The following is a 60,948-nucleotide window of genomic DNA, read 5'->3' as shown; positions in this document are numbered from 1 at the left end:
GGATGCTTGTTTTTTTCTTTTTATACCTTAACTTTATATACCTTAGGACCTTAGGAGATATTTATGACAAGGAATTTTTATATATATATATATATATATATATATATATATATATATATATATATATATATATATATATAATATGCAAAGTTTTGGCAGAACACACTTGTGTTTCACAGTATATAAAATGGCCTCTTTGGGGGAATTTGCGATAACATACACATTTAATTTCAGATTCTTCATTTCATTATGTTTAGGTGCCAAATATTACATGTACAATAGAGATCAAAAGTCTAAGTCCATTAGCAAAAACTTTTCTTTTTTTTTAAATTAACATTAGGGTTTTCATAACTAAAATTATTTATAGCATTACTCAACACTAACAAACTATGAATGTCAGCATTAGTACATGCACAAGTATTCATACATTATCTCATTGTGTCTATTCCGTCCATGATTAAAATAAGTCCACATAAAATCACAATTAATTAATGGGTGTAACCCAGCATTCAGCCTCGTGTCATAATAATGTTCATTAACAAAAGGTTGTATCTTCCTTCATCATTACTTTGTGTGGCAGCCTGGGAAAAAAATTGGATGTAACTAACAGCCAAAAAGCTGAAAAATCAGGTTTGGACCTATTATTATTATTATTATTATTATTATTATTATTATTATTATTTTAAATCTATAGCATACTTCAACTTTACGATATCATAAATATATCTCTCCAAAATGGCACGATGCTGTTCTTATTTGTAATTTTACCTTGCCTGGGTTATCTAAAACCTTTCAGGCTAAGCATGATTGTGAATGTCACGCTTTGATGAAGTTGATGTTTATTTATGTGCTGTAGTAAAACAGATATGAATCTTTAAATACAGTTTTCTCACTTTATCATTTTTGCAAGTAACCAGATTTTAAAATGCTAGACCTGTACTATGGCTACGATATATGCAAAAGAGAAACATGTTTCAGTTCAGGAAAGTCTTCATATAGTTTTCAGAACTATATATAGTAGAAAATGTCATAATTCTACCATGTATGAAGGGTTTTCCCAGGCCACCACACATTTCGAACAGAAACAAAATCATTTTAAATTGTTTTTTTTTTTTTTTTTTTGCAAAATACAGACATAACCACTTGTTTTTTTCACCACTTCTAATTAAATATAATTTGTAAGTGTTAATTGTTTCCATCTCATAACAGATAGCATCCACTAGTGCGTCAGTTAAAACAGTCCTCCATGTATGTATTACAGCTTTCTATTCATGTTCTAAGTCATGTTCCTGAATGATGTCATTTCAACCAATTCCTGAGCCAGATGCAAATTTCACACAGACAGCGCTATTTGGCTTCCAGACAGAAAATCTATTAGGTAGTTTTTCGTTTCAGGTCATACAATTAAGTACCATTGTTCATTCAAACGATTGAATTACCGTATTAATCTGTGCTAGTATGCATTACAGGGTAATGCTACAAAGTCCTCATTTCAGTAACTGTCTGTAGTTTCAGTGTTTTCAAATGGATTGAGACTTCGGCTCAATTTTCATGACCTTCAATGAAACACCACATAATAACCTCATGATCAGTGTTTTGGAGGGAATTTTGATCTATGGACTGCTCAGCCAGGAACATTTGAGTCAAGTCCTACTTGAAGAAATAACCTTCATCGCACAGGGTCAATAAGGGTAATTTCTGGTAGTGGACTGAGACTTTTGGACCCTACTATACCCAAAGATTTTTTTTGTTTGTTTGTTTCACTACACTCTCAGAAAGAAAAAGGGTTCTACACTGTAAAACCGGATAAGTTCATTTAACTCCAAAACTTTGAGGAAACTAATTAACTTCAAAATTTTTACATTGATAAATCAATTTCTTTAAGCCAAATACACATAAATATAACAAGTTTTGGTAAAATTTTTGTTATATTTAAGTGTATTTGGCTTAAAGCAATTGATTTATCAACGTAAAAATTTTGAGGTAATTGAGTTTCCGCAAATTTTTTTTTGAGTTAAATGAACTTCTCCGGCTTTACAGTGTATTTAGAATCCTAAAACAGGGATGGACAAATCATAAAATCATTAGCCAGCCCAAGAGGTTAGAAAATCTCTAATGTGCTGCCCAGTACCATTTTTTTTATCTTTTTTTGTTGGTTGCCTGGAAAGTCTTTTGACCAAGTTGAAAAGTATTAGCTAACATTAAGTTAATTAAGTTAAGTTCATTAATTATGACCAAGTGAAATTAATAAAGTTGATGATCATGTACTGTAGCACATCAGGTTTGTGGCCTCAACAAAAAATTAGCAAGTCATTGGCCAATGTTTCATATGAGAGATAATGTTCTGTCCTCTCATCGCACATAAAATCTACTATTTGAGTCTGGGTAGCGTCTTTTTTTCTCTAGATATCTACCAGGAGAGTTATATGATGGCTTTGATCAGCAAATAAAAACTTTTGTTTTGTCTAAGTAAATCAAGGGTAAGTTTTTTTTGTTTGTTTTTTGTTTTTTTTCCTGGCTATTAAACTTACTGTATCTGACCACCAGGTGACTATAACTAGCCTGGAAATAAAATCTGTTTGTCCCAGGCACCCAGGATACTGATTTGTCCACCCCTGCTAAATAGTTTTTTGGCTTGTCCCTCTGACGAAACTCTAAAGGTTCTACGTAGAACCCCGTACAATAGAGTATGTCCACAACAGAACCCTTTTAAGAATCAAAGAATCCTCAATTCTCCAAGAAACCTTCAATAACCTGTTTTTTTCTAAACTGTACTGTATACATGTGCGAACGCACACACGTCTAGGTATGTGTCTTTTGTTCTAGGACTTAAATTAGCTGCTTTTTGATACATCATCATGGGGTAGAGCACTTCTCAACGGATGTATGATGAGGTGGAATAATCACTCATGCCACACAAACTCTTCACACACAAAGTGCACTTAAGTGACTATTGAATTAACTACAAAACATTCAAAGGTCAGACAAAGCAGTTGTACATTGCTGAAGTGATGTCTCCTGAGACACCACTCCATCATTAGGTATTTAATCGGCGTAACTTTTAGTTTCACAGCCTACATATTGTACATGAGCGTGATTGCATTAAACGTGACAAACAGATGATGTATTCGATATGAACGCAGATAAGAAGTATAAGTATGAGGCATATAAACTTGAACTTTACACTTTGTGTGATGTACTGTATAGAGAGCATCTCAAGACAGTTGAGATGGCTTAGCCTACACTATATAGTCACATTAAATGTGATGTATTCATGACCTAACTATAGAAAATACAAACTTTTAATGACCTCTTTTCACGGTCCTGTATATGTGAACTGATGTTCAGTATGATCATGTTAGTGTAGCACTGGAAAGACAGGTTGCATTTTCACCTTTATGTTCCATTTGGGTCAAAATTGTAAAGTTTTCTATTCTAATTAACATGAAATAAAAATGATTTTAAAAAATAATATTTATAGTTAGATTATAGAGATAATCCTCAGGTCACGCTGACACGGGATTAGGTTGAATTAAAAGAGTTAAAAACGTTTAAGATGATTTTAGTCATTATTATTTCATTCTCGTGGACATTGGGTATGGATATGGAAAGGGCTCTGGGAAATCTGTGCCCATAAATATTGCTTATATTGCTAATAATTTAGAATAGGCAAAGGGTGAATTTGTAGAGTAATTTGCCGAATGTGTTTGTGCATGGTGCCATGTGATGAACTGGTTTGACATCCAGGATGTATTCCTGCCTTGTGCCCAGTGTTCCTGGGATTGGCTCTGGCTCCGGCTCTACCGTGACCCTGACCAGGATAAAGGGCTTACCGAATTTAGTTGTACTTCAAATTTTCCACTAATTGGACAGTCAGGAAGTTGTTTCTATCTCTATAGAAATGAAAGCAAAAACAGACCTTGAGAAGCAATGAAGAAGCATTACCTCTAACTCACCAATATTCTAAGAAATCTCTTCTCTTGGCTACACAGTGGATCTAAAAAGTCTACATACCCCTATTAAAATGGCAGGTTTTTGTGATGTAAAAAATGAAACCAAGATAAATCATGTCAGAACATTTTCTACCTTTACTGTACATTTTTCACCTATTAATAAAAGTGAAAAACAATAAGAATGAAACGAAAAATAAAAAATGTACTATAACCTGGTTGAATAAGTGTGCACACCCTAAACTAATACTTAGTTGAAGCACCTTTAGATTTTATCACAGCATTCACTCTTTTTGGGTAAGAGTCAGTCAGTTTGGCACGTCTTGATTTAGCAATATTTTGCCATTCTTCCTTGCAAAAGCATTCTAACTCTGTCAGATTGGCTGGGCATCTCCTGTGCAGAGCCCTCTTCAGGTCACCACACAGATTTTTGATTGGATTTAGGTCTGGACTTCCAAAACCATGAACTTGTTTTGGTGAAGCCATTCCTTTGTTGATCTGGAGGTTTGCTTTGGGTCTTTGTCATGCTGAAAGGTGAAATTCCTCTTCATTTGAAATGTTTTAGCAGAAGACTTAAAGGGATCATATCATACTTTTTAATGTTTTCCGTTTCCTTTAGTGTGTAACGTATCTGTTTGTGCATGTATAAGATCTGCAAAGTTACAACAACAAAGTCTCCCACAAAGGGATTTATTCCATCTAACACAGAACACTGCTCCAGACCTGCCTAAAACACCTCGATCGAAGTCCAGATCTCACTTCCGCACAATTTAAATTCACAATTTGAAATATCAGCATAATGCCACCATATTTTTATTTATTTATTCTTTTAAACATATTATATGTTGTCACTTCAGGACATAAAGTTGTTGCAGTGAAGAAGACAAATTAAACCGTTATAACATTGTATCCGAAAGGTAGGAGAGTTACAAAATAAAAACTTACAACTATGAAACCTTCTGCTCAAGCCGTGCTTGCATAGATGGTTACGCTTGATCTGCTCGATCGTCCGCATTTTCAGAATCTGACTCGGGTTCGAACTGACACGTTAAAACCGACTACATTATTAACTGTGTTTATAATTGCTTTAGAAGCCTTGGAAGCTGAAGCTCACGATTATGGTAAGGGGCGTTACAGTTCCGACACACGCTTGAGGTTTTTGGTCAATCACAACACAATGGGTCAGCAGACCAATCAGAGCGCTCTGGGCTTTGGAGAAACTGGAACTCAGAGTGTTTCAGACAGACTGGGAATAGAGGTACTGCAATAATGTAGAGTATGTGAAAAAATAATGTGTTTTTTGAACATTAAAGCAAGTTAATCTATTCTATTACACCCAATAAACAAAAGAATTAACTTTTAAAATTATCGTATGACCCCTTTAAAGTTTCGTGCCAAATTTGACTGTTATTTGGAGGTATTGATTATTCCCTCAAATCTGATTAAAGCCACAGTTGCAGCTGAAGAAAAGTAGCCCCAAGTATGATACATGCTTCACCGTGGGGATGGTGTTCTTTTCGTGATGTGATGTGGTTTTTTTGTGCCGAACATATCCTTTGGTATTATGGCCAAAAACTTAAACTGTGGTCTCATCGGATCATTAGATATTATTCCATATGGTTTCAGGAGATTGGATGATTTATTTATTTATTTTTTTGGTTGAAAAAGGCTTCTGTCTTGCCACCCTACCCCACAGCCCAGACATATGAAGAATTTGGGAAACTGTCGTCACATGCAAGGAGCAACCAATGCCTTGTAAATCTTTTTGTAACCCTGTCCTGATTGATATTTTTCAGCAATGAGATCCTGCACCTGCTTTGTACGCTCTTTGTAGCCCATGGTTTTTCTAGTTGGAGGTTACCAATATGATGTCAGGAGAATCCTATAGGAACAGCTGTACTTTATTTGGGGGTAATCAGTCACTGTAATTGATGGCAGGTGTATACCAATTAGTAATAAAAACATGAGTTTGAATGTGAATGGTTCATTCTGAACACTGCCACATTCCCAGTTAAAAAAGGGTGTGCACATGTATGCAAGCTGGGTATTGTACTTTTTTTTTTCTCTCCTAAAATGATTATTCTTTTTCACTTCAATTAATAGTTTAAATATTTACAATAAAGGTAGAATTCTGACATGATTTATCTTGGTTTTATTTTTTTACATCACAAAAACCTGCCATTTTACCTGGGGTGTGTAGACTTTTTAGACATTTTCCACAATCTGGCATTTCAACTGTCCAGTCAGTGAGCTCCTTGTATGCAAGGACTACTTTAGGTCAATCCTGGTGTAGAAGGTGGTATTTGTCAGAATACAGGTATGACAAACACAATTGCGGATCTTCTTCCAACTCTTCTTTTGCGTTTATCGATAGATTGCTGCTTTACGGTTTAGTGCAAGTGAATCCCATGTATGTGTTTCAATCAGTGAGCAGTAAAAGCTGTATTTGGATATTGCTATGAAATTAAAAGTGATGGCCTGGGTCAACAGGGCATCGATTAAATATGCAACTGTGAATGAGCAACTTGAGTTGAATTTGGCCTGTAGAGTGTTATATCTCGGTTGCAGCAACATCGTCAAAGGTGACCTCATTGCCGCTGCTCTCGTCGTCTTGCTCTCGTTTCTCCAACTCGAGACTAAGCTCGCGTAGGGCTGCCTCAAGCTCACGGTTGCGCCGGTACATCTGAACATAGTTCTGCTGCAGCTGCTTCTGATAACGAATCACTTTGTCCTTCTCCTCTTCCCAGCAGTGGCGCTCATTCTCAAACGTTGCAGCCTGATCCTCAACCAGCTGCTTCTGGCGAGCCAGCTCACCTTTCAGCCTCTCCACCTGCTGCCTGGAACTCTCACGCTGACCTTTGGCCTCCTCGCTATCACTTCCCAGCCTTTGCTCCTCAATACTTGCACCACCCCTTGCACCTCCTCTGTAGCCTGATTCCTGCATGAGGGGTGGAGCCTCAGCATATTCGTTCAAAGCCTGGCGGAGACGCATTGCCTCCTCCTCTAAATGGCTCATTTTCTCTCGTAGCAGCTCGTTCTCGCTCTTGCGCCGTTGCAGCTCGTTCTCGGACACCTCCAGCTCGAGGGCACGAGTGTGTGCGTGTGTGTGTGCCTCCTGCAGTTGGCTCTGGCTATTCTGAAGCTCAGCCCGCACCTCTCGCAACTGCCCTCGTAGTGTCACCACCTCTCCCACTCGCTGAGACAGCTCTGCCTGCAAGTCCTTCAACTGCTGTTTTAGCAAAGAGATCTCACCTGTCTTCTGACATACCTGGGGATGAGTAGGGATGAGTGAACATAACTGTATAATGTAAGACACGTTTAAGATAGAGCTATGTGATTGATAAATATAATGAACAGCAAAGCTAATTAAGAGGGCATAGGTACCCATAATGCAATATTATCAGATTTTTATCAATGTTGGACAGTGTTGGGTGTCATTGGGGGTTTGCTGGTCTGACATCAACCATAGTTGTAACTTTAAGTCATGGGTGTCATAAAGGAGTGATTCAAGGAACCTGAGTAGACAGGAGAGAGCTAAAAATGTCACAGGGCCCAGTGTGACCTGGTGGGTTCTTTTTGGATCCTTCTTTCAAAGGAAACCCCTTTAAAGCTTCAATGTACCTAATGTACAGGTTTGTAGAGCAACGTTTAGCTTCATCAACTACACTCTTAAATTAGCTTGCACCAACATTGCTTTTGACACCAATATGTTTATATAACAGTAGGTAATGGAAGACCTACTCTAAATGGCAAACTCCTGGGCTTTAGCAACAGTAATCAACATTCAGAAATAGCAACCCTTCTATTTGTTTTATGTCTGACCAGTTGAAAGACTTTTAGGAGTAGATCCTTGGGCCTTCTGATTTTCTGGATTTCTGACACCAAGTCCTCACAAGTAATCATCGAACCTCTCGGTCATTCACCAATGTCTCTTTCTGTTTATAAGTCTGCTTCTCCAAGATACACACAGAGGTATTAGCCGGTTACTACATGAAATATGTTATGCCATAAATACCCACCATGGGTCGTCTTTCCTCAGACCACCATGGCAGGCCCTGGTCAAAGCTGCTTGATTCACCATGGCCTCTATGGTGCTGTTTCTGGACCCATACTTACACAATCTAGCATCTTTAAGGTTCTTTGGTTTGCCCCTCTCGGGAAACCCTTAAAACTATTTACAACCCTAAACAAGGAGTATCCATTTCACAAAAGGTTCACAGCAGAACCCTTTCAGACAGTAGCAGTCATCATCCACCCAAAGAACCCTTTACTTACAACTTTTCTCAATCCAAACCTCAAAGACTGCTCACAGTCACAGTTTGTTCCTGATCTCTAGCTTTGCTGCCCCTGCCACACATCCCTGCTGTTCTGCTGTCCCAGTTAAGATGGCATCATGTCCCAGTGAAGCACGATAAAGATCTGGAATAGCCTTTAGTTCCATTTTCTCTCTCTATCTGTGCTGAAAGTCCTGCTCTGTTCTGTTCATGCCTGACCCTGTGGCTCTCGTCTCCAGTTGTGGTCCAGTCTAGTTTCCGTTCAGAAAGAAGCTTAACCTAGGCAATGAAGATTCAACACTATCACTGGCTCGGTTTTCTCAGTCTAGCTCTAGTATCAGTCCAAATCAAATTGCTACCCCTCTTCTCTTGTCTCTAGCTCCAGTTCCTGCTGCTATGTTGGTCAGTCCTTCTTTTTTTTTTTTTACCTCAGATAAATTATCCTTGCATTAGACTCTATTTCTGTCAATCCAATCCTTGTTCCCTCTCTCAGCTAGGCCCAACTGTCAGATGTCCGTTATCACTGACCTGACTTAAGTTTGTTGTCCATGAAACCACCCTGGCTATGCCCTGGTTCATTGTCTGTAGCATGTTTTATCTCTGTCATGTAATTTCAGTCACCTTTGTTAAGACCTAGTCTATCATGCTTGTTTCTTGTTTAATCATGTTCATTAGCTGCATTATTTGCTCTACATTGGCCTATGAAATAAACTCAACAGGTGCAATTGCGTTCTCCTGGCCTGAATTAGTTTCTCTCTCATCTCACCTCCCATTTGGTCTCCTCCAGTCTGGGTCCCAGTTGTGTGTGTTCCCGTTCAAAGGAGGCACACCGTTCCTCAAGCCGATCACGTTCCTGCAGGACTTGTGTAAATTCATCATGCAGTTTCTTTTTCTCCTGCTGAAGCTGGAAGAACTGGAACTGAAGGAGCTGCTGTGCCCGCTGGGCCTTCTGTGAGGCCTTCTGCATTTTAGTTGCACAGCTCTGTCGCAATTCTTCCATCTCTAGCTCACTGCGTTTCTGCTTCTCTTCATACACCTGCCAGCAGAAAAAAAATCTAATTTTCAGAGAGTTTGGTTATGGTTATTTGGTACGTCTTCAAAATGACATGTTTCTTATGGTTAAGGAATGTTTGAATCATGGCATCTAAGTACTGTCTTTGTTTTTCATCAATGTTACTGTATATTTCAAGTATATTTTCAATCAGACATTTTAAGCTGAAAAGCTTCAAAGCCTGTCAATTACCAGTGCAATGGTACACTTTGGTCCATTTTGATTTTGGACATGATGGAAACACTCTTTACTAACCTGACAAATAGCCACCTCATTCTCATCTAGGTTCTCTCTCAGGTGCTGCAGCTCCAGCTCTCTCTCCCTCAATTTGTCCTCCAAGTCTCTCACAATGGCCTCATAAGCCTCTATTGGTGGAGGAGAGGGTCCACCTGATCCCATGTCTGATATACCCGGTTGACTGCGACCTCCAAGAGACCCTGTGCTTTTGCTAGAAGATGAACGTCCACTGTCTGAATTGGAGTGTCCATGGCTAAGCACAGGCTTGCTAGCTTCTGCTTGGTTTAAACTATAAACAGGGCCATTGTATGCATTCAGGTTGGTTAAAGAGTTCCGTCCCGAGTCCGTCATAGTGAAGGACTGGCTGAACAAGCCATTTCGAGCTCCACTGTAGGAGCTACGTCGTTCTGTGGTTACTGGGCTGATGGTGTCCTGTTCTGGAGAGAGTACACTGATGTTGCCCTGGCTCCCCGATAAACCTCCCCCTAGCCGTGGCGAGAGATACTGCATGGCATTTCTGCTCTTTGGCACCACAGGCTTGAAAGCTGTTGGTCGGATGATGGCCTGCTGTACGTTCTGCAAAGTACAAATGGTTAAAATTATTCACCCCAATCGATCAATATTTGGTAGTGCCATTTTTTAATTTTTTATTTGTAAATAATTTTGCAAACTATATTGGTTTTCTTACACACTGGGCTATTTTGTGTGATTCATGACATCCATCCCAATTAAGTCAACTTTAGTTCCAGGTTGTAACAGTCCAGGTACTCTCTCCATAGATGTAAACTATATCTCATTCCTATAAACCTGCATAGGCTTAAGAACATGCCATCTTCTTGCAGTTACTTTGCTGCCACTAATTTTTAGTGTACATATACTTTTAGACCCTCTTGTATGCAGTACTTACCCTCTCTAACTGCCCAGAAACAGGCACCAGTTTAGGAGGCCCATCCACACCAATCTCCCCTCCATTCTGGCCTGAATCCAACCAGTTATCATTCCAGTCAGTGATCAAATCTTCATGTGAATATGATCGCCCGCCAATTCCTTTCCCTCGAGCTGCAATGGCCTTCCTCTTGCTTGATGGTGTTTGACTTAGAAAAAATCCTTCACGAGAGGAATCAGAGAGGAGTCGTCCTGAGCCTGGTGTACCCCGGCGGAGCTGAGCCGTGACCTCTAGGTTGTTCCGGCCGTGGTAGGCGGTGTGGCTGGGGATCATACTGCTTACAGAGCCCATGGCCCCTAGGGAGGGTGATGAAACAGGAGAGGAACGTTGTCTACGACTCTCCAGACCTGGAGGTTGGTGGTCAGTAGTCACTGGAAGGGACTGGACCAGTGCCATACCTGTGGCTTACTGCACCCACACAATCTATGTACAATAAACAGAGAAAAGCATTTGGTCAGATCATTCAGTAGTCTCTGTCTGAGAACTACATATATTGGCCACAGTCTGGTTATTTATTTATTTATTTTTTTTAAAGAAAAAGACTTCATCTTGTCATGAGGGAGAGTCCAGGGAGACGGATGCACATGCAGAACTTCTTTATTACTGACAACACACCGGGGAAACAGACTCAAGGAATAGGAAACACAGCGGACCCAGGACAACCAGAAACTCAGAAAATTAGAAAGGAAAAAAAAACTAGAAAACACTAAAATATAAACAAACATAACCTGACTTGATGCCATGCTCCAGCAACTAAGGAGAAAAACCAGGGAACTTAAACAGAGCACTAATCAAGCAAGGAAAACCATAAACACATAGGTATGGTTAGACAGGAAATGAGGGAGACAACAGAAGAAGAAGTTCTGCAAGGACAGGCAGGGTGCCCTCTAGTGGTCAAAGGTGGAATTGTCCCTAGGGGCCATGCCAATCTACCATCTTAAAGGGTTCTCTGGGAATCTTTAAAGGTTCCATTTAGTACCCTACAACAGAGGGTTGATTTTACAAAAAATCCCCCAAATCAACCATCCAAGGGATCCTCAAGAAACCCTTATTAAGTGCCTGTTTCTATTTTGAAAACTACCTCAAAGGGGCAACATTCCTAACAAGAAAATTTTATCACAATTTCCCTAGGGTATGGTAGTGGATGAGACTATTACTAAATGTGTGCCAAGCAACACATTTTCTTTTATCAAACAAAGACACCACAGTCCTGCCCAGTTGTTTTCATTTGGCTAACCAGATTGAGGCTGGTAGATTCACAGGTCAAAGTTCACCTAGATAAAGACTGCATGAAACAAAAGTACCTGCTATTAGAAGCAAATGTGCATCTTTCACATCATTTCAAGGGGTCAAAAATCATAAATGTCACAGCGAAACTGAAGATGTTTCTATCTCAAGAAATTCATATGAAAATGTTTTTAGACATGCCAGCCACAATTTTAAAATAAATAAATAAATTTTAAAAAGGCATTCCTCAAGAGTTCTTTAGATAGGGATCTTAGCTTCCCTGAAGAAACTTCTTCGAAAAGGAAACACTATTTTTGGTTTTGCATAAAACCAAGAGATACAAACCAAAGGGTTCTAAAGTTAACCTTTATTTCTAAAAGTATTCCTAAGCTCATATGTTCATATGTTCTACATAGACAGAATGAACAGATGCACATGCAGCTATTTATCTACTATCTGTACTCGTCTACTACTTCCCAAGCAGCAGTATGTTTGGCAGAACATGCTTTAGTATGCAGTTCAAAATGTACAGTACACATATTGTATTAGGGCTCAAGGCAACAGCTTCTGAATTGGACAATTAACACACAATAATATTTTACTCAGTACTGTCCAATTCCCACATCAGTACAAAAATAACTTGAGCTTTTGTGTAGACTAATTATGAGGCCACATTAGTGACGCTTCATTTTTACTCAGCCCAGGGAGGGTTAATCATGTGGGACAGTATATATTAATATGGGTTTAATTTGCTTAGACATTTTAAAACTATATTGCTGTAGCTAATTAAAGCTATTTGCCCTAATTACCGGGGCAGGACTTTGACGTGATGAAAATATGCTGAAATGGCTCAATATGCAGGAGCTTCTCACGTCTATACATATACATCAGTCTGACCTACAATCAGATCTCACATGTACAGTGTATAAGGTAAGAGTTTGCAATGAAAATACAAATTGAAACATTTGTAGTTGCAAATCTCTGAATCAAAGCAGTTTCCAGATGCAGGGTATCTTCCAGGGCTGAATTAATCCATCCATCCATCCATCCGTCCATTTTCTGTACCGCTTATCCTACACAGGGTCGCGGAGGAGCCTGGAGCCTATCCCGGTTGACTCAGGGCACAAGGCGGAGGACACCCTGGACAGGGTGCCAACCCATCACAGGGCACAATCGTACACACACTCACACTGAGGAAGGAAACCCCCGAAGCACAAGGTTAACATGCAAACTCTATGCATGAAATTAGATGAAAATGTCTTTAATTAGTCATTAAAGCAAGTGACTGAAAGTACAACAAGGAATATTACATTTTCAATGGTGGATTTTTCTTTTGCCTTCAAGCATATAAATATTCTGAAAAGTTTAATAGTATCTGAACCATGAAATTAGTTCTGACAGCCCTTGTAGTCAGTCCTGTGGTGCTGCGTCAAACCTGTAATGCAGCCGTATTCAGTTTCTGCTTGTCTCAGGTCTTTTTAGTCTTTACTTCAGTAAGTAAGATGCATGCTCAGTGGATTTGGATATATTGGTATAGCCCTGAAATACACTGTTGTAATAAATTGCAGATTTCTGTCCTGTTGCAAGGTGAAGCCATTGAGATGTGAGATATTTGGTCGAGTTTGTCTCACAGTTTCATGTCTATACGACAGTGTTTCACAGATGAGGCAGTAAGCTTTAGAAGATTACCAGCCTTATGTTGAGAGCCAATGGCAACTGGCTGCAGATGCAAATGCCATGTGTAAAACAAGTTCTAGATGCTTTATTAGCTCTCCTAATCTGGATTAATGATGAAACAACAACAGATGTATGATACAACGGCTAAGTAGCAAACTGTCCACTTTTATGGGACCTTAAAACAACAGGAGTATAAAATGGACAATAGTCTCACATGGTTTACCCAGGATATATTTAAATACTTTAAAATGAAAGCTTACATTTGGCATTTTAGCATCATTAATTCATATTGTTAGACATGTGAAACAGGTTTAGTATTGCTAGATCTACTTCTGCTAAATGAGAAGTCCTAAAAAAGCCCTAACCTTTGCTAAATAAGCCCTTTGTCATTTTCTATAGCAGTTACGTTCTTATCTTGCTAGCTAACAATGAATGAAAGGTAGTTGAAGCTAGTTAGTGTGGTCACTGCAAAGCATATACTCTGCTATCTTTCATTCATTAGTAGCCAAATTATCATATTTGGCTGAAGTTTTCTTTTGATTACGTCTCATTAGGGGTCAACAGCACAGACGGGAGATGGTGGGTGTTGGTGTCTGTGTTCCTGGGAAAGTTCAGCAGACACAAGTACTGTCTCTCCCACAACAGTAAGAATGTGCAGACATGGCACCTAGTGAGTGTTTTTCTCTCTTGCCATCTGTAAAGGTGGGTCATCTAATAACTGGCAACTGCCATCAGTAGCCTACAACCGTCATGTCAAACATGTACAGTCCATGATTTAAGTACAGATCTGACTGCTCTTAGCCTTTTCTGACACAAAACCTGAATCAGGATTTACGGCAAATTTTGCAAAAGAAATGCTTACCTTGTTTTAGCAATTAGTCAAATCGAACTTATTGATGAGATGATTCTACATACCGAATTCTGTCTTCATTATGGTTTATGGTCAGCTTGGCCGGCAAATTTGGACTAGCATGTAGAGAAATACACAAACCCACTGGAAGAATGTTGATCTGGAGTTTTATTTCTCCATGATCGTGCTTGCATGCACGTGCATAATCCAGTATTTATCCTATTTTCGCCGTTACAGGATTATTAAATTGCTCACGTATTCTCTAATTCTATGATATGTTTAATCAGATTAAAGCCATTATGTCAAGAAATCCAAACAGATGCCTGGATTTTAAGCCAAAGAACAGGTTAGTTAGCAAATAGAGGAAAATGCTCTCTGTCTCTGTCTTTGGATGAAATTTAAACTTTGACTAAATTGTGCTAATAACCAACCGACCAAAAATTCATATCACCACCAGTCAAACATGTAACCTTATACAAACTACTCGACTTGTAGTTTAACATGTAGTTAAACTAAGAGCTACAAAAAGAAATCTGATTATTGAGTGACTCATATAGTACTAGAGTTTTTCCCATTTGCAGGTTAAGTGTATGTCAAAATAGATGGTTTTACTGTTACCTGATTATCTTCTACATGTAAATACAGCATGCACACGTTTTTACAGTAAATACAGTTTTTACAGTTAATCAGAATTAGAAAATATGACATTACATATACTAAATTAGAACTATAACACTCCAAGAAACTTAATAAAGACTAATGGCTGCTCAATATTGTTTAATATTGATATCGTGATTCTTAGGCAATATAGGAACAAAGTAATAATATTGTATATTATCACCATCAATTTTGAGCGTATATTCCATCCAGTTCATTACGTTTGATTTTAAATAAATAAATACATACCTACAAAGCCCGTATGTGCCATCAGAGTATGTGACCAAGTAGCCAGTTAAAATATATGAGCGAAGAGCTCTTGGTTAAATATACTGATATGCTAGCTAAATAGTTAGAGAAAGGGCTGCACAGTACATCACATTTTAACTGTAGTTATGATCTTTGACGTCCTCATTTAATTAAATGTAATTGAAATGGGTGAGCATAGCTAAAGCAGAGCTAAATCCATGCTCACATTTTCATCGTAGTTATGATCTTTGACGTCCTCCTTTACACTCCTTCACACGTAAGCATAGCTCACCAGTTTCAATTACATTTAATTAACTACAATTAAAATGCGATCTACTGTGCAGCCCTATGAGCTCTGATGCTCAGATCAACAATGTATCACTGCACATGGAGAAAAAAAAAAGTGCAGTGAGTTTTGGTGACTCCCTCACGCCGAGTAGGTGCTGTGACTGGACTGGCAAGACGCTCAGTGTAAACAGGATGGTGTAGGAAGGCAAGACAGCTCACAGTGACGCACTGAGACACACACAGATCTATCACTAAATCTGCCTTTATGAAGTATTACAGTACATGCACAGTGCTACTGCTAGCTATAAATATAAACGTGTACACCCATTCACACCCACTCATGCTCAAACGAAAGTACAGTTACAGGGCCAGTGAACGAGGGCACTGTTTTTCTTGTACAAAACACACACACACACACACACACACACAGTCAAGGATAGTTTGACCAAAGTTACAAAGTTTTCCATTGTGCAGGAGGAGCCCCTTTCGTTTTCTGTCTATCTCTATAATTTGTCTCTAATAGCTTCTCTAAACGTTCTCATAACATGTCATTAAACGATCAACTAATCTATATTGAATAATATCATTTAAGTATGAAATAAACACTCTCAGTATGTGATTACAGGAAATTATACAACAGTTCGTTCCGGTCCACTAATCTGATTGGACGAGCGGCGTTCCGAGAGTGCTCATATTTACAATGTTTCACTGTGTGTATCACTCTGCTCGTCTGTGTTCGTCACGTAAAATTCCACTTCCTAGGTCGAAACATGCAACATTTACGTTTATGGAATTTGCTAGATGCTCTTATCTAGAGTGACTTACGATTATCTAATTTTTTATACAACTGAGCAGTTGAGGGTTAAGGGCCTTGCTCAAGGGCCCAGCAGTGGAAGCTTGGCGGTGCTGGGATTTGAACTAACAAACTTCCGAGCAGAAGTCCAATGTCTTATCCACTGCCCTACCAAGTTATTACTATAGAAACAATAACATATTAGAATGAGCTGCTGTTATAGAAAACACCTCCTAACCAATCACAATCAAGAACCCAACCTCTGTATAAAAATTTGTATTTACTCCTCAAGAAACTAGGAACATCTCCTCTACCCTTATAAACAATTGCATCTATGAATATGCATGAATATGCAAATTTATAAGACTCTGACAGCTAAACCCTGCCCCCACGTACAGCCCTGATTACGCTAAGACAAAAGGCCACACTGAAGAAATACAATCCTACATGTCTGAACGTTCGATAAACTTGAGATATCTATTCATCAGTGTCGGGGAACTGTTGTGATTTTTATTTTTTTGACAGCATCGACAGATTTTGCTCACTGCTACTGTACAAATGTACCATATTTTACTGCAGATAATGTTAGCATAGCTAGCTGATTAATCACCTGCTAGCAAACTAGCTTGTATTTGTCATGGTTCGGATTTATGAATATAAATAAAACTTGACTGAGTGAGTAATACATTTCAAATTAGAATATTTACTAGCGTTTTCATTCTTAACCGCCTGTGATAGATGAATACTCGATACCCAACAGAAAATAAGCTATGCTGGTTATTGCTGTTACGGTATTTATAACGCTAAACGTTGCTAAGCGTTTAGTTAATCTCTTTCAAGCATACGTTGCGGTAACAACTATGAATTATTCAGTAACCACACTGAAACAATACGAAAGGAAAGTAATTATGATCGTGAGAGAAGTCTGGACTAATGTAAACTTCTGGGAGTTTATAGTAAGGATGAAGTATTTGTTTGTTTGTGACTGCGTAAAACACTGTGCATTATTTTTTGTCATTATCCTCTAATAGTTATCACAACTTGGGTTAAACTAACTTATAAGGAAGCAGTTTAAAATAATTTTAAGGAAACAGTATCCACAAGTACATTTCATTGACCATTGACAGATAGTCACATGACTATGTAGGATAGCAAATGCTAATTCTCACACACTGCACACTGCTCTGAGAATGAGTGTGCAGTATACATTATATACCCGTGCTCTAAAGAGTGGGTTTTTTTTCTCTGTGCCACTTTATTCATGTTTTTCACAAGATATAACATCCAGATTAGACTATTTTAATGTGTTTACTACAGATTCGATACTAAAATACATATACAGCTGTAACTCTCTCTCACACACACACACACACACACACACACACAAAACTAAAGTTCCTAATTTGACATACCCCAGGTTGAGTCCTGCATAGCTGCTTCTGTTGATAACCAAAGGTAAAAAGTCTCTTTAGCTCTTTGGTCTAGTCCTCCACCCAGAACACACATCCATCTTTGCCTGCCTGGGCCAGCTTCACACACTTTCCTCTCTCCCTTCCTCCTTCTCGTTGCTCTCGTTCTCTCTCACAGCTCTCTCCATCCTCTCTCCTCCCTCAGGAAATGCTATTTCTCCGACGCACGTGTTCTATATAGCGCAGCCCAGCTGTGATGGAGGCCTCATCTTACCTTTCTCTCTCTCTCTCTCTCTCTCTCTCTATCTCACTCTTTCTTTCTCTCTAGCTCAAGTTTTCACTCTGCACAGGTTTTCCAGTCTCTCTTTAGCAGACAGATGTTCTTGAGATTTGAGCAGCAGTGTGTGTGTGTGTGTGTGTGTGTGTGTGTGTGTGTGTGTGTGTGTTTGTGTGTGTGTGTGTGTGTGTGTGTGTGTGTGAAATATGAACTGTGCTGGCCGAAACTGCCAACAACAAGGAAATGACACACAGGTCTGGAATGTGTCATGCACCTTTATTCACAGACACACTCCTCTCCCATGTAATCACCTTATTACTCTCAATGCAATGTGTTTTAAAATCCTACCCATTATAGGAACGTCATACTGATTCATGTAAGAACACACACACACACACACACACACACATACATTGTGTTTAGCCACAGGCACTGCAGAGGCAGAGCTTAAGTTGAATTTGCTCACTGAATCACAAACTTCATCATATGCCATCACTATTAGCCTTCTTTTCACTTATTTCTCACTGGTGAGTATGGCTAACGCTAATTATACCTCTGCAGCAGTAGATATCCGACGTTAAGCCACTAGGTAGATTCACTAGGATCATAGCTAACATAAAACTTAAAGTATTATTATGTAATTGGAGTGTGACTTCAGACTGAGAAACAAACACCTCAAAAACAATAGAAACCCTCACAGAATGTGTAAAGGTTATAATGGGAATTGTACTGGTTTTAACGGAAACTGTAATGGTCCCTGTGGGTCTCTACTGGTAATTTGTTGCCTTCTATTGGTGGCATGTTATGTCTAGTGGATACCATTAAAGACCAATAATGGTAGTGGTAATGGTTTTAATGGTTCTTTGGTGGTTTGTAATGGTATTTGTAGTGGAAACCATTAGAATTTATGTGATGGTTTATATTTTTTTCATCAGGGACAACATCTTAGCGTCTGTCAAATTGAACGCTATGCTTTTTATTATGCAGTCTATGCTAAGTTATTTGATGAATACTGACATATTAAGTACATTAACTCTAAAAGCCACGGTTGTTTTTTCATGGTTGTGTTTTAAATAACATGACATCATGTACTCACTCAGAAACTTCTGGTAATTACAAGTTACAAGTTCCCTACCGGTAATTACAAGCTTGATGAGCCAGGTTTATGATAAAGCTTGCTAACGTTGGTCGAAATATCATAATGTGTAATCCAAACTATCAGCTGTGTTCATTTGGAAAATCCTTAATTAGTGTAATTTCTACCAAAATTGTATAACATATAAAGACATACACAGTTGTGTAATTAAAACAAGTAGCAAGCTAGCTAACATGGGGTAACCTATTTAATTTATATGACTAAACCTAAAATAGGAGCCAGATTTGCTTGCAAGCCAGAAACCACCACAGAAATTCTAATGGTTTCCATTAAAAAAATACCATTACAAACCATCAGCTAACCAATAAAAACATTACTGTTACCATTATTGGTTCTTAATGGTATCCACTAGACACAACATGTCTCTAACAGAAGAGAACAAATTACCAGTAAAAACCCAAAGGGACCATTACAGTTTCCATTAAAACCTTTACAAATTCTGTGAGGGTTTCTATTGTTTTTGGGGTGTTTGTTTCTCAGTCTGAAGTCTCAAATAATTTCTCAGTCCAAAGATACAAATCTTCTAGCTGTCATCTCTGAATGGCCGTAATTCCAACATAATGTGAACACACTACAATTACATAATAATACCTTAACTTTTATGTTAGCTATGATCCTAGTGAATCTACCTAGTGGCTTAACATCAGATATCTACTGCTGCAGAGGTATAATTAGCGTTAGCCATACTCACCAATGAGAAATAAGTGAAAAGAAGGCTAATAGTGATGGCATATGATGAAGTTTGTGATTTGTTGAGAAATTCAACTTAAACTCTGCCTCTGCAGTGCCTGTGGTTAAAAACAATGTGTGTGTGTGTGTGTGTGTGTGTGTGTGTGCTTTGTTCAGTGGGGTTAACTCTAAAAATAAGGAACCAAAACCTGTAGCCAAGCTGATAACATTAGGTAAACTACTGTATTGATGTCATACAATTACGTTGTTGCTGCAGGGATGCCTGCCACTCACTGAAATAATTACTTGATGTATTTTGTGCTAAACTGTGTAAGGCAAATATTATACTGTGCAATTAAAACCAGGAGCCAAGCTAGGAGCAGTAATATAATATGCAATAAAAATTAGTAGATATATTCTCTAGCAGGATTGATAACTTTAGGTAAACTACTTTAGAGATGGACAAATTAATTAGGTAGTAAAAGCTATAGTGTGCGTCAGAGTTCAATGTTATAGTTGCCAGATTGCCAAACATATGGTCAGATTATTAGCTAGTTACGTGCATTAATACATCACTTATTAATAAAGGTAAACAAATGATTATATATGATTTTATTTTTTTTAATTATAGTACTTTGTTTGTTCCCTTGACAAAAAGTCACAGTCACAGTGATTGTGACTGTGGTGTTTTGTCCTAGCATTACAAATAAAATATTATTTGAGTCAGGCTAGCATATGTATTTCTTTTTTGTTGTTATGTGTCATAACTATGATGCGGCGGTATGATGTATTAGCAGGAGATTTAACCGTAGGATGGTTTTGCACCGGACTTTATCTTGCTCAGACTGATCAGTGTTTCCACATACGTCCTGTTCTCTATGCATGCTAATGAATCCATGTAATAAAAACCATTCTTCCATATGGGATTCAGAACAAGTAGCATGCTATGCATAGACAGTTGAGGTGTGTCACACGTTATGTTTAAATATACACACCAAATGAACATTTTTACAAAGTAATAACTCATGCCGCCTGTCAGTCTACAAAACTACAACGTCAGACTGTAGCTACACTGTAACGTATCAAGATTATTGACGTTGCAGCAACTTAAATTAGTCAAATTAGCCACTGCTTTTTATAAACAAATTATGAAGGACAGAAACACCCTCCAAACTAAACCCACATAATTCATACACTTAGGTATACCGTATATGAGTGTGTGTGCTGGGATATGGATGTGCATGCGGGTCAGTATAAGTGCATGCGTGTGTGTGTGTGTGTGTGTGTGTGTCGGGGTAAGTAGGGTAGAGTAAGTAGGCTACAGCGCTGTTCCACAGGTTCCTTTCAGGTCCTGCTGTAAATGGGTCACTCTAGCCAGTGTTAATTTGGTCCCGCAGGCGAAACGGGGCTAAAGAGCCGACCTCTGTGGAACAGCCCAGAAAAACCCAGAACAGCAGAGACAGGGGAGGGAAGACGCTTTCCCATGATACCATGGGCTATTATTAAAACCAGGTCCGAGCATGACTATGACAAAGCCTCAGACAGCAAGGCCACACACAGAAGCACACAATAGGCACTTCCCATACAAAAGCAATTCAGGGATGATGTCATTTCCATTTGTTGTGTAAACAGTGCCCTATAGATCATCGTTTTTTTCTGTTGGCATAATTTGACCGTCCATGTCAGGGTCAGGATCACAAGACTACATGTAACTTCCGTCTTAGTGCTTTTTACATAAAAGGCGTGAGGGCGCTCATTTATTTCCTTCACGGCCTGCGTCCTTTGACTTTCAGTGAACTAGCATTTTACTTACATTTGGTCTGACTGCGTTAGCTGAGTGGGCAAAAAAGCGTAGTTGTTGCTGCTACTGTTAAACTGTATCCATTGGCACGTCAGCTTCTAACAGAAGGGGAAGCAGGACCATATCGGCTCACCTTGTGAGCACTTGTCCATCAATACAGTTGAATAAAAAAGAGATGCGGATCTGTTTTCTTCGGTGCTTGACTTCGGAGGTTTTGACTTTTCCATTTCAGGTGTATCAGTAACATTCAGATTATTAAATAGCCTGATCCGGAATGGTTCGAAGAAGGGATGAGCTCGCTAGCCAACTGTCAAGCTTGATCTAACTCCACAAATAAACAGATCCGAGATGTATGTAAGGCAAACCGCCTTACATCGTTTTAGTTCCCCAGGCCGTAGGTCTGCACATCCATTTTTGAAAGGCACAGCAGAATGCTACCATCTGTGGACTTCCAGCACACACTGCAACTTGACCCCGAGACCTAGCACATTTTACATATCTAAATGTCTAAAATTCACAGAAATCTCATTATTATTGTCTACAACAGCTGGGTTGTTATAACATGTGTCTGGGGACCACATGCAAATGTGTAAACTTAATAAACACATCCCATAACTGCACACCATATCCCAGTCTCACTTCCAGGCTAGAGGAGCTTATTTATAGTGTGGGAGTCTCAGAGAGAAGAGCAGAGGGAGTACTGACCCACACTAGAGGCCCAAAGGTCTTCAATCCTTTTGGTGCTGGTTTTTAAATGTGACTGTGGTTCAGCTCGGTCTGATGGGAAACGGGAGAGCAGGACGAACCCCCTGCTGCAGATGCAGAGCTGAACTTCCATTTCCAGGCCAGAGCTGGGGATGAGGGGATTGTGAGAAGCATTTACTTCCAAATCAAGCCTTGTGAAACTGGAGGCGAATAAAATAACCACAGGAATGAGAAATGAACTATTCTTTCCTGTACCACAAGGAGCAAAAGGCTGAATCAACCAAAATGGTATCTGCAAAAAAAAACCAAAAAACTCCAAACTTTCTTATGCAAGGAGCAGTGTTTGTATGTAATAAGTTGTGAATGGGGGGGGGTGTGTAAATCAGTCCATACACGATTTCGTGGAGTTTTTGTGTGATTGTTGCCGCCAAAAATGCTTGATTTTGCTGCAGCTCCTTCCCCCCACCCCCAAATTTGTGATGCAACTTGCGGAGTTTTTTGTGCTTTTATTGCGGAAAACTACTTGAATTGGAGAAATCGAAGCATTTCGCAGTGATGTTTGTTGGTAAATGAGACCTTTTAGCTGTGCTCATGTTTGACGCACGTGAAACTAATAGGGCTTTTGCTGAATGAGCCGTGTGATCACGTCACATGATGCGTCTTGGTCCAAATCTGCGGTAATTTTGAAAAATCGCAAGCTCCTACGAATATTGTGGAGATTTTGCATTCATTTCTGCGATCACAAAATCACGAAATCCTTCTGGGATTAGTAAAGGGCATCTGACTAATATTACAAAGCAGAACGATAGTAATTCTTCTTCTTGCTGTCTGTTCAGTCAGAGGACGTTTTGTTAAGAACTCGTCATTTGTGAATAGTTCCATTGTATACTTTCTACACTATTCTACTCTGATGGGACTTACAAATTTGTTGTTGCTATGGTAACATCAGCACTAGTTGCTGCTCCTCACATGCACATAGTGTAAAGTACATTTGGTTCAGATGACATGTAACATACATGTGGAGATTAACAACATTGTTATTTATTTACAGTGTTAAATGTGATACCTAAATATAATTTACCTAAAGCATGTGCTATGATCTAAAATGATTTAATTGTCATGTCAGTGATCCTCAAAGAAAAAAATAGCATTTTATACAGTATTTAGTATCTAGATGCATTTTTCAGAATCCACACTGTGCTAATAATAATTCTATATAATAACCTGGATTCTCAGCAGCTCATGGATTAAATGTGGGCTTTCTTTGTGTGGTACGAGATTAATGCCAGTAATCTGGAAGATACACAGCTAGCGATCCTCTATCACCTCCCTCTAAACATACAGCAGTCCCACTCACACGAAGCTAATAAAATCATACACACCAAGAGTGCAACTTTAAACGCACTCATTCAGGACTCGTATATGTTAAATAATGAATGCACAGCTGCAAAATGAAGTATGAAAGCTCCAGTGCTAAACCAAAGAAGCAAACTTCAAGTCCCCAGGTTTGCGGCTTTTACTATGAACATGTTCGCCTTGAGGTTATCTATTAGCTAGTGTGCTCCAAAACAATGACAAATTTCGCAATTATGCATTCAAATGTACAGTTCTTCTCTACCACCAATACGGATCAACAATTTTGATGGCATCATTCTGCACTCCAGCTTCTCATGGGATTTTCTGTCCAATCATATGCTCTCTACAATCTCTACAGTCCTGCCCCCAACATTATAAAAACCACCTTGCCAAAGTTGCCGTTGTTGAGTGAGAGAAATCATATCAGCAAGCATGGATTGTGAATGTGTCTTTGGCTGTTCGAATGTTTTCCATCTTTAAATAGGTTCAGATGGAAATGGCTTGAATTTATCCACTTTGAAGAAAGAGGTATTTGCGCCAGCTCATGACATTTTTCCGTGGTACTGTCAAATACGGCTTAGCTCGGGCTGTGAGGTAAACTAAACGCTATTGGCTATTTAAAAAGAGGGAGGAGCCACTCGATATGTCCTGCCCTGACTTCCTGTTTGACGGGATATTATGTCGACTCATCAAATAACACTGTGCGGTTCAAGGAACTTCACAGGGACTTTTAGACAACAAACATGTGTTGGTTGATTCACTACAGGGGGAAATTTGGGCTAAACTAACAGCTGAGATGAGCAATTCATTTCTTGATATTACTTTGATACGTACAAAATGTCAGAGGTTATCTGAGCATTTCTAACAACAAAGAATGAATCCCACCTCCTAAAAACATGACGGTGTTATTACTCCATTTAACTGCTTAAATTTGCCCCATCCAGGGTGTATTCCCACCTCACACCTAGTATTCCTAGGACTAGTTCCTGAGACTCCTGAATGATCCACCATGATTGCTTACTGAAGATAGATCAATTAATGAATAACTGGCTAAGCATTTATTATAGTTTATGATCTTATTTCATGACTGTATTAATAACAACTACATTACCGCTACAATTATGGCATTACCTTCTTTAAGAAGGCCACATGATGCTTCCGGAGCTGTACTGCCAATTGTTTGGTCATGAAAGAACCTCCTTTAGCTAACATTATCTTAGCTAAGACTTTTAAAGTTCATAGTTTGATACAGTTCAACTGTTAATAATGCATAACTGTATGAGTGTGCTACATTTCAAGCCTCAAGTCTCTCAACATAGTGTAAAAACAAAAAACAAAAAGGGGCAACTTTCCTGACATTTTCTGTACATAATACAGTCTTGCAAATAGTCTGATTACTTTGTTACCCATTGCTAACACCACCAGCGTCTAAGAATCTCACAGCAGCATTTCTGGAAAAGATTCGGCCTGTAGAAATCGTTGATTATTTTATATTTTATATTTTTGGTCATTGATTAACTCTAGACTGTTGGACGCAGGAACTAAAGACAGGCCCCAAAATTCCCCTTTTTTCACATTAGCATGACTTGCACTTTATCTGATGCAGGTAAGCAGTTCATATTTAATAGAAATCCATTTGTTATTAAAAAAAAAAAAAAAAAAAAACACTTGTTGCCTGTAGGAAATGCTGCTCTAAATGTATCCTGACCTAAATATATAACCGCAGCCGAGCCTCTACTGAGCATAGGAAAACTATAGGCCAAGACTCAGACCAAGACTTTAAAACCATTTTCACGTCACTCCAGCTTATTTTGCATATGGTTACATGAGCAGATAGGGCTGAAACCTCCATCCACATCTCCATTCAGCTTGTTTTCCTTGGTGTATGAAAGTTATGAATATGACATAATCCATTATACATGATGCCATAGTTCTTCGTACTGCAACTATTTTGGTTTCATTCGGTTCAATTTTATTTGTACAGCACTTTTAATAATAATCATGGTGTTTGTTTTCATTTTAGACTAATTAGGGGGTCAAACAGGATTCACTCATTATGGCAGACGCACCCTTGACTTGGTCTAACTGTTCTTTTCTGAAGCTTTCTCACTACTGACTGCTCTACAGCAAGCCACTGTATGTTGTGTGGTCATCTACGTCCGCGTGTCCTGTTTGGCAGACAGTCCCAACGTATACACACACACACATTCTTCAGTGGAAAACCTTGAAGCTGAAACACACCCCTGGGATCTTCAGCATGAATGTCAACAACAAGGCGGGACACAGGAAATTAGCTAATGAAACATCGGGTACTTTAGTTGAAGCATGAAGGTAAACATGCAGAGAGAGAGAGAGAGAGAGAGAGAGAGAGAGACACACATATACACACACACTGAGTAATGCTCACATGTCAATGAGTAAAGAGCTGAATTTGTTTATGGAATAGACCGAAGCAGAAGAGGATGTGGGCGTTAAATGGGAGTTACCCACAATCAGCATAAGGCTGACTTTATTTCAGTCTTTTAATGGCACTACCTATACTTTAGGGCTGGGCAATGTGATTATATGATAAAAATATACTTTTCTGAGAGCATCATCAGTACTTTTATAACAATCCCTCCACTGTTACTGCAGGTAGCAATAGTAAGACTGAATGGCAGTTGAATTATATTTAGGGGCCATGCACAGAAGGTGTATAGACACCCTATTGTTATTCTACCTTTTCTTCTGCTGCTGCTGCTTCTTGTTCGTCTTCTGGCTAGAGTGTCAAAGGGAGCCCATAGATCCAGCTGGTAAAAAGTTGTGAAATTTGGTACACAGATTGGGGAGGGTCTAAGGAACATTCTGACCAAATTTGGGCCAGTGCTCTAGCACCACCGTTGGGTCAAATTTGGGCCTAATTTGAAGTATGTTCGTGGTCATAACTTTTGAATCGTGTGTCTAAAATTTAAAAGCCTCACAATCATCACCAAATTTGGCACACGTCATCACAAGCCTCACAAAAGTTATACTCCAAACAGTTTGTCTGTAATGGACCAAAGAATCTGACAGCGATGTTGTTAGCAAACCTAAATAAGGTGATACATATCATGTATCACAAAAATGTATTGACACATGATATTTTTGCCTTAAACCACAGCACTACTGAATTCTTGATTCTGATTGGTCAGAAAGTGTTGATTTTGTTTTCTATAACAGCAGGTCTGATGGTAGTTCTAGCTGTAATTCAAATCACAGTTTTACTCTATAATAATGCACATAATAATGGACTCATTCTAGGAAATTCCACCTAATCTAAGAGTAAAAATAGATTTTAACGGATTTAAAATGTGATGTTATTTAACAAAGAATGATGTATAATTGTTGATGTGGTTCAGCTTTCTGTAAGGATTCGTTATTTTTAAAAACATTTTTTTGTGTCAGCACTGTGTAACAGTCAGAGGTGAAGCTGTTAAAGGTTGAAGGTTTCCACCAAAATAAAAGTGTTCAGGACAAGCTACATTTATTAATCTTATTAACTTCTACAGAAAGTTTGTAGCTGCTATAACATTAGTGATAACAGTAACTAACTTGTTTCATGGATGACAACATTATTTATAAATGGATTAATAGTATGATGTGTCAATATGGCCAAAAGTTTGTGAACACCTGACTTTTACACCCTTATATGGCTCTTCCACAAACTGTTGGCAAAATGTTTTAAGCAAGAAATTGCATAGACTGTCTTAGTATGCTGTAGCATTACAATTTCCCTTCACTGGAACTAAGAGGCACAAACCTGTTCCAGCATGACAATGCCCCTGTGCACAAAGCGAGCTCCATGAAGACATGCTTTGCCAAGGTTGGAGTGGAAGAACTCAAGTATTCTGCACAAAGCCCTAACCTCAACCCCACAGAACACCTTTGGGAGGAACTGGAACACCGACTGCACCCCAGACATCCTCACCCTACATCAGTGCCCGACCTCACTAATGCTCTTGTAGCTGAATGAACACAAATCCCCACAGCCACGCCCCAAAATCTTGAGGAAAGCCTTCCCAGAAAAGTGTTGGTTATTATATCAGTAAAAGGGGACCAAATCTGGAACAAGATGTTCAACAAGCACATATGGGTGTGATGGTTAGATGTCCCCAAACTTTTGGCCATAAAGTGTATATGGCATGACAAAAATAAAACAATTTTGTGTGAGCAAGACATTGAGATACAGTCAGTTTTAGTCAATTCTCAAACCTCTATCTATTGCTTTTATCGCTGTTTAAAATAATATATTCTTGAGTAATTGGTATCAGTTAGTCTGATGATGTTTCCTAATGATTTAAAACTTTAGTAACAATCCAGATTGTTTAATAAGCAGCGATCATGAGTAATTTAATCTCACACTGCTGCTGTGTACAAACAGGCTAATGGGTTTAATTAAAGTGTAGAATAACGCCAAAGGGCTCTTAAGTGAAATTAGTCTGTCTGAATCCAGCACAAACGCAGTTCATGGGAGAGTGAAAGAAGGGCGATGAGAACAGATTCCCCACATCACGGCGGTTATTTAACACAAAACACACCCTTTCCCGGGAAAAACCCACCTACTCCAAACCTGACGCAACATTTAACCACAGATTACCACAGTTTACACAGGAAAATTAGGAGATCCTAAATAGATCCTCAGTTATGTCTAGACTGCGCCCACAAATCCACCACCCAGATTCACCTACACATGAACTTTAGTGTGATATATATATATATATATATATATAACCCTACTTATGGAGCTAATGCTGTTTCTGACAAACTGATATCTATAAAAATTCCAGAATGACTTTGCAGAAATAAAAGCAGCACCACCTTAAAGTCAGCAACACTTTCTTTCTCAAAATTCCTAGCAGGCAGAAAGAAAAAACAGAATTTTACCACAAAACCCCTAGTGTGTATCGGTGAACAGGATGGCTCCATGCTAACAGCATGAGTGATTAAAGACATACAATGAATATAAAAAGCAGTGCTGGGGAGCTACTTTGAAACTGTAGCTTTTCAAGTTTCAAGCTACTCATAGCTTGAAGTAGTTAAGCTACAGTCCAGCTACCTTTTTTAAATTGAAGCTACTTAAATGGGCGATATTTTTAGTATGTCATGATTGTGAATCAGCTTATGAATGTATAATTGCATAAAGAAATTAAACACAAATATAAGATAATTCAGAAGAGTTATGAATTTAATAGTCTTGTTTTATTTATAGACCATACAAAGATATAAATAATAGTCAAACTGTATATTGATAATAATATGACTACTACTACTACAACTACTACTACTAATAATAATAATAATACAATATCAATAAAATGAATAATATTATTTGTAATAACAATAATAATAATATAATGTAATAAAATCCAGAAATATAGTCTACTCATTTTAAATAATGTGTACATTAGGCTACTTATCAATTTAAAATGACAATCACACTCACCTCTATGTGGTGAAATTTGACCTTTAACCCTTGGACATCGACGGTATTTTAATGGCACATGAACTTCAACAAATGAAGCCACAGGTAATTGGTTTTCTCATTTTCTAAACCATGTCCTGCTCCATCACGGATAATAAGGATGAAAGTGTCGAACTTGAACAATCAACACTTCCGATAGGTTAATAATAACACATGAAACGATACACTGTTATTATTTTTCAACCACTGATTAAGTAATTAGTCATGGAAATTAAAATAATAAAAATAAATAAGTTAAGATAGGAACTTTTTCTCTTGCGGCTCCCTTAAACATGATGTTGAGAAAATCGATCAGACTGCCACTCAGACACATTTTGGCTTCATCCACCCGTATATACAGTCATTACCAGGCGTTATCCTGTGCTTTTGTTATTGGATGACCTGTTTATCAATATATACATGCTCTTTGGTATTCTGCCATGCAATAATTTAAAGACCTGCAGTTGCACAACACTAAACTGGAAGCTAGAAAGGTTCCCTTATCCTTAAAGTGTCGGTGCAAACATCAGACACTAAACTTTTCATAACTGATGAATTATATTCAGGCTAAGGGGGAGCAGGTATCATTTCTTTCAGTTGTACAATTCCTGTTACTTTAAGACAAGCTGATTCTAGCTTCTGGAGTAGATCATTTCTTGCATACTACTAAATATGTGAAATTGTTTACATGCCGATCCCTAGATCATAGCACGTTAATAACTGATCCACTCCTTAGCCAGAGGGGGTGTGTGTGTGTGTGTGTGGATAAATCAGTTTCACCACGCAACACAGATGTGTCAGTGTGAAAGATGAGCAACAAACAAGGAATGGAATACAACAAACAAGGAATGGATGGGACTGTGTGTGTGTGTGTGTGTGTGTGTGTGTGTGAGATCTATGGCCTATTTCCTTTAAAGTCAAAACCACCGGGATTTTAGAGTCCTGTATTAGCGCACACACACACACACACACACACACACACACACACACACACACACACACACACACTGATAGACAGTTCACAAACTGGGCAAAAGACTTACAATGGTTCAGGGTAGTCCTACATTCAACATGTGCTGATAGTAGAGTACAGTTTGAGCGCCTACTACAGCTGTGTAGTGAGGTATTATACAGTGTGTACAGCTGTGTAATGAGGTAAAGTACAGTGTGTACAGCTGTGTAGTGAGGTATTATACAGTGTGTACAGCTGTGTAGTGAAGTATTATACAGTGTTTACAGCTGTGTAGTGAGGTACAGTACAGCATGCACAGCTGTGTAGTGAGGTATAGTACAGTGTGTACAGCTGTGTAGTGAGGTATTATACAGCGTGCACAGCTGTGTAGTGAGGTATAGTACAGCGTGCACAGCTGTGTAGTGAGGTATAGTACAGCGTGCACAGCTGTGTAGTGAGGTATAGTACAATGAGGTATTTGTATTCTTCTACAGGGATTTAGTTTTTGCTATGTCTTTGTTCCACTTTTTAAATGTTTTTCCAGTTTAGTTTTGTTGGCCTTTCCAGACTTTATATGTTCAGTTTTCCTGCCAATTTTATTTTCAGACCATTAACAATATCATGACATGGGGAAAAATAAAATGCGCTAAACAATACAAATTTTCAGTATCAACGCAATATATCAAAAGACAGCAGGTTTTAAAATTTGCTATCTTGAGTCTCTTACTGGAACAACTGTAAGAACATACAAAACTTTCCCAAAATCTCTTCTGAGTTTCCATACTTTCGAAACGCCTGGCAATTGACTGCCTTTATATTTATTACCTTTCCAGACTTTCCAGAACTGTGCAAGAGTCGGGTTCGAGTTATTATATGAGAGTTTCACAAGCATTCATAAATACATAGTAAATACAATTATCTCTCAAATATTCTACAATGATAATATTTTCAAGCAGAACAAAGATCATTAGGCTAATAATTATTGCATTAAGACACAGTCTTAAAACACAGTGTAGAGCTTATGTTAGAGCTTAACGGTGCTAAATTCCCACATTTTTTAGCTTGGGTTAAACAGCATTATGTTTTTATTACACCAGAAGCTTTATGACTGCTGTCTGCAATGTCAACTTTCCACATTCTGCAGGTGAGGTAGTGTTTCACCATAAACACTGATGCACTGATAAACAGGGCTGTCAGTTCATTTATGACAAAGATTGGTAGACTTTAGGAAATGTCAGCTCAGTGGATACACACTTAGATATGGTATACACTGAACTAGCAGTTTATTGTGTAAAAAAAAAAACAATGTTGGTGACTCTCATGCTGCCTTCAAGTGCAAACCAGAATTGTGGTACATATGAGTTTCTGAACATTTGGTACAAGTGTATGAAGCTTCAGGAATTATTTTGATACCCAACTTTCCAAACTATTTACATTTACAGCATTTGGCAGACGCCCTTATCCAGAACGACTTACAATTATCTAATATTTTATATAACTGAGCGGTTAAGGGTTAAGGGCCTTGCTCAAGGGCCCAGCAGTAGCAGCTTGGTGGTGCTGGGATTTGGACTAACAACCTTCCGATCAGACATCAAATGTCCTACCCACTGACCACTTCCTAGCAGGCAAAGATTGAGTAATTGTTTCTTTTTCTAAATACACTTAATACATCTACTAGTCACAACTTGAAGCATTAAAACTAGCGCCCATCTTTAACCACAGGTTTCAGTTTGTATGTTTATATAACTGGGGGATGTTAGAAAGCCATCAAACATTAGCAGCATGAAAAGGGAATTATCTCAAAATAATAATAATAATATGTACAGGCCTCATCAGCATTTAATGTGTTAGCCAGACAGCCAGATAAAAACATGCCAAATCGCACGTCACTAATCTACTCTCTAGTCTAATCAGCTGCCAAAAACCAAACCCTTTTACATGAAATAACCTGGGCCTGTTGATCTGGCAATATACAGCAAGTTAAAGAAATACTTTATTTTTTTAAATCATTTCTGATGAGTATGCTCTATAAAATGGGATCTTTTGTTCTGTGACCTTAAAGGCACTCAGGACAGTCGCAGGTGTGTTTGCTTTTCCTGACTACTGATTATCAGGAATAATCACTCAGTTTGTGGACGTTTGAGGCTAAACGCACCGCGCACACACACACACACACACACACACACAGAGAGAGATTCCTGAAGCTTACTCCCCCGTTTCTTCTAGCTCTAATTCACTAAAACAATAATATCACATGATAATAGGAGCTCAGGATATTAAGAGAAAATCTGAGGCCAGTTACTTGTGTAGAATATTTTAAATATCAGTCAGTAAATGTCAGTTTATGGGAAATGGAAACATAAGGAATACTAAGCATGAAAGGTCAAACACAAAGCTCTTCCAGACAATAGGTGTGTGTGTGTGTGTGTGTGTGTGTGTGTGTGTGCAAGAAAGTGCAGGTTATTCCTATTATAGTGCATTAGGCTTAATTAGTTTATGACCTTGTTTTAATCTGTGACAGTGTACATTAAGATTACACAGTAACACAACAACTGGAACACTTTCTCAAACTCCCAACACACTTCTTCAGAAATAAATGAGTGGTCGATTTGAATAACATTCAACGACTATTCGGTGATTTGGATAACAACTTGATAGCCCGATGCATTTTATATATCTGTATCTGTATGTCTAATTCTAATCCGATCTGCATTATGCATTGTGCAATGAAACAAAAGCTTGACTAATCCCACTGAACTCACCATCAGTATCTTCCCCAGAAACTTCCCCGAGCTCCACTTCCGATTCATTTGCCTACATAAACCCGATCATACACAGCTCCAAACGCAGTGTCGGATCTGATCTGATCTGCTCTGATCTCAGAGACTCTGTGTCATCTGACGGAGGGAAGTTTACAGTACGAGCGAGTAAAGCTGCCTCCTGTCTGGGTTGCCAGATTGGCTCACCTGGATCCAGTTCACCCTGCTGTAGAAGTCACCCTAAACCAAAAAAAAAATGTCCCATGTGTTCATGCAGTAGTAGAATTCATTCTGTATGAACTATATGTGTAAAACATCCCATATCTTGACACTAAGATTTCAACTATATGAACTGTATATGAAAATGAAAATGTATAAGATAAATAAAATAATAAGGGGTGGTAGAGGGTAACGTTGCTGCCTCACAGCTCCAGTTTGTGCTTGGTTCTCTGGTTTCCTCACACCTCTGGAAAACATGACAGGTGGATTAGCTATGCTGAAATACCCCTAGGTGTGTGTGTGTGTGTGTGTGTGTGTGTGTGTGTGTGTGTGTGTGTGTGTGAGTGAGTGAGTGAGTGAGTGAGTTCCTCACACCCAATGTTCCAGAGAAAGGATCCACTTCAACCCTGAACAGGTTACACAAGAATACAAGGTTACACAAGTTTTTTTTATCATTTTAATGTCTTTTTTCATTGTTAATTCATCCATTCATTCATTTTCCTACTGTTTTTACTGGAGAAGATCACAGTGGCAAGAGGTTGAGAAGGTGGTATTAGACTTCTCCGTCCCCAGCCATAGAATCAAGCTCCTCCTGTGAAAGTCCCAGAACTTCCTAAGCCACCTACGAGATATCTTCTCTCTCCTCCAGTGATCTCTGTCCAGTGGGAAATTACACTGACAGGCTAATAGACTTAAATTGGTGAATACTGGTCAGTTTAATGGGCTTAAATGTGTAAATATAGACTTAAACGTTAATTTGTCAGAATATATGTAGTTGTCGGAAATAAGTAGAAGATTCATTTTTTTTAATTTGTGTATTCATGGAAAGATTTTGGATGAGATGGAATTTTATAATCTGATAAGCAGAGTAGAAAACTAAAGAACTGGAAAAGCTGGACACCAGAGACATCTTTGATTGATCGGGTTCATTTAAGGAAAGAGGGTAATTGTGTAAATTGTGTAAATTAGAAAAAGGTTTTCCTAATAGTACTTCTTGAACAAAAACAAGCTCAAATTCCTTACATTCCTTGCAAATATCTAGTACTCATCTTAATCATCCAACTACCTTAAACTATGAAAGTGAACGTTTACATGGACAACAATAATCCGATATTAACCTGATTTAGACGATACTCTGATTAAGAAACTAGCATGTAAACAGCGGTTATTGATGACCTTAATCTGAATAAAGTCATAATCGAAGTAAACACAAATCACACTATTAACATCGTGTGGGAGTTTTCACATCATTTTGCGACAGGACACGTACACGCACGGCAGCGCTCAACTGTTTGACGGCAAACAGGAGAGCACGGCTGTGTCTGAAACGGCATACTTACCTCCTATATAGTAGGCAAAATTGACATATTTCAGCTACTATATAGTAGGTCAGTACGCTGTTTCGGTCGCAGCCCACGGCTTCAAGCAGTCGTCTATTAGCACATATAGCATGGCAAATAATTAACTGCACTTGAAGCTTTTGTGAAATTAAAAATAAAAACACCCAAAACTGTACACGGTACCATAACGAAGACGAACTGTATGTCGATACGTGAAATTCTGGAGGGAACGTCGGACGGCGTGGCGTGGGAACGTAATGACGTGTGCCGTTAACCGATCTATGTTCTATAACATGTAAAACGGGAACATGAAAGGAGTATTCTAAAAGCAACTCATGTAAACACCTTAATCAGGATTTTGTCTTGTTCAGAATAAGTGCCATAATTAGATTATTGCTGTCCCTGCAAACGTGGTCAAGAAGAGTCTGGAAATACAGAGCGGGTGGTTAACATCAATCTGGCAACAGATTCAGTAGGCGGGGCTTGTCCTCGTTATTAATGCCAGACTCACATGACCTTTCCCCTCCATCCCCAGTGTTTTTCTGACTGTTCCCGAACCAGCTGTGGCTTTTAACTAAACACAAAGGATACCGCAGAACTGATCTGAGAACAGTGACACACAGTTTACAAACAGTTTCAGTATACAGCAGCTCTGCAACCTTCTCAATTACAAGTAAAGAAATAATCAGGAACAAACAACATATCATCAAGATATCTAATGTAAAAATAACAAAAAAAAAAAAACAATAAAAAATTGTACATTTAAAATTACTACTACTACTACTACTACTACTAATAATAATAATAATAATAATAACAATGTTGTTGTAATCCATACATATTTTCACAAGTCAACCTAATAATCATATTTTAACAATTAACATTTTTATTGTTTGTTATTTATTTTAATTGTATTTATTATTTTGAATTATATTTGTTTATCTATCCACTGTTATTGTAAAATGAACTGTTAATTGGAATAATCTGAATTACAGTTTCACTTACTTTGGAACTTTATTTCTCTCTTTATTATTTTTCCCCATTTTTAAAAATGTGTGTGTGTGTGTGTGTGTGTGTGTGTGTGTGTGTGTGTGTGTGTGTGTGTGTGAAATCCAAACACCGAAACACACTTAAACACACCTAAGCACACTTCTGTGTAGCCACCCTAGCCACCCTGCCTTAATGGAAGCAACTTTAATAGACATGATTCACACATCTCAAATTCTCAAATACAATGTTGTTGTTTTTTGTTTCATTTTGTTTTTTGTTTTTTTTGTCCAAGCATGTACATCACTGAACACACACACACACACACACACACACACACACACACACTGTGGAACAAAGGCGACACTGCCAAACATCATTGCCAAATATAGCTCAGAGTAGTTGTAAAACATGGATTAAAATAATCTGAGCTCATTGTTTAACAGACACAGTTTCAGATATTAACCAATCCTTGTGATGTGACAGAAAGTGTGACTCATGGCACATGTATGTATTACTGGTATTTTAATTGATCTCCATCCATTTATGTTACAGTTTAATTAAAATGTAATGGATTATAATGATGTTATCAGTATCTGGTAAAACCACACAGTAAAATCATTACAGATGATTTTTTTTTACCTGTACTTTGTACATTTTAACAGCAGTTTGCATGTGTTACTTTAACACTACTGACATTATATGATGAGGGTACGCTGGCTTATTGGTCAGCATGTTTACCTCACAGCTTTGAGTTTGGAGGTTTGAATCCCACTTCCGGCCTGTGTGTGGAGTTTGCATGTACTCCCTGTGCTTCGAGGGTTTTCTCCGGGTACTCCGGTTTCCTCCCCCAGTCCAAAGACATGTAGGTTGACTGTCATTTCCAAATTGTCCATGGTGTGTGAGTATGTGTGCGATTGTGCCTACGATGGGTTGGCACACCGTCCAGAGTGTCCCCCACCTTATGTCTCAAGTTCCCTGAGATAGGCTCCAGGCTCCCCCATGACCCTGTGTAGGATAAGCGGTATGGAAAATGGATGAATATTATATGATGAAAAGTGAATCTCGGGCCTTGTTCCAATTTCCTCATCGCAAGGGAGTTTGGAAAGGTCTGGGTGAATACGATGCTACATTTAGTTCTTTCTCTTCTGTGAAATGATGCTTTGCCTTGGGTTTAAACAGGTCATGACCATTTTCCAGGGATAAAATAAATAGTCTGAATCACAGGTGAAGAGAGCAGGAGCCAGTTTCCCAATGGCATTATAGTAGAGAGAGAGAGAGAGAGAGAGAGAGAGAGAGAGAGAGTCATGTGTGAAACCTAAACATGCCCAATGTGATTTTCTGTGGTTTCATTACATATGTCTCGTTCATTTATAAAAACCCTCAATCGTGTTCATGTCTCAATGTCTTGGAATGTTTTGGAAGAACTGTTGACTACCCACAGCTTGGAAAGAATACTTGAGAGGGGCAATTAGACTAGGCATGTGATAGCTCACAAATAAAGGCAGCAACAATAATGTATCAGTGAGTACATCACTGGTACCCTGAGTACCACTACAGCCATAGGAACCAACTGTATGAATGTCAAATATTCAAGAGAACGCTATTTCAAGAACCAGAGGATTAATGTCAAATGCCCAAAACCCAATGTAGATTAGCTTTAACCCCTCCTTTTCAGTGAGGGATTACCTTATACCTCCTGCAACACTTCAGGAATGTGTTTTTCTTATCTACGCAATGGACATGACTTCTATGTTTCAAGCTTTTGGACCCAACAGGTCTTACAGGATCTCATAGTAAACTTGATGAGTTGACACTGAGATGTCTGTCATGCCTGAAGTTTCATTTGCATAGCAACAAAACTTCCTCATGGCCTGGCTGTGGTTTTTAGTTCAGCACTCAGAGGGAGAAAGTAGGCCAGGGTGACCGTCTCAGGGGCGCACAAAAAAAGTTGTTCATTTCTGTTTCATCATTCACAACAGTGTGAGATTGTGTTCCCAAGACCTCTGCAAGGCTGTAGTTAAATCTGGAAACTGATAAAGTACATCAAGCTTTTCTTATTCTCCGGAGAGAAGGCGATATGGCAGCATTGCAGATCTGGAGAGGAGAAATTGAGCTTTAGTTCAATTGGGTCAAATTGATTGTCATGCAATTCATATATGAATATAAAATATGAATATATAACAATATATATATATATATAACTATATATATATATATACACACAACCCCAATTCCGAAAAAGTTGGGACAGTGTGGAAAATGCAAAAAACAAAGTCATTTGGAAATTCAGTTCACCCTGTACTATATTGAAAACACCTTATTTGATGTTTTACTTTGTGAAATTTTTTACTATTTTTGAAAATATACACTCATTTCCAATCTGATGACTGCAACACACTCCAAAAAAAGTTGAAACAGTCGACTGTTTACCACTGTGTAACATCAGCTTTTCTTTTAATAACACTTATTAAACGTTTTTACGCTGAGTGAAGACACCAGTTGGTTAAGTTTAGTAAGCGGAATTTTCCCCCATTCATCCATTATGCATTTCTTCAGCTATGCAACTGTACAGGGCCTTCGTTGTGTTATTTTGCGCTTTATAATGTGCCAACGCATTCTCAATGGTCAGGACTGCAGGCAGGCCATGCTAGCACGTGCACGCTTACGCAACCATGCGCTTGTAATCTGGACAGAATGTGGTTTGGTGTTGTCCTGCTCTGGATGGAAGCATATGTTGCTCAAAATGTGCATATATCTATCTGCATTAATGTTGCTCTCACAGATGTGCAAGTTACCCATGCCATGGGCACTGACACACCTCTATACAATGACAGACGGTCCTTTTCCTCTTTGGCCCGGAGAACATGATGGCTGTTTTCTCCAAAAAAATATTTTAAATGTTGACTCGTCGGACCACAAAACACGATTCCACTGTGTTACTGTCCATCTCAGATGAGACCGAGCCCACAGAAGTCGGCGGCGCTTCTGGACAGAGTTGATGTACAGCTTCTGCTTTGCATAGTAAAGCCTTATTGACTGTCAAAGATTTACCAAAGTATTCCCGAGCCCATGTCAGGATATCCATTACGACTCATGATGTAATAATCAGAGATCACACGCATTCAGAAGTGATTTTCGGCCTTGCACTTTACGCACCGAGATTTGACCGGATTCTTGAATCTTTTCATTAGATTGTGCACTGTAGAAGGTGAAATGCCCAAAATCCTTGTCTTTGGTGAATGTTGTTCTCAAAGTGTTGGAGTATTCGCTGACGCATCTGTTGGCAGATTGGCGAGCCTCGACTCATCCTTGCTCTTGAAAGACTCGGCCTTTTTTGGAGACTCCTTATATACTATGATTAGACGATCGCCTCACCTGTTTCACATCACCTTCTTATTTCAACTCGTCACATCACTATTAGTCCTAAATTGCCCCTGTCCCAACTTGTAATGCATCAGTTTCAAAATAAACATTTACCTTCAAAACACTATGCAGTTGATTAGGTAAAGCATCAAATACCTTGTCTTTATACGTTTTTTTTTTCCGTTTAAATACAAATCAAAGTACATTTACAAATTACAAATCTTTGTTTTTATTAACATTTTCCATTCTGCCCCAACTTTTTCAGAATTAGGGTTGTACACCGTGTGGTTGAATTCTCAATTCAGATTAGTCTGAAGGTGTAGATTCATTTATATATATATATATATATATATATATATATATATATATATATATATATATATATATATATATATATAACAGCAGCTCTGACAGTAGTTCCAGCTGCAGGGCAAATCACAGATTGATATTAATGTACTTGTTCAAAATGTTATCGTTTCTGTAATTACAATTTACACAGGGACTTTATACTGTATAGTGGGATATTTGCCAGGAGTCTGAAGTGTCAGGGCTTTGCAACAGTCAGAGATAATGCTGTAAATTTCTGGCATGGGAGAGTCTATATGGCGGGGGACATTTTTGCCCTATTAACTTCAGGAGAGCTAAAAAGGAGGCTAGTGAGGGGATGATAGTTTATAGCTGTTATTAGTCGTTTTGTGGACGTAAAACAGCATAAAATGTAACCACAAATGGATAAAAGGTGACCGATGGCACTTTGGGAGGTGACTGATGGTAAATTCATTATATGGTAAGACAAAATTCCTCTGCTTGTCCAAGATGGCTGCGCCAATAACCTTACAGCCAGATGGTAAAGTTTATAGATGTTTACCATGTTTCAAGATTTGTGAATTCAATGTGTTTGTTTGTGATGTATCCTAACCACATCAACAAGTGAGTAAAGCATGTGATGTGGCTTAAGGCCGATATTTAGTCTGGTTTTGGGTCTCATAGCTCCATGATGAGCTAAGGACAAAAAAAAAAAAAAATATCCAACCTTCAACATTAAAGGGGAAATTTTGTAAAAAAAAATTATTACTGGCATGAAGGTTATTTCGAGGTGCTGTATGGACTAGATATTCTACAAGATTTGTAAAACAGTCTAATTTATAAGCAGTTCATTTCAACTCTAACGAAAACCGAAAAACACATAACCGAATCCTAGAACTGCAGCTGCACAGTTGCATGGCATTTCCAGGAAACTGGAAGCAGATGCTGTGATATTATACAGTGAATTATATATATGTATTCCTACAGCTTTACTTTCATGTAGAGCTCTTTTGACCTTATTGTCCCTGCCTGCATTTTGTTCTGTCGATTAGTAAACAGGAGGCACACAATGAGACAGAGGGAGGAATGTTGGGACGTGGGTGTCTAAGTACTGTTGTCCATTGTTTTCATCTTCACAGTCCTTTCTTTCAGTTCATTTTTTTCTGCTGTGGCTGAAGTGATGCTAACACACAGTATAATAATAGAAGTTCAGGAGTGATATTCTGCATTTATAATAGACAGTAGTAGGACAGAAACTATGTAGATATATAATTGATTACTTTGGAAGGTCTGTCTAAAGTTTTCCAGTCTGTTCTGTTTCTAGTTCAGTCATTTTGCTTCTCGTCTCACTCTTCGGCATATCAGGATTCCAGCAGTCACTAAGCATCCAGCCAACATTCAGTCACACACTTCTGTCTGTTATCAGATCCTGCCTTGTGTCTATAAATAGGCTGTTTAGACGTGCAGTGGCTGTTTCTTTCTTTCACTATACGTCTTTGCCTGTAAAAAAAACTTGCAGTCTTTTTTTACAGGGACAGTATAGGGTTTCTAAAACTAGGCCTGAGTATCACCGAGTCAAATATAGGCATAAATGATGAACATTACTTTTTGAACAAAAAGTTACAGAAAGATGGGTGTATTTGAGTAAAGAAAGTAACATATTACATAACAGAGTACTTTTTCAGACAAAAATGGATGAAGGCTGTCATTATCCGCAAAAACAAAAGCAAATGGGGGCGCACGGTTCGCACGTTCGCCTCACACCTCCAGGGTCGGGGGTTCGATTCCCATCGTGGCCCTGTGTGTGCGGAGTTTGCATGTTCTCCCCGTGCTGCGGGGGTTTCCTCCGGGTACTCCGGTTTCCTCCCCCAGTCCAAAGACATGCATGGTAGGCTGATTGGCATGTCCAAAGTGTCCCTAGTGTATGAATGGCTGTGTGAGTGTGTATGTGATTGTGCCCTGTGATGGATTGGCACTCTGTCCAGGGTGTACCCCGCCTTGTGCCCAATGCTCCCTGGGATAGGCTCCAGGTTCCCCGTGACCTGAAAAGGATAAAGCGGTATAGAAGATGGATGGATGGACAAAAGCAAATGTTAAAGTCTCAGAAGAATTGTGAGTGGTTCTCAAGATACTTAGAAATACTTTCCCGCCAATTTTCTTATAAAATTGTACAAAGTTTACCTGAGACTACTGAGGCATTTTTAAGGCAAGTCAGATATTGACTTTATTTAGGTTCACGCTGTTTTCTGCTTGCCATAGTATTTTGCATGTAGAATCTTTTTTGAACACATCTTTGCTTTACAACATTTCTTTACAAGACTTTTGTACTCTACTATAGGTCTCAAATTATCTCATGCCATATTTAACGTTTCAGTTGGTTTAAATATAAAGAATGTCACGCATGATATATGGAATATTAAGAAATATCCCATTATGTTTCTCAGTGTTTAAGGCTTTGTGCTCCAGATTGAAAGGCTGTGAGTTCAAGTTCCAGCACTGCCACTCAGACCCTTAACTCTCATCTACTCACATGTGTCCTGTCTCAATTGTAAGTCATTTAAAAAAAAAAACAAAAGAAAGAAAGCGTCACCAAATATGTAAATGTAAACGTACAGGGAAGAAAAAGAGGTCAGAAGACCTGACATTTCATTTATATGCACCGGTGCTCATTAAACAAAAACATTCAAACTGCTCCAACAAGAACCTGAAATTTGAATATGAAAAACGACACCATCTGGCCAAGGTCCAGAACACACAACGTTCTCCTTTAGCAACACATTAACAAAAGCACACTTTTTATGTTATGGTTGCATTGGAAACAAAGATCTGATACGTTGAGGAAAGTGTTTAGTGCTGTATTTTCTGAATGATCCACACACACACATTGTCACCTATACTCAGTGTATTAGATAGAAGATACTAGATGCACCTGGTAAACCTAACTCAGTGTGTGTGCTGTCCATAAAAAATGCTCCAAAGAGAATCCACCACCGGTTATTCTATGAGACTCATTAGGTTACTGCTCTGAAGCCTAATATAATCTACAGGCCTACAATCTTGATTAGAAAAGTTGTTGTTTATTGGTTGTTTTTCTTAATCTAAAAAAGTGTATGACTAGCCTGGGTTAAACATGTGAAGCTCTGGTGAACTCCATGCCCAAGAGGGTTAAAGCAGTGCTGGAAAATAATGGTGGCCACACAAAATATTGACACTTTGGGCCAAATTTGGACGTTTTCACTTAAGGGTGTACTCACTTTTGTTGCCAGCGGTTTAGACATTAATGGCTGTGTGTTGAGTTATTTTGAGGTGACAGCAAATTTACACTGTTACACAAGCTGTACACTCACTACTTTACATTGTAGCAAAGTGTCATTTCTTCAGTGTTGTCACATGAAAAGTTATAATCAAATATTTACAAAAATGTGAGGGGTGTACTCACTTTTGTGAGATACTCTATATAGATAGATAGATAGATAGATAGATACTTGTTTTGTACACATTATCTGTTCAAGCCGAATTCCGTGTTTCTGTAAGAGTTCATGTTGATATTAAACCTCTCTGTTGACAAGCATTTTGAATTAATAAAGGCTTTTCACAAAAACTCCTTTGCCTTCCATGCTACAAATGTGAAATGAGCTGGTTTAATCTGGTATCAGATCTCAGAGCTGGTTGTAAAGAGTGTTTACCATCTGTCATGAACAGTAAGAGTGTTTTGCTCTGCACTAAAAGCATAATTCTGTATTACAGGTTTATATTTAAACAGTATGTTTGATTTTCCAATTGCTTGTTGCACAAAAATGTTGTGGTGAAAGAAGTCATAATTTTGTTTAATAACCCTCTTCTCTGCCAGATATTAAAAATCACATTCAGACTTGCACCAGGGACAGATGTAAAAATATTCTTTGTTAAATACAGACCAGTTCTTGTATTTGGCCCAGGGGTGGAAAATATCTGAGTAATTGTACTTCATTACTATACTTAAGTGTGATTTCAACGTATTTATACTTTACTTTTTATTTAGATCTTCAAAGTACTTGCTACAAAGCTCAGTGGTCTCTGCTTCCCTCATCCAGCCAATGACGGTGTTATATACAGTGCCCTCCACTAATATTGGCACCCTTGGTGAATATGAGCAAAGAAGGCTGTGAAAAATTGTCTTTATTTTTTAACCTTTTGATATTTTGTTAACAAAATTCACAAAAATAATCTGCTCTGATCATACAATTGCAAACACAACACAGGTTTATCCTATATATATATATATATATATATATATATATATATATATATATATATATGTGTGTGTGTGTGTGTGTGCGTGTGTGTGTGTGTTAAATATGGGTGTACAGCAATTATTAACACCTGTATGAATTCATACAAGAAAAAAATATACTTGAAGTATATTCCCATTGATATTTTATATTTTCTTTTAGTACACCTGGTGACTAGGAACAGGAAATTGTTCAACCGTAACTTCCTGTTTCACAGGGGTATGAATATGAGGTAACACATAGGGCAAATTCCCTTTGTCATTAATAACAATGGGTAAGACCAAGGAATATAGCTGTGATGTGCCGCAAAAGGTTGTTGAGCTTCACAAAATGGGAAGAGGCTAAAAGAAAATCGCACAAGCATTGAAAATGCCCATTTCCACCATCAGGCCAATAATTAAGAAGTTCCAGTCAACTGGAAATGTTATGAATCAACCTGGAATTGGACGTGTGTCTATATCGTCTCAACACACTGTGAAGAGGATGGTTCAAGTGGCCAAAAAATCTCCAAGGATCACAGCTGGAGAATTACAGAAGTTAGTTGTGTCTTGGGGTCAGAAAGTCTCCAAAACTACAATCTGAAGTCACCTTCATCACCACAAGTTGTTTGGAAGGGTTTCAAGAAAAAAGCCTCTACTCTCATCCAAAAACAAACTCGAGCGTCTTCAGTTTGCCAGACACTACTGGAACTTCAAATGGGATCGGGGTCTATGGTCAGATAATTGAGCTTTTTGGCAATAACACCAGAGGTGGTTTTGGTGCACACAGAGAGGTAGCCATATGCAAAAGTACCTCATGCCCATGGTTAAATATGGTGGTGGTCCTTTAATGTTTTGGGTCTGTTTTTCTTCCAGAGGACCAGGACTCAAATATCCATGTCAGATATCACAGATATTAAATCTGCCTCTGCCAGAAAGATTAAAATAAGCCGTGGTTGGATCTTCCAGCAGGACAACGATCCAAAACATACATCAAAATCAACACAAAAATGATTTACTGACCACAAAATCAAGGTCCTGCCATGACCATCCCAGTCCCCTGACTTGAACCCCATAGAAAACCTGTGGGGTGAACTGAAGAGGAGAGTCCACCAGCGTGAACCTGGAAATTTGAAGGATCTGTGGAGATTCTGTATGGGGGAACTGTCTCAGATCCCTTGCCATGTATTCTCCAACCTCATCAGGCATTATTGGAGAAGACTCAGAGCTGTTATCTTGGCAAAGGGAGGTAGCACAAAGTATTGACTAAAAGGGCAATATATTATTAGGGTAAGAAACTATAATTTCATTTACTGCAATTTCCTTCCCTTGATTAGGCTGATGAGGGGAAAAAAGAGACACTGAGCCATCTCTGCTGTATTCTTGTGCAGTGGACAGTGTGATCTTCACCAAACTATTATTTGTATTTATGCAGCATGTGTTTTTCTTTTTGTGTGGATTCTTTGGGAAAAATTTGAATGTGAATATCTGTGGTTAGAGAAAAGCAACACAACCTTAAAAACACGAAGACAATGGAGCTCTGTGAAGCTTGTCGAATAACATCAACAGTGTGGTTTGGAGGCTATTCTGAATTTGCTATTTGAATTTGAGAACTCACTGGTTCTTCAGGTTCTTCCATTAGCAGAGAGCACAAAAGCTGTAAGAATCAACCGAGCAAGTGATTTGTCAAAACCATATATATATATATATATATATATATATATATATATATATATATATATATATATATATATATATATATATGCCATTGAAATCCTAAGAAATAATCAAACTGGAATCCAACTTTTTTTTTTTCCTGCCAAAACACCTATCCATCTTTGTCACTTGGCTTTGTTCTTCATGCTCTATTTATTTAATCTGCACAGGCCCAGGCCACGATAGAGTCTCTTTGTCTGATTGCGATGAATTCTGGGGCTCCAAATTACCTCCAGATTTCTCCACAGCAAATGAGCCAGGAAAGTATGAGAGCAATGTCAGACTGAGTGGATCAGTGCATGAGTCAATGGCAACACAGCGTGCTCTTTACTCAACACTATCATCTGTTACGCTAATAATCTCCAAAGTCTTAATTATGGGATAAAAATTTAGCGTAAAGTTATGTTACATTTATTGTATCACATTTCAGCAGGGTGTAGCACAGTTAAAGGAGTCATTTCCTTGGTCTTTTTCATGTTTAATGGTGATGACTCAGATCTGGTGTGATACATTTGAGAAGTGGGAGAGCAATAAACTGGTCAGAAAGCAACTATAAAAAAATAATAATAATAAATTTAAAAAAAAAGTGGTATTCTAGGAAATATTTGCAATGTTGTCAGATTAACAATTTCTAATCATATCAATATTTTTATTTATTTATTTATTTTTTTAAAGGTTTTGTGCCTTCAACTCTATTTCAGGACAAGGCACCAAAGGCACTGGTTACATTTATTTTTTACCCATGTTTAGTCTTACATTATTTATTTTTCCTAACTTCAGACAAAACATCAGCAATGTCAGCAAACCAGTATAAGTGCAACAAGTTTAAACCTAGTGTAAAAATTATACAAGAGACTCAACAAGAAGAGTTGAGAACCCCTAAAAACAACGTTTTTCGACATGAAGTCAAGGATAACAGCTGAGGTAACGGCAACATTGGTAGCTAATAGCTATCCACTGCTAATAATAAGCTAGTGAAGTTAACTAGCGGAGTTAATCGAAGTGAATTGATGTGAATTAATGAAATAATAATTAAGAGTTATGAATATCAATTGGTTATCAATATCAATGTACAGTTTAGTACTCTAAAAATACAGACTCGTTTTAATTTCCTTTAAATTGCTCCTTGTTTGAAGCTCAAAGAGCTTTTGTCAAAACTCCAGACTCTGAAACAAAAAGAAAGGATTTGATATTTGATCAGAGACTAATTCAATTCTATTCAATTTATAGTGGTAAAGTGCTTTTAACAGTAAACATTGTCACAAAGCAACTTAGCAGAATGATAATGGCTTTGTCCCAAATCATATACTACAGTATACTACTGTAAACAGTACAGCTCCACTACAGCCACTGATACTGAGACAACAGAATTGGTGTAACAGTTGGACATGCTATTTAGTGTAATCATACAGTATGTACATTCATATACATATGAAAATAAGGGAAATGTGCGATCAGGGGTGGAGGAAACTGACAAGGATAAGATGTTCCCAAATGAGTTCTTTTTACAGTATGTCTGTGGGTAATGACAGGAAAAAAGTAGATGGTAGTTGGACTGTTTTATGTAAAAACAGTTCAATGGGGAAACCTGGAGCCTATCCCAGGAAGCATCGGGCACAAGGCGGGGTACATCCTGGACGGGGTGCCAATTCACCGCAGGGCACAATCACAAACACATTCACACACCCATTCATACACTACGGACACTTTGGAACTGCCAATCAGCCTACCATACATGTCTTTGGACTGGTGGAGGAAACCGGAGAACCCGGAGGAAACCCCCGCAGCACGGGGAGAACTCCACATACACAGAGCCGTGGCCGCATACACAACCCTGGAGGTGTGAGGCTAACGTGCTAACCACTAAGCCACCGTGCGCCCCTAATAAATCATATTGATTGATTATTTAATCAATTTACGCTGCTACACTTCATTGAATTGATGTTATTTATAGCCAAATCTGTACTTAAAAAAAAATACATTTAAAAAAAAGCCTTCTTTGACCCTCCTAGCTTTCCACATTCCACATGCACCTGTTCCTCATTTAAGTCGGTAGTTTCCCACCTTGCTTTTTGGAAAGTCTTGCTCTCTGACTGAAATAGTATCCTAGTCCATACTTTTTATTCTAAACAAACTGTTCATTGTGTGTTCATTGGGTATTGTGTGCCCTGCATCCCCCCTATAGTGACAACATAAAACAGTAAAACATCAACAGTGCACTGTATAGTGAAAAGGTTGTGGTTTCAGCTATACAGCTGGATTCCTGTTAGCCTTTCTTCGTCTTTTTTGTCTCTAGTCCTTTATAGATCCCCTTCCTATATTTTCCTTCCTGCTTACTGCGTCTGTGCATTTTGTATATTTTGGGAATTTGCCAGTCAACTCTCTACTTGAGTCCACATTCCTGAGTGTGAGCGTTACATAAGCTGCTGAGTTGGTGCAGAGGCATGTCGAATTTGGAAAATTCTTGGATCTGTTTAAATTATTTCCAGTAGCACAGTTGGTACTATATATAAAAAAAGGAAATTCACACAATTATCCACTTAATTCAAATGTCATCAATAGACCAAGTCTGGCAATCAGTCTGGGGTCTTATACTTCTTTAGTTTGTACTGGAGCTGCGAGGCTAATGTATCCAAGAACGTACAGAAGCTTGTAGCTACTCATTTAGCATTATTCAAGCATACACAATCACAACCATTAAACAGGGATGTGCAGAGAGTTCCTCATGGGCAGGGCTCAAATGTAAACAAGGGCTATATCAACAAAGAGCTAATTTTACTACTTTAACTACTTTACTAACTTTAATTTAACTACATATTCTTATCACATTGGTAGACATTGTAATAATAATGAATAGTGGCTTGGTGGTTAGCACGTTCGCCTCACACCTCCAGGGTCGGGGTTCGATTCCCGCCGTGACCCTGTGTGTGAAGAGTTTGCATGTTCTCCTCGTGTTGCGGGGGTTTCCTCCGGGTACTCCGGTTTCCCCAGTCCAAAGACATGCACGGTAGGCTGATTGGCATGTCTAAAGTGTCCGTAGTGTATGAATGGGTGTGTGAGTGTAAGTGTGCCCTGCGATGGATTGGCAACCCTGTCCAGGGTGTACCCTGCCTTGTGCCCGATGCTCCCTGGGATAGGCTCCAGGTTCCCCGTGACCCAGAAAAGGATTAAGCGGTATAGAAGATGGATGGACATTTATAGAAATAATTACAACAAAACAGCAACTTTTAGTGGAGAGAGGAATCCAAAGAATCTTTGAAAGAAAATTTAAACATTATGAAATTTTGAAAAAAGCTACAGTATTACCATCCTCAAATGTAATGACACACCCGCTGTATGTCACTTTCTGTAAAAGTCAGTAAAACTATTCATTTCACAATTAAATTTACATTTGGCAGCAGCACTCTGATTTCCATAAAACTGAAGCAGTGCTTGCTGAGCTGGCTTTTTAGTCTCAAAGCTTGTCATTTTTGCCTTCTAAATTTCATTTTAAAAAGATAAAATCAGATTTTATTGATCTTATATCACAATTTTTTTGTTCATATCACTTACGCTACAGGACTAAATTTGCCATATTAGTTAACAAGGGGCAAGTTACTATATGTATATATGTGTATATAACTATATTCACATTCTGGAAAAGTGGGTTCATTATTATTCTGTGCTGCGACAGTTTATAATTGTAGCGTCTGCTGAATGTTCTCCAACTGAACTAAATGGCTTTTATTTATATAAAAAGGCAAAAACGACAGTGGGGGCGTTGCCACGGGGGGAGGGGCAAGGGTAATCAGTGTATGACCGAACAGAACACCATGTAACACAGACTACTGCAGCAAGCCTAACTCTTTTTAAACACATGATGCCTTTTTTGCAATTATCTCACATTGTCTCATATTAGCTCAGCTTTTTTCACCCATGTTCATGAGGAAGATGTCCCTTTCGCTGCTTCCTTCTTCGGTTTTTCTTTAATTTCTTTAAGTCATCGTGCCTTTACTGACTATATAACATACATATAATATAACAAGGTTACTTGCATGTCTGGAAATGTAACGTATGTGAGTAGCTAGTATTTACCAACACATTCCCTCTCAATCAGTTTGAAAACTATCGGCAATAAGCATATAAAATGCTGCCAATATTACGAAAAGGCTATCAGAAGAGCTAGTGGTTTCAGCAAACCTGTCTGCCTGTTGAAGAGAGACTATCTGACTGCTAACTCGAGTCGGACAAATAAATAGGAACATTGTCTGACTTTCTTGTGATTCTTTTGATACTGTTTTGTACACGCTCTGGTATTAATTTGAATTCAAATGCTTTTTACATTATATAATTGTTTATTAATTAATGTTGGGAGGGGCACTTGTAATATTTTAGAAAAAGGCAGGGGCTTGATCCCCCAGAGCTGCCCCTTCTGCACGTCCCTGCCATTAACCACATCAGTATCTCCGACATGTTCATGTGGTTTCTGACACTGTATGACACTGATATGGACCAAAGAGTTTCACAATGTTAAATGTGAGATAAATTCAGTAATCAGCTGAATCTCTCTCTTCCTCAGCATGTCATTTGGCCTCAATCATTGGACCCAAAGTTTAAAGGTGGTGTTGTATGTTATAAGTGATTCAGATAATATACTACAAATATGATTTGCATATTTAAATAGACTCATTCTAATTTATGAAACCTTTTATGAATTACATACATGTTTTGGGGGAATACATTTAAATGCATAGACTGTTAAAAGTGTCTCTGGTGCAATTTCTTTTGAGAAATGCTGATTGTATATCTGTGACGGATTGCCATCCCATACAGGGTGTATTCCCAGCTCACGTCTGGTATTCCCAGGACAGGCTCCAGATCCAGTATGACCGTGGTCAGACTGAAGTGCTTACTAAACCAGTAAGAACAAGTAAGTGCGAGAGTTAGTGATTTCGTATGTGTTCTTACATCATAAAATATGAGCCTATAAAGTTTCAGTATGCAAATTCAGACTATAAAACATCATTTTTTGAAGAACTGCCATGTCAAACTTTACGGAAGAATCACGTGTACATCGGTTGGTAAATGGTCTGCACTTATATAGAGCCTTTCAACCTTAGAGGTTCTACAAAGCACTTTACACTATTTCTCATTCACCCATTCACACACACACACACACACACCAGTGACAACAGAGCTGCCATGCAAGGCCCTAGCCTGCCATCAGGAGCAAATTGGGGTTCAGTGTCTTACCCAAGGACATTTCGGCATGTGGACAACAATTATGTGTTTTATCTGACTACACTACCGGTCAAAAGTTTAGACACACTCATTCTTTATTTATTTTCCCCCAAATTTTATAATAATAATAATAAAGTCATCAAAACTCTAGAGTAACACAAAGGGAGCTATTTGAATTATGTTGTGATAAAAAAAAAAAAAATCAAAATAATATAATAGTTTAGCATCTTCAAAGTAGATGCCCTTTTTGCCTAGAATTTCCAGAAATGTATTCTTGGCATTTCTTGAGGAATTTCCCTGAGATGCTTTTTAAACAGTATTAAAGGAGTTCACACCTACGCTGCACTCTTATCGGCTGCTTTTCCGAATATTTTGCTCCAAGTCGTCCGTTTAAAAAAATATTTTTTCTGTGACTAAATTGTTCGTTTTCTAATGAAAGAAATGAATATGTCGGCACGATTATATTCTTTATCGACAACACCGATTTCAAACATTTAACCATACACCTTCAGATCAAAAGATTTTTAAGATCATGAGAAACATTTCAGTCGAGTGTCTCCACACTTTTCATTAGTAGTGTATGTAATATGTGATCACATGAAAAAAAACATGCAAAGGTTCAACTTAATCGTCTTCACATGATGTCACGTGATCCACTATGACCATTGAATGGCTCATGTGAGAAAACCAAATGCTGTAAAGTAAAACAACAGTATGTGTGAAACCTAACATGTGACGTGTCCAGATACCACATGTGTAAATTTTACATGGGACTTTATACACACGTAAGGGAGAAAATGTTGATTTGTTTATTATATATCTTTTTAAATAAAGCTCAATAAAAACAGTGGTCTTCCTAAGAGTTTTAGCTGACTTTGAGATATCAATAAGGAAATAACGAGGGGGGAGTACACAATAAACATAAAGGAATAAATGTCTTGGAATAAGGGAATTATTGTAATAAAACCTGAAACGCCTCTTTGGGTTAAACAGAAGTGAATTGAAGTGAAGGGAATTTAGAAATGATTGTGTCGCCATCTAGTGGTCACTCATTATTAGTCTTCACGCCATTGAACGATCAATGCATGTACGTTCAGGAGATATTTATCATTTTTCATAATGCATATCAGAAAAGAGGCGTGTCTTTATTCTTATTATAAAACAAACATTCATTAATTTTGTTTGGTTCATTTTATTCTCTCTCTCTCTCTCTCTCTCTCTCTCTCTTTCTAAAAATGTGATGACGTTGAGCTTTACGTCACGGTTTCACAGTGGGATTGCTGCGAAAGAGGTGACGTACGCAGGCTGGGAAGGAGCGCGCGCTGGACCGCGCCTCTCCAGCTCTCGCGCTGTGAGCATCACACAGATCAGACCGCGATGGAACCGGAGACAAGAGAGGAACCGGAGGCGCGGGACGACCTGGAGGCTGAAGATGAGCAAGGCTGCACCGTGTATGGTCTCTACGACCAGGATTTAACGCACAAGGTAAACTGAACATCAGATAATCAAGGATTTTTTTTTCTGACACAGTTAGAGAAAAGGTACAGCACAGGTTTGTTCCCCAAGGTAGCAAGTACGAGCCAATTATGTGCATTAATTATCCTACTGTGCAGTTGTGTTTCTTTAACCAAAGGCACATCCAAACTATATGCAAATATCTCTCATAGGGGGGGAAAAGTACATACATAGACTCATATCTTAATTCAATTCACTGTACAGTGCTGTGAAAAAGTGTTTGCCTCATCCTGATTTCTTCTGTTTTTGTGTATATCTCATACTAAACTGTTTCAGAAATGAAAGCTAAATCTAAGATGAAACAAAGACAACCTGAGTAAACACAACATACAGTTTATAAATGATGTTATTTATTGAAGCAAAAAAGTTATCCAATACCAACTGGGCCTGTGTGAAAATGTATTTGTCCCCGTAGTTACTAATTCCACAAATCTGTGAAACTGCATTCATAATGGGGTTCAGCTGGACTAGACGCAACCAGGCCTGATTTCTGCAAACCCTGTTCAATCAAATCTACACTTAAATAGAACTTTTTCTACAGCATGAAGTTGGTTAAAAGGTCTTACCCAGTAACACACTATGACAAAGTTGAACGAAATTCCAGAAACGATGAGGAAGAAGGTGATTGAAATACATCAGTCTGGGAAGGGTTACAAAGCTATTTCAAAGGCTCTGGAACTCCAAAGAACCACAGTGAGAGCCATTATCTCCAAATGGAAAAACTCAGCACAGTAGAGAACCTTCCCAGAAGTGTTCGACCTTACAAAATTCCTTCAAGAGCACAGCAACGACTCATCCAGCAAGTCACAAAAGAGCCAAGGACAACATCAAAGGACCTACAGGCCTCTCTTGCATCAATAAAGGTCACTGTTCATGACTCCACTATCAGAATGCTGGGCAAAAATGGCATCCATGGAAGAGTGACGAGGTGAAAACCACTGCTAACCCAGAAGAACATTAAGGCTCGTCTGAATTTTGCCAAAACACACCTTGATGATCCTCAAAAGAATGTTCTGTGGACTGATGAGTTGAAAGTGGAACTGTCTGGAAGACAGGGGTCCTGTTAGATCTGGCGTAAACCAAACACAGAACTCCACAAAAAGAACATCATACATACAGTCCAGCATGGTGGAGGAAGTGTGATGGTGTGGGGATGCTTTGTTGCTTCAGGGCCTGGGCAACTTGCAATAACTGAGGGAAACATGAATCCTGCTCTCTACCAGAAAATCCTAAAGGAGAATGTCCGGTCTTCAGTAAGTTAAAATTCAAGCACAACTGGATTATGCAGCAAGACAACGATCCAAAGTGTAGCCCTCAGTTTGCCATTGTTTTCTGTTGTATTTCGTTTGAAGATCTAAAACTGTTTAGTTTAAGATACACACAAAAACAGAATAAATCAGGATGGGGCAAATACTTTCTCACAACACTGTATGACAACATACCCATATAGCCTGTATACATATAAGCCTATATATTTTCACTATTTGCATATACAGAATATCTAAAACAGGTTATATTTCAATAGATTTGATCTCATTCTTAGATAAAATGTGTCTTAGCTATAGGCTATGGAGTGTGTTAACATGTGCACATAGCCTATACATGTTCATACTCAGTTATTTAGTTCTTTAGAGCATTTCCCTAACCCCTCGACTGAAGTCTTGCCATACTATACATTCTCCGAAAAAAAATGGGACTAAATGACTCACAGTCACCTTTTGTTCTTTTCACCTTATGCGTCTTTAACCTAGAAAAGTGCATGTAGTGTACTTTTTCTAAAAACTGCTACTCCATTTACCTTAAATAAAGTTTCACTATATCCACATTTCCAGGTGAATTTTACATATTAAATATACGAAAGATAAGGATACCACACCAGTGACGAGGAAAGACACAGTTTACAGTCATGTCATTTTCTCTGAGAAATGTAAGCTACATTTTTAATATTTTGCTCTAATAAATGCATCTCCAATCATCAATCTATTAAAAAGCCATTCAAGAGCTTTTTAATGGCTGTGTTAGAGCATGAAAACACATTTGGATTAGAAACAAGTGGAAAAACATTGTGCTCGTGTTCTCAGTCTCTGCTCAATTCATTCAGATCAATCATGCATGGATGCTTCAGTTTGCTTTACTTCAATTGCACAATCCAGAAGGAACAATCAGCGTATTGTGTTACATTAAAATCAGTCAGAGAGTTTACCTTCAGGCATGTTATATATAGAGTTACCTTTTCATCTATAAATAAAATGATTCTTAAGGTTATATGGATTAAATTGCCACATTCGCATTACTTGGTGTCAGTTCACAGACTGCACATGCTATATGATAAGCCTGCAGATTGTAACACTGTGGTGCGTCATTGGGTTTGAATGGATGTATGTTTGTGTAGGGTATGTGGTGAATTATGAATATGTATTGAGCTGGAAGCAGAAGAGAGATGTAGTCGCACTCGGGTTCAAGCTCTTTGGGGTTTTAGAGAATGTGTCCATTAGCTGCCAGCCTCATTGGGGAGGATGGAGGGAGTATAGGTGTCAGTTGTGGTCAGAAAGCCCTGTGGATAGCACAGTGTTACATCACTGACTATGTGGACTAGAGTACATTCTGACGGAGTTACATCAGCACAAATGGGATTTTGTGGATTTTTTTTCCACATGTTGCTGGAAAAAGAGTTTTTAGTTCTATGTGTCTATCCAAAAAAATCATTCAACCCTCTATCATCCATCCATCTACTCACTCATTCACAAATCCATCCATCCATCCATCCATCCACTCACCTGTTCACCCATCCATACATCCTTCTGTCCATCTATCTATCTATCCATCGTCCATCTACTCACTCATTCACAAATCCATCCATCCATCCATCCATCCACTCACCTGTTCACCCATCCATACATCCTTCTGTCCATCCATGTATCCATCCATCGTCCATCCATCTACTCAATCATTCGCAAATCCATCTATCCATCCACTCACCTGTTCACCCATCCATACATCCTTCTGTCCATCCATGTATCCATCCATCGTCCATCCATCTACACAATCATTCGCAAATCCATCTATCCATCCACTCAACCATTCACCCATCCATACATCCTTCTGTCCATCCATCTATCTATCCATCATCCATCCACTCACTCATTCACAAATCCATCCGTCTCTACGTCTGTCCAACTATCATACTGCATAATTCTTGAAACAAATCCCACCCATCCATCCATCCATCCATCCATCATACATTCTTTTGTCCATTAATCCATCATGTAATTTGAAACAGATCCCATCCATCCATCCATCCATCCATCCAGCTATGCAGTCATCCATTAACCATCCATAAAGCTTTTAGACAATGCTAAAAATGTCATATTCACCAATCCATTCAAGCATGCTCTATCATCCAAATCATATTCATCTATCTCTCCATCCATCCATCCATCCATCTGTGCACCCATCCATTATCCACGTAACCACCCATGAAAATCATATAATTCTTAAAATAAGTCATTTCACCCGTGCATCCAGCCATGATCAATCCAACAATCTATGCACCTATCTTTTACCCATCCAACTATGAGCTATATAATTCTTAAGTCATGTTCACCCATTCATCATTCATCCATCCACTCAATCTTTTACCCACCCATACATTGATCTATCCCTCTTTCATATCTCCAACCAACTAGCCATTATATAATGCTTGATAAATCTCACTCATCCATCTCTCCACCCATCAAACATATCAGGTATAAAATACATTGTATTCACAATATATCTAAGCATTAGTTTAGCCATCCACTATACAACTGTTACAACAAATAATATCCATTTATTGCTCCCATTATAAATCCATCCGTATGTCCATCCATCCATCTATGGTATGATTCTGTAAATGGTAAAGTAAACGGTATCCATCCATCCACCCATCTACTCATCTATCCATCATATAATTAAATAGATCCTATCCTTTAGTCCATTATTTCATCCATAACTTTTATATTTTTTGATCTCTAGTGGGAAAAGATGGTGTATTTCAGTGGATTCACTCATTTACCGTAGACAGTATTCTTAGATTTATTTATTTTTTTTTACATTTTAGATTTGTGTATTTCAGTTTCCTTTTTCTGTGAAGCATAATGTTCATGAAGCTGGCTTTTTAATGCTCCCAAAGAAAATTGTTTTGTCAAGTCTGTCATAATTACATGAATGTTTTCTGACAGCCAAGCAATCAGTTCATACAGTTACATAATAAAGCTCACATAATGCATTTGCTTTACACTGACAAATTTCAGAGCATCTGTGCTGATTCCGCCTAATTACTTCCTGTCATGGGGAGAAGGGGGAGAGGAGGACCGTGCTCGCCTGAGACTTGCTGTTGTCACGGCAACCGCATCTTCAGTCTCCGGCATGGTGCTGGATGACGTGGCACTGGCAGGTTGAGCATGTGTGAACATTAATGCGAGTGGAGGAGTGTGAACTGGAAGGCCTTGAGGGTGGTTTAAAAAAGATTCCTGACTGTGTGAAAGAAAACAGTGTGAAGGTCAGAATTATTTGGGAGTGTTGATTCATTCAGTTGCCTTAAAGGCATGGGTAGAAATCGTCAAAAGAGCTCTGTGAGCATAAATATCTACATTTTTTTTTTTTTTTTTCACATTTTGGTGCAAACCTTGTTCTAATTTTAAAGTCTTTGCTGTTGCAGCCTGGAAGCTTCAGTGGTTTTCAACCGGGGTTTATAAAAGCGTCACATTGGCTGAATGCTGAATTTCATCATGAACACCTAATTAATATTGTAATCCCAAGGAAACTGATGAAGTACGCCAACTTTTTGGGCTTATTACTATGGAAATCTTGTATGGAAATGCAAAGCCCTAATCACTAAAACATTCACTTTTAACATTTCTTTATTTTATGACAGAAGGTCTATGCATTAATGTGCAATTCAAAGTATGTGTTGGATTGCATTAGGTGCATCTTGTCAGTTGCAGTCCCAGGCTTTATTCCCTTCTGAGTATTGTTCCTCACAAGGTTTCTTCCTCTTGTCATCTCAGGAAGCTTTTTTTTTTTTTTTTCCGCACTGCTGACAAATCTGGCTTGTTAATTAGCAATCTAAATTCACATTAGATTTGTGTAAAGCTGCTTTGTGACAACGTGTTGTTACAAATGCTATACATATCAAAAAATAATTGAGTTGAATACCTGTATCCATTCATCCATTCATCCATTATCAATTCTTTAAACAAGTCGAATGCACCTATACAACAAATCATCCCATCTACACATCATTTAATTGTCAGATTAAATCATATTCATGTCTATCCATCCATCCACCCATCCATCTACTGATTCATCAAAAATCAATGACTGAATCTCATTTCCATCTGCAGTAAGAAGAACTGGCCTTGAATATTTAGACTCACTTATTTTGGCTCCAGGAGACTAAAATTCATTTTAAAAAATGTATAATTTGTAATCGTATTTAAATTATTTATATGCCTGGGGAAAAAAAAAACAGATAGTGGAGTCACACAACTCTAACTCTGATAACTCAAGAAATAACCATTTAGACAAAAAAAAGCCTCTTTTGTTTCCACTAAAAAAGCTTGTTTTGTACAGGGACAGAAGCTGCTTCGGTGGCATTTCCACCTCTTCACAGTTTGTCATGGAGAGTTGCACTCTCTGCTCAGCAGGGGTTCCTTCATGCGGTTAGTTATAAGGCTCGGTGAAACAGACGTGTTCGCTGACTTGTTTTACACTTGCGTCATATTTGTGGTGCCACCTGGTGTTTTTTACTTAGTCTTCAAGTGCACTCTTTCATCCCGGCTCAGAGAAAATGGCCGAGATGGTGACATGTTGGAGGATGATGGAAACTACCATATCTCTGTTACATACAAAGAACTTACCCAATTATTGTGTTCGTTCTGTTTTCAGGATTTGGTTTGTGTTATCTATTACCCACCCACTAGTTCTTCCTTATGTCATGACTGCTACCATCTAGAGAGGACGTGTTCCTCCAAAACACAGCACTCATTCATTCATTCATTCATCTCCAGTAAACCCTCTTTATCCTGGTTATGGAGTTATGGTGGATCCTGGGCCTGTTCTCAGGAACACTGGGTGGAAAAATTCACCCACAATGAACTATAGGATGCCAGTACATCACATGGCACCATACAGCCATTCATTTATTCACTCATTTACACCTAGGGGCAATTTAGCATAGCCTACTGCCTAAATGCATGTTTTTGGGAGGTGGGAAGGATAACTTGAGGAAAATCCGTATGAACATGGAGAGAACATATGGAATGCTACACAAGTAATATGAAGCCATTAAGCTTTTTTGAATTGAAACTCATGCTACACAGAGATGCTGAACATGTTTTAGTGGAGGAGAAAATGCCCTCTTCTATATACATGAGCTAAGAGATGACAATGACTGGCTAGCATTGCTCTAATCTCCACGGAAGGGTAGCGTCTTCCCACCCTGAGAAAAAGGTCAGTTGGCTGTAGCACCGTTAGAATTCAAAGTAAGAATCTTTCAATGATTGAGCAAATGTTTTACCAGATATGAAAAGAAGCCATAACCATCCACAAGTCTGTGCTGGTAAAGCTGTAGTCATCTGTTGGCCCTATGGTGGAAAAGAGGCCTAAACTGGATTTTACACCATTTGCATAAAGTGTGTTTCTGTTGCTTATCTCCTCAAACACTCACATTAAAGGAAACAGTTTTGTGTCCTAGTTCTGCCAGCTTTAGGAGCTCATTGCTGGATTGGAGTTCTAATCCTACTTTATTATATATATATATATATATATATATATATATATATATATATATATATATATATATATATATATATAATTTTTTTTTTTTTTTTTTTTTGAGTACCATATAAGAAGTCTTTTTCATTCTTGCTCTTGCAAGAGCCTGTGTATTTATACTCCTTTTGTGTTCACTGCTTTACTTTGACTGTATGGTTGTTTTCAGTTATCCAGAAACGTGTCAGTAAATAATCATCATTCGACCTGATGGAGACAGAGTTCAGATTCATGCTTCAACAGTGATCTTTGTGCTACAATGCATGTGGTAAACATACACCCATGAAAGACATGTCTAAATAGTCATAGGGTGAAACAACTGGATGGTTTTCAGAGTGAAACATTTTTCAGGATTATTTTCTACTCTTGTGACCTTGCTTTTCATTAAAATGTATGAATCTATGTCAGATAATAAGTAAAAAAGTAATTATTGTGCATATTAGCACAAACCGTATGTCACAATGTATAAAATACATTTAAACATCTAGATTTACACTGTCCCAACGTCCCATTCCTTTATCTACCATGTTTTTCATTCTTCTTATCCTTCTTTTGAAACTCTTTATATACTGTACACTACTTTCACAGTATTTCCACAGTAATACAGTACCGCATGTCTATTTTACTCTCTCTAACCCTTTCTGCTTCTGTTTCTACCTCCCTTCTCTCTTTTTCTCTCTGTCTATGTTTCTTTTTCACATTTCCTCCGCAGACAATCCTGGTGGGAGACAGTGGTGTGGGGAAAACATCCCTGCTGGTGCAGTTTGATCAGGGAAAGTTCATCCCAGGCTCTTTCTCTGCTACTGTGGGCATCGGCTTTACGGTGACTCACACACTCGCTCACTCACTCGCTCACACTCACACTCTGGCTCTCTTACTCACATACATACACAGTCACACACTGTTAGAATCTTGGCTGTTCCAGGGACGAAAATAAATAAATAAATCATGTAAGAGAGATTGTCCTTGGACTTCGTAGAGAAGTGTTTTTAAGAAGTGGCTTTAAGCCTCTGAAGCCATTTTTTCTCCTAGGTTATTATTTGTATTTTATGGCATTTGTACTGTTCTTCTTCTTCTTCTTCTTCTTCTTCTTCTTCTTCTTCTTCTTATTATTATTATTATTATTATTATTATTATTATTATTATTATTATTATTATTATTAGTAGTAGTAGTAGTAGTAATGATGGGCGGCTGTTGCTCAGGTGGTAGAGCGGGTTGTCCACTAATCGTAGGGTTGGCGGTTCGATTCCCGGTCCACATGACTCCACATACCGAAGTTTCCCTGGGCAAGACACTGAACCTCAAGTTGCTCCTGATAGCAAGCTAGTGCCTTGCATGGCAGCTCTGCTACCATTGGTGTGTGTGAATGGGTGAATGAGAACCAGTGTAAAGCGCTTTGGAACCGCTAGGGTTAAAAAAGCGCTATATAAGTGCAGACCATTAGTAGTAGTTGTGCTGGTCATTTTTGTGATATTTTTTAAACTTTCTCATTAAATTCTTGCTGTATAAATAATCGTTTGCTTTGTGTGCACATATACATAAATGTAAATGTAAGCACTCTTTGATATAATGCAGAATTCATAGATAAATAAATGAATGCAAGCTGTCCAGTCCCTGAGGCAGTGAAGCAACCCCAAACCATAACATTCACCTAACAAGGTGTGTGATCACACACCTTGTTTCACAGTTGGTATGAGGTGCTTCTCCTGAAAAGCTGTCTTTGGCCAGCACCAAACATGTCTGCTGTTACTGTGGTCAAAAAACTCTATCTTTCTCATTTGTAAGTCGCTTTGGATAAAAGTGTCTGCTAAATGAATAAATGTACACACATATGTTCTCTATTTGTACCACACTAACTGAGTCAGAGGTTGAGCCTCGAGTCATATTTATCAATTGAAGTAATAAGAAGTCAGTGCTTTATGTGCTTGAACACTTTCTGTTCACGTGGTTTCACTGAAGGTTTATCTCGAGTCCATGTTCTTATGAAAAGCCAAAGCCATTTCCACAGAGCTCATGTGAAAGCCACAGCTGCAGTCAATTCACTTCGACAGCCATCACACCGGGGTCATGTCGCCTCAGAGCATAGTCCACTCTTAACCATGTGAAATGAAGCTGTGTTTAATACTGCACTGCTGTCTTACACATTCTCTTCACTTCGTCAGAATAAAGTCGTCACTGTCGGAGAGGTGAAAGTTAAATTACAGGTGAGTGAAGATGACCGCAGGTAAGAAAGTTTTATGACCATGAATCAACACATCATCCGAATTCATTAAACCACTTAACTATCTGATTTTCTTGCATTTATTCCTTTCTTTATTCATTTGCTATTTTATCTATCTGCCATGATGATTTATTTACACAGCTCTCTTTATTGTAAGCGTTGTCGTCTTACTTGAATTGTTCCCAAGGATACAAGTTTAAGTCATTAAAACTTTTTTTTTTCTTTTTTAGAAA

The 60,948-nt window shown here is 38.4% G+C and overlaps 2 protein-coding genes across 3 annotated transcripts in view; one reads left to right on the top strand and one right to left on the bottom strand.

Moving 5' to 3' along the window:
• Positions 1 to 1,100: 1,100 nt before the first annotated feature.
• Positions 1,101 to 32,949, bottom strand: lzts2b (leucine zipper, putative tumor suppressor 2b). 2 transcript variants are annotated; one of them, XM_053639792.1, is made up of 5 exons: positions 32,766 to 32,949; positions 10,420 to 10,881; positions 9,531 to 10,088; positions 8,991 to 9,260; positions 1,101 to 7,218 (listed from the first exon to the last, which is right to left on the bottom strand). In XM_053639792.1, the coding sequence occupies exons 2-5, from the start codon at positions 10,852 to 10,854 to the stop codon at positions 6,502 to 6,504; spliced, it is 1,980 nt and encodes a 659-aa protein (XP_053495767.1). In that variant the 5' UTR covers positions 10,855 to 10,881; positions 32,766 to 32,949; the 3' UTR covers positions 1,101 to 6,501. The 2 variants fall into 2 exon arrangements, with proteins under 2 accessions (XP_053495767.1, XP_053495768.1); XM_053639793.1 differs by lacking the exon at positions 32,766 to 32,949 and adding an exon at positions 17,612 to 18,366.
• Positions 32,950 to 51,542: 18,593 nt separating this feature from the next.
• The window catches only part of LOC128617367 (ras-related protein Rab-37), a 12,591-nt gene continuing 3,185 nt past the window's right edge, over positions 51,543 to 60,948 (top strand). The window contains exons 1-3 of the mRNA XM_053640449.1: positions 51,543 to 51,650; positions 59,206 to 59,316; positions 60,657 to 60,698. Coding sequence (XP_053496424.1) covers positions 51,543 to 51,650; positions 59,206 to 59,316; positions 60,657 to 60,698 — 261 coding nt within the window. The remainder of the gene's footprint in view (positions 51,651 to 59,205; positions 59,317 to 60,656; positions 60,699 to 60,948) is intronic.

The sequence above is a fragment of the Ictalurus furcatus genome, chromosome 13 (assembly GCF_023375685.1).
Source record: "Ictalurus furcatus strain D&B chromosome 13, Billie_1.0, whole genome shotgun sequence".
Lineage (NCBI taxonomy): Eukaryota > Metazoa > Chordata > Actinopteri > Siluriformes > Ictaluridae > Ictalurus > Ictalurus furcatus.
This window is presented reverse-complemented; position numbering and strand designations above follow the sequence as displayed.

Coding starts and splice junctions, on each gene's coding strand:
- lzts2b (XM_053639792.1), bottom strand. CDS start 10,854: ATGGCACTGGTCCAGTCCCTTCCAGTGACTACTGACCACCAACCTCCA. Junction 10,089..10,419: donor TTTCTGGGCAGTTAGAGAGG/GTAAGTACTGCA, acceptor TGTACTTTGCAG/AACGTACAGCAGGCCATCAT. Junction 9,261..9,530: donor ATGAGGTGGCTATTTGTCAG/GTTAGTAAAGAG, acceptor TTCTGCTGGCAG/GTGTATGAAGAGAAGCAGAA.